This window comes from Neopelma chrysocephalum, unplaced genomic scaffold, assembly GCF_003984885.1.
Source record: "Neopelma chrysocephalum unplaced genomic scaffold, ASM398488v2 Primary Assembly neopelma1_62, whole genome shotgun sequence".
NCBI lineage: Eukaryota > Metazoa > Chordata > Aves > Passeriformes > Pipridae > Neopelma > Neopelma chrysocephalum.
This window is the reverse complement of record NW_020897719.1, coordinates 9,363,617-9,435,170: the sequence shown is the minus strand read 5'-3', so window position 1 is coordinate 9,435,170 and position 71,554 is coordinate 9,363,617. Positions and strand designations below refer to the sequence as shown.

General features: G+C 39.7%; 2 protein-coding genes across 3 annotated transcripts in view; both read left to right on the top strand.

The window, feature by feature from the left end:
* Positions 1-21,669: 21,669 nt before the first annotated feature.
* ASZ1 (ankyrin repeat, SAM and basic leucine zipper domain containing 1) lies at positions 21,670-63,338 on the top strand. 2 transcript variants are annotated; one of them, XM_027682278.1, is made up of 13 exons: positions 21,670-21,814; positions 23,372-23,465; positions 28,366-28,488; positions 31,436-31,547; positions 40,945-41,056; positions 41,301-41,435; positions 43,796-43,908; positions 46,709-46,784; positions 47,116-47,172; positions 53,856-53,968; positions 58,384-58,489; positions 58,915-59,028; positions 60,826-63,338. In XM_027682278.1, the coding sequence occupies exons 1-13, from the start codon at positions 21,704-21,706 to the stop codon at positions 60,970-60,972; spliced, it is 1,413 nt and encodes a 470-aa protein (XP_027538079.1). In that variant the 5' UTR covers positions 21,670-21,703; the 3' UTR covers positions 60,973-63,338. The 2 variants fall into 2 exon arrangements, with proteins under 2 accessions (XP_027538079.1, XP_027538078.1); XM_027682277.1 differs by having other exon boundaries at positions 23,369-23,465.
* A 4,695-nt stretch (positions 63,339-68,033) lies between these two features.
* Positions 68,034-71,554, top strand: part of WNT2 (Wnt family member 2) — a 16,153-nt gene continuing 12,632 nt past the window's right edge. The window contains exons 1-2 of the mRNA XM_027682216.1: positions 68,034-68,144; positions 69,489-69,712. Coding sequence (XP_027538017.1) covers positions 68,065-68,144; positions 69,489-69,712 — 304 coding nt within the window. The 5' untranslated portion in view covers positions 68,034-68,064. The remainder of the gene's footprint in view (positions 68,145-69,488; positions 69,713-71,554) is intronic.

Sequence of the window (71,554 nt, the reverse complement as noted above, 5' to 3'; positions counted from 1 at the left end):
GAAGTGAACATACCTTTTAGACTTATAGCTTGAGCTACACTTTAACCAGCTGTTACTCTTTGCAAACTTCGCAGACATTTTTTTATTTCACCGTTTCTCGGTACACCCCACTGTGTTTTCATCAAGAATTTCTCTCTGCTTTGGCAATTCTCCCTCGCAGGCTGTGGATAACCAAGAAGTGCCTTCTTACCCTTCCACCGCACCGGGCTCCTTTGTGTCTCAGACCTCCCTCGGATTCTTCCCGATTCTGCTTTATTAATGACAAAACCAGTAAGAAACGCGGGGCAGGCAGGACTCCAGGAAACTGTCCGCATTTTATCATGTCCTCAGATAATACGCAGGGGCAGGGCTAAATCCGCTCGGGCTCCAGGACAGCAGCGCGAAGCCCTTCAAGCATCCTGCCACCTAGTGGAGCCGGACCCGGGGCGGCATCCCGCACCGCACCGCGGCCGCCGGGAGAAGGCGGGATCGGACTCTTCGGGCGTTTGGTACCGGGCGCCAGGAAGGCACCTCCCGCAGCTCCCCAGTGCGGCAGTGACAGCCCGTCACTCCTTCAGCCCCTCCAGTGATGAAGGCGCTCAAGTAGGAACATAGATCATGATTCAGATCCCTCCTCTGCGGGAGCCAGGGCAGGGCTGGGATCCCACGCGCTCCATCCGTCTTTGAAAGAAGTTCTTTGAGTAGGCCCTGACATGCAGATCACCTAAGTCCCCAAATTTCTTCCACTTCATTAAAAAATGGTGAAACACTAATTTAAAGACAGACTGGAAACACAGTCTTCTGACCCATACACTCCCCCCTGCTATGGGCTCTTTCCCTTCAGATCTCTGGTACAGGTGAATAAAGTAGAAAACTGAGCAGGAGATTAGACTTTTTTTGTGATTTACATTAGAAAGTGAGGTATGTTAGTCATTTAAAACGATTCATGGATTAGGTCCAAACTGCTTAAAATGTCAATAGGTAATGAAGTATTTTTCATAATAGTATCTCCCTGTTGCTATTGCCACCAAAGCTGATTTATGTGCATTTGGAGCAAATTTGGGACTAACAAAGACATCCCATCAATCATTGTTGATTATGTAATTTTTTACATGAAAAATTCCACCACCTTTCCCTAATTTTGAACATTTCTTCTCTAAACTTTCTTTGCCTACTTTCTTAAGTATCAGCTTTGGCTATGTTAAGCATCACCAGCACCTCCACAGTAATTATTACTGTGCTCTGTGATCTAACAGTTTTGCAAATAATTTAGCTGCTTTCACACACACCCCAGAGTCACAAACTCCTAACTAGTTTTACATATTTCTTGTCATTTTTCTTTCATGTGTCCACAAAGTTTCCACCAGTACATTTCCTTGCTTATTTCAGAGTCATTCTTATTCCTTATCTTCTCAGGGATCTTGAACATACTCATCTGACATGAATGTGAAACTTGTCATTAGTGTTACTGTGAGCAGGAATAAAATATAGTATTTCTATTCTTCTCTAGGGACTGAAATACCTCCAAATTTCATTTACATGATTTTCTTTCACTTCTACAGAAATGCAACTTGATACATCGAGACAATAGCTACTATATTCTTTAGTTGTATCCACATCCACCATCTATCGACTTTACTCTGTTATCTCTGAAGAAAATACAGCGAGGCTGAGTTAGAGAGCCAGGTACGAGAACAAGAGGACGAGTAAAGGCTGGTTCCTCATGCCATCACTGCAATAACTCTGGCTACCACACTTGTGCAGGGTAATTCAGGTGAGAGCCAACATGCTGTGGGCAATCCGAAACAGACCGGCTGGATAGATGCTTTCATTTTCATGGCAACTTAAAGTGATTTCTGCTCTGGAGGCTATAACCTTGGCCTCTCTCCTGCCTTTGCATACACATTCCCATTAAGCTGCAGAGCCACCAGCTGCATGTAAAGCTGCTTAAAGCTTCTGGTCTAGCTGAAAACCCCACCAGAGTGGTGCACTTTCAGTGGGATCTAAACTTAGGAGGTAGAAAACTCACTTAGTGCTGTTGCCAAGATAAGGGTACGAACCTATGGCATGGGGCAAGGCAGGAGAAAGGCAGGGCAAGGGGAAGATTTCCTTTAGATGCCATGAAATAACCAATGGAATTTTGCATTCACTTTCCTAGGTACAGTAACACATTGGGGGTTTGGAGCTTTTTTATTTTTTATCCAGCTGCTGATTTTCAAGAAGGGTAGATGGTTTAGTTGGTGTGGTAGTGTTCAGTCAAAGGTTGGACTCCATGATCTTGGTGGTCTTTTCCTGCCTTAAATGATTCTATGATTCTAAGAAATTAATTATATTTTAATTTTTGATTAACAAATGTCAACGGACCAAGGGGTAGAAATTATTAGTAGAAAAAGCTTACCATCTCCTCAGAAAGCTAAGCTAAGTAGCTGTCAAAGCTAACACTTTAAGTCACCGTTTTTTGTTGCTTAAAATGAAAAGGTGTTTTCTTCATTCTCTTTATTCTGATCTTCTGAAAACTTTAGTCTTTAAAATAGCCCTGACCAAAAATAAAAGTACCTTGCTGTAGTGATAGGCAGAGAGAAAACAGGCATAAGGGTGAATAATTTTCTTTGTTTGGTAATTGAAGTAACCTGCCCTACCAATCATATTTCTAACCAAACCCCCAAATTTTTCTGAATCTTTTAATTAACTGGAAACTACTTGTGTTTTTTTGGTTGGCTGGTTGGTGGGGGTTTTTCAATGCCTCATTCAACCCCAAAGCAGTCTGGTCTATTTTCCATATTTTTTTTTGATAAAAGAAGAGAACTTTATCCACAAACCTGACAATGGTCTTTCTCTCAAGCTTCCCTGTTCAATCGGTTGCACCTGGGTTCACTTCCTCATTCCAAGTGATTTAAATAATGGTGGGAGGCCTTGCTTCAAATCCTCTTAGATGAATGCCCTTAAAATATGGGTCAGGCATAGCTCCTCAATATCTCTTGTGAGATATTAACTTCATCTCACTTTCAGCTTCTTTTGGGAGCAGGGAAAACAGTGTGGACACCTTTCCATAGGGCAGGGCTTCATTCTACCCTACAGCTGTCATTTACAAAAAATTGATTACTCTGTCTCAGAGCTGCTCACACTCCCAAGATAGACAACATTTAAAAAGGACTCAAAATAGTAAAGCAGCATCAATGAAAGAACTTTGTCAACTACAGTTATAAGTATATGTATAACATTCAACAAAAGCATTCTACCTGATGACTTACAAATATCTGCTTTAGATGTTGAAGTCCCCACAGTATTCTCTAGTTGTGGATTAATTAGCTACATCTCACTTTTCATACTGTTTGTTAGTTTTGGCTTATACTACTATGAATTCCAAAGAGCTTCTCTATTCCCAGGAAATATAATGAAAACTGAATCCTAACCAAGATAAAAGCTATAGCAGCATTCATTTAAAAAAGTAAACTATTCACAGATATTTCCTGGACAAATACATTTTGAGTCCACAATCATAATACTTTTAGAATACAGATGGACATGCAGAAGATGCCAGACTGACAGCTGCTGGATCCACTTACACAAGCCAAAACTGTATCCCAATACATTATTTTAATACTGCTAAAATTGCTTCACCAATGGTTCCAGTATTTGCAGATTAACATTCTTAATCTGTGCACACCGGATACTTTTGGCAAACAGACTCGTGTGCTTTTCCACGCTGCATCATCAGTATCTATGTCAATTCAATGCATGGTCTCAATAAATACTCAAAGCATCTTAATACTCCAGGGAAACTTCTCAGATCTTCTACCAGACATGTATTTTTGTGACACAATGTCTGGACCTGTGAGGTGAAGTACTGTAAAAGTACCACAACTTTCATTCTGTACACGCAAAATGGCCGGAAGACCACATTTTGGTAAGGTCTTACATGGAAATCACAAGAGGGAAAACAGTGAAGAATACATCACAGGCTTGATGTAAGAATAGCAGAATAGCTGTGTGTTGGTGTTTAGTGCAACTCATACTGATTTTGCAGAGCTTGATTCTACAGGCACTCCAGACCATCATCTTCAAAGCACTTCAAACTGCACACAATTTTCAACAAAAATTATAACATCACACTAGAAGGAACCATCAGACAAAAGGCAGACATGTTCATATGCTGCCATTTGGTCTAAGAAGTTAATAACCACTACAAGAATATCTTTTTAACCTGGAAGGTATCTTTAAGCCTTTTGAAATAAGGGAAGTGAAAATGTATTATTGCATTCAGAAGTACACAATTTTGTGACAACCCATTTCTATTTATACCGATGCATCAAAACCAGTAAAAACTTCTAGACCTACTGAAGTGTCATTTTGATCTGCCTTGCTACATGATCTATCAAAATATTGACTGAAATCTTGCTGACTAAGCTTATGTCAAATAAAGTACTAAAGGAACTAGAATCTGAACAGAGGAAGTTCAGACTGTGGCCTTGATTACATAAGAAAGTCATACTACCCATTTTTCTAAAAGATTTCTTAAAATGGTGAAAGCCCTGCTTTTAGTAACCCTCATAATATCAAGATCTGTGGTGAGTTTCAACAGTGTGGATACAGCTTAACCAAAACCAATCATTTTCCTGGCAGATAGGGCATCTGCATTTAAAAAAAAAAATAGAAAAAAAGAGACATTTTTGATAAATATTGAAGCTAATGAAAAAACCAACAGAACAGTTATCAGATATCAGATCAGGGCACATTTTTTCCCTTTACACTCAATAAAATATATTTGGTTCTTTGGAAGCTGCAGTAGAAAATAGTTTTCTGAAAACTTTAGGGTTTGTTTTCTTTCAGTCCAGAATAAGCAGGAGGGGAGCCTGAGAATCCCAGTCTGACAAGCTTGTGAGGTTTATCTTTCCAAAGATAGCTTTACCTTGTTCCTTTTCGGACTGTCATGTAATAATCCTAGAACAATGATATTATTGAGGTTAAAAGGGCAAAAATCCAAGACTGATACCTTCTGTGACTCAATAAAAGGCACATGCCAGCAATCCTTAATAGTTGAGCAACAAAGATTATTGAACCACCTAGAGCATAACAAAAAGTGCTTAATTATTTACAACTACTTAAAAGAGTTTGAGTTCCTGACAGGGCGCTGAGACAGAAATCATCTTTACTGGAATCTTACTGCAAAGATCATGCAGTGTAAACTCTGCTGTGTAAATCCATGCAGCACAATGAATCCTTTACCCATTTCTTTTTGAAAGCGTGCTTAGTTTTGTGTATGCTACTCTTGCCTAAAACAATTCCATATGGATCCAAATATTTCCTGATCTTAAGAGAAAAAGTTTGAAACAAACACCACCATTACTCAAATTACAAAAGAACTGTAAGACTCGGTCTTCTAGTCTTGAAATAGCCTAAAACTGCCACTGTAGGAGTAAAGGGGCAGACAGGGCTCCACATGAAGACACGGGACTGGGTGGCATAAAATCCCCATTCTGAGATTCAGGTTAGCCCCACGTTTAGTTAGGCTTCAGAAAACCAATAATGTTTTCACATACAAAAGAACAAGGTTTGGGTCGCTGACTGACATTTTCACAAAGGATTTTCTCCCAGCCAAAAGGAGAAGTGATGTCTTTTTTTTTTTTAATGGCAGCTGTCAACAGAATATCATGAGTTACTGAGTTTAATTAAAAACCTTTCACATTGGACACAATGAAAAATTTATATGAGGTTAAAAGTTTCTCATCATGAGATCTCACAGCTCCTTGTGCTAAGCCAAACAGGTGCAGCTGTATTTTAAATAGTTAAGATTTTTGAGGCTAAAAGCAAGACCTCTGAAGTTGTGCAGACTTATGTCAAGCTATGATTTACATAAGTGACAGCAAGAGAAATCCACCACTATATAGCTATGGAAGATAATTGCCTTATTTATATATTTATTTATTTACAAAATATTCTGTGACTTTTCTGCAAGAAAAAAGGTTGCATTACAGGATAAGAACCGTGTTAGACAATCACAGCACAATGGTATCAATGACTAAGGGCATCAGGAATTCCTGAAACTTAAGAATTCCACTGACAATTTTTAATAAAAATTGCTAAACATAAAGTTTGATCATCAAGCCCAGCCTGCTGCTATTGTAGGTAAACCTGCAGAACAATCCAATTCTGCACATCTCCAGATGAGGTGGATCAAAAAGTACTTCCCAGGGTTCTAGGACATTTAAGGCTTACTGTAAGATACTGGCAACCACAGTTAACAGTGCAAAAATAAGAGAGCAAGGAACATGAGGGTATATAAAGCAACTAAGGCCCCTGACTTTTCACTCAGTTATTTACTAAAAACACAAACTTTACACACTGAGGATATAATAACTGATATGTAGAGGAATAAAAAGCTGGTCAAACAAAGGTTGAAGTGCTTGGCAAAGACTTAAAAAACTGGTGATGAAATTCATGTTACACTAAGTTCTGACCATGAACTTGCACCACTATCTCCCATGCCTGGTAAGAGACCTAACCAGATGATCGTTCTGACAGGAGTTTCTGAGTTTGCTCTGCTAAAGCTGCTTCAGTTAAAGCTGAAGACAGTCAAGCACCCGCAGTTATGAGCTGCTTAGTGGAACCCAAGTTGCAATCCTTTACTTGAACTCTATCTTTTAAATGAGGAACGATGTGCTGTTTTGTTTTGTTTTCTTTGTTTTTGTTTCTTTTCTTTTTTTCTGAAAGGAAAGGTACTCTTTGATAGAAGAAAAACAACAAACAAAAACATAAAAACCAAAACCAACAAATAAAAACAAACAAACAAACAAAAAACACCAAAAAAAACCAACCCCCAAACATGTCAGGTGTGTCAGTTTCTTCCCGCAGGAGAATGGGAGAATGGATAATCTCAGTTTTCTTTGGTATGAGCCTGGAGAGACCTGGTAACAATGGGTTTTGAGAGAAAATAAGAAAAAAAGGACAAATTTAACAGCATTGAGTATTGAAATCACAGACTCAAACAGTCCCCAAGAGTTTATGGGAGAAACCATTTTCAGAATAGGCTTCAGAATCTAAAGAGGCTCTTTTAAAAGTTCAGTTTTATTTTTCTACCTAGGGATTTCTATAATTAGCTAGCTACAATTAGTACTATTATGTTGCACAATGTCAGCACAATTCTTTTAAAGTAAAGTTTAAAAAGCCAGGTACACACAAAAATAGTTATAACTAACAAATAGGGTTTATTACTTAAGAAATTGGAAATATTTGCAGATATAACAGTTTTATTTCTAACTGCATTCATCACAGAAATTAAAAACAGAAATTTAATATTCTACCCTTGGACAGACTTCTCCCTTGCTGGCTAACACAAACTTAATTTACACTTCCCTGTGCCACTATGAAAGGAACAACATGATCTACTCATGCACTCTAGTGGGTTATAAATTAGTATAACCATTGAGGGAAAGAACCAACTGTGGGTTTAATTGTAGACAGCACAAGGAAGCGAGTGGACAACTAAGTCAAGAGATAGAAACTTATAATTATATTATACAGAAATGTAATGATTTCTCATCAAATATTTATTTCAGTCTCATTCATCTTTTCTCAGAATAATGGAAAAATAGTGTAGAATTTAGTGTAGAGAAAACAGTGTAGAGAACAATGAAAAAAATTATGTATTTCCAATACAGGAAGGACAAACAAAATCAAGCACTTCTGTTTACCCTTTTGCATAATATATAAGTAAAAGGAAATGCTTTTGTTATTCAATGCATAGTTATGCTGCAAAAGTCAACAACACACAGCTTTGTTAAGCTTATAAGGACTCAGGACACAAACAAATATATATATATACATATATATATAAAGGGAAATATTTAATGCATTTACAATAATTATTTACCAAAATCCGAAATGCCTTTTTCTTAAGACAATTTCTATTTCTGTGAATTTAGGAGGCAACATCTGGTATATGCATTCTATCACAAAGCATCACTTACTGTAGCTTTATTTTCTTCACTGTAGTATGCTGTACAAGATCCTGGCTAGGGTTGACAACCACAGCAGATTGGTCTGTCATATACATTTGATTTGGCTGCAGGAAACTAAGGAAGTTTTTATTGACACAAATTAAGACTACCTATGGTCAGCTAAATCAGGATTCTACTATCTTTTCTCAAACTACTTTCAGTTTAAAGGTAAGATACAACAAATGAGTGAGAGAAACTTTCAGATTGAGAGAAAATCTGTAAAAAGAAGAGGCAGCATATATATTAGAGACCCCTCTTTCAGCTCACCCTTTTCCCAGCCTCAGCCAGGTTTCTGCCTCTGACTCAAGCAGACCAAACACTTTGGGAAGGGCAGGTCCACCCAGTTACACGTGGGTGGGTAGGAAGATGCCTGGGATGCATAAGAGGAGAGAAGTCAGAAAAAGAAATAGGCACGTATGATTTTTAGAAAGAAGTAGTTAAATAGAGGTGTGGTGTGATTTCTTACCCTCTGCCTTAAGAGATAATTAAGAACACTAGTAAAAAGACCAAAGATAGGGAAAAAGAAGTTGAAGGTTGTGTGCCCTGAATTCTAGATGCTAAGCTGAGAGTAGAAACACTGAAGGCTAAAAGAAAAGGGAGTAATGGAAATAATTAACATTTATTCTTCAAAAATTAAGCCAGGAAAGGAAATAAGAGAAGTTTTAAATGGATACTATGCTGAAAGACGCAGATATAATTCTACAGGTATGGCTGACATACCTCATTTCATGTACATATTGATGAAAAAAATATTATAAATAGTAAAAAAACCCCAAATAATAAAATAGAAAACAAGATATCTATCTTGAGAAATGTCATAGGAATTCTGAATATTGAGCATATGAGGAGGTGGCTTTCCTAAGCCATAAGACATTATTTTACCATTCAAACACCTTCTTGTCTAACTACAAATGTCTCTATTCTACTACCAATGCCTGGGGGAAAGATCACTCTCAAAACAGGCTAGAACACCAAGTGCCTACACCCTAACACATTCTCTATATCCAATGTGCTTGAGTTCGTAGCTTGTCACAAACACTGTGCTTCCACAGACAAGAACAGCAAACAAATTCCATTGCAAAAAGGCAGCCTTTTTAAAAGCAAACACCAAAAGTGTAACTTAACCCATCCAGACAGCTGACCTCCATCAATAACTTCCTTAACATTAGAATAAAAGGTTGATCTATAAAGCAGTGAAGAAGGAATATCCTCCATATAACAGCTCATAAGAAGGGGATGTTAAAATTTCCTGTAGGTATACGAGTAGACACCAATTCATTTGTACTTGGGATATCCCCCAGGAACATATTCATGGGGAAATTAAATTAAAACAGGTGTGGATCAGTGATGCCCCAACAAGAGAGCAACTGCTTGGTGAGATTTCCCTGCCTAATCCATGATTTTCAGGCACTGAGTTTCTATTAAAAAAGAAAAAAAAAAACCTTTGTGTTCTTCTAGGAGGTTGGCATTTTTTCTGAATCATTCAGCCAAACCGGACCCAAGATCCACACCCATCACATGCTTGCAAAACCCAGAACGCTCCAGATATCATTTATCTAAAAAGAGTCCTTAGATTCTACTTCCTGCAATTTTATATATATATATTTTTTTTAGTGCTGAAAGAATGAAGGCAGAGAAAGGTAAAACAGTAGCCTAACCAAACCAAATGGGATGTTTAAGTTTCTGCTGCAACTCAGTAACATATAAAGCACATAATGCAAAACCCAGCCTGATCAATAGAAAAATCTCCTTTTTGCCTTTTAATCATCCCTGCATCAATTACACCTACTACTCCCATGTACCATGCTTTTAATTAAATTTATTTTCAAACAGCAATTTCAATGCTGTTAACCGAACACTACATTACCAAATGGAAAACAGTGCCTTTCTTTATATTTAATCCACTGTTCGCATTATACCCTTGTCACTGCTGTTTTGATCACTAACTGTATCACTAGAAATGGCTTAATAATTACTCATTGCTTCTTAGAAGGCTTAGTATAAAATTATTCCTGATTCCTCAGGTTTTCTGGAAAAAAGTATTATTCTTTTTTATACTTTCACCTGTTTGAAATCTTTTAATACTATTTCAATAGATAGTTGCAGCTTAAATAGTCTCCCAAAAGTATTACAACAAGTACAGCAGCGAGAGTAAGGTCAATAGAGCAATCAGATGTTTGGATTGCTTGATCATAGCAGAACCCATCTGTAATGAAAAGCAGTGCTTCCCATAGGTCTTCTCCAATAACAGTGCAACAAAACATACACTATTACTGTTTCGCAGAAAAACTCCCCAAACCAGGATATGTATTTATCATCTTATGCTCAAATTTAACACAGTTCCTCAGGGCACCTGCTGGTAACATATCAGGCATTAAATAGTTTAGGTGATCACCATTATGCACTCATGTCTGAAAACATGCATTTTCTCTCTGTAAAAACTTTAAAAAATGTCCAACAGTCCTCTCTAAACTTTGTATACTTACAGGAAGTCAGACATTTCAAAGTCTGGTTTAGTATTGTAGCCCAAATGGCTTTTTTGCACTTGTATGGTTATATCTTTGTAAAATTGGTGTAATAAATTGGGAAATTGCCTCTTTCATTAAAGAACAAATTAAGGTGTAACTGATGGTGTTGAGCCACATGCTTCCTCCACATTTACAAAACAATCATTGCTGTAGCAAACCTCGAATGTCTAACAATTACATCCCCCAAACATTACACAGAGTACATTCAGAACCAATAAATATGTAATGCAAGCAAAAATATTGATGAAGAGGAGAAACTGCGGGAAATTATACATAACAGACACAAGGCAAAGGATTTCATATAAGTGATGTGAAATAAAGCAAGACCGCGGCACCAAGTAGGAAGGAAAAAAACTATCAAAGGCACAAATAGGAAGCACAAATACTGCACTAGTTCTGTGGAAAATAATCTAGGAACCCGTATTCAACAATTTAGCAAAGCAAGTTGGGGCAAAAATGAAAATGAAATTGTGAAATCTTTAACACAAGTGGGGAATATAGACCATACATGGCAGTTATGCTGTTACATTTGGCACTGGGGTTATAGTTCAGCCACTGAATCTGTTTATTGGGCAGCACAGTGTAAGAGAAAGACTGTGGCGTAGGAAAAGACCTAAAGAGTGATGTGCTAATTTTTGTAACCTATAAGACCCAAATCTTCAAATACATCTAAAACCGACAGTTTATCCTCCTATCTACCAAAGACGAGAACTACAATAACTTGCAATAGAGGACCAGAAAAGTCTGCAGTCTCCCTCTCAAGACAAGCTACACAAAATATCTGTCTAGAAAGTTTTAGGTATGTTGCATTTTGTTTCATTGCAAGGGCTGGGCTAACTGACTTCTTGAGGTCCGTTATGACAAGTTAACACCACATTTTGAGAATTCTTCCCCTGAATCAGCTGTGACATTGCGTCAAGCGTATGAACCCATGCCAATCCTCAGATGAAATCCTGTTACAAGCTTCAACACATGTAGACAAAAAGATGTGGTCTCATTCTTACTCCTGGCACAAATCCAAAAACTTTAGGCGTGCACCCATTAAAGCACAGACTTAGGCCATCACATCTCAGTTTACTGACTTCATATATTTCATTTACTGAATTAACAACATAATAACAGGACTTTTCTGAAAAATGCCAATATATGATTCCAAATGGAGATGGGATTTTCACACACATACACAATATAGAGACTGCTCAAGTGGTATGAGCTGCATGGAGCTCCAGGCGTAATGTGGATACGGCCATAGCTCAACAACACTTCGTTCACTCCCTGGCCTTGCTGCAGAAGGTAAAAGAAAATCGGTAGATGGGTAACTACTCATCATCTCCTCAGAAATTCTTTAGATTCTCTCCAAGTTCCCAGGTTGTGAACTTTTTTGTCAATGACTCTAAATTTCAGAGACATCTAGACAAAATGAATTTGTGTAGGAGTTTAAGCTATGTGCCTCTGCCTAAAAGAGGCCACCTGCTTGAGCAAGACAAAGCAGAAGACTTTCTGTTGGTAGTATTCAAATAAACTATGTTATTTCAGTAGAAATTACAAACAAGAAGAATTTTCCTTGATCCAAAAAGATTGTTTATTGCTTTTTCTCAAATAAAAATGAAGAGTCTGAAATTATACAATATGGATACTAGAACCAAGCATTCCCACTAGAAACCATCTAGGAACTATCATCTTGGAGGGATCCTGCCCTTCAAGCACTCCATGCCCTCTCAACTGGAAATTTATTTTTCTTACCTTGACACTGTATTCACTGCATCACCTTTTGCCTCACATCTGGAGAAGAGATGAAAGCAAAATGTCTTGGTACCAATTCAGGAAAGACAAAAGTGACTCTGACAAATCAAAACAAGCATTCAAAAGGCAGAATTGTAATGACACAATCTGTGAATATATATACATAATCAAAACCTACTGGTATACATTATGGTCCTTGTGTTATCTGGGGCTCTCAAAGATTGTCAGTTAGTAGCCACAACATGACATGACATGCCTCTTTGTTGTTGACTGCGATACAGTCTTTTCTACACAATGGTTTTCGGCTTTGTAATCTCAAAGCTATAACACTAGAATGTGTTGCAAAATGATCAGCAGATGTCAAGGGCAAGTAAAACAAAAGACTGTTGTGCTAATGCTCATAAATAAAAAGCCTGAATAACAAGCAGATGTTAAACAGAAGTCATATTTACATGCCAAAGTAGAAACAATGCAAGCAGAAGAAAAAAGATCAATTAATTCTAAATTATTTGCAAGCATAAACAACCTTAACACCGCTTCCAGATGTGATGAAGAAATCTAATTACTTTTTTCCAGGCTAAGACTCTCTAAGCTTAAAATATGCTTAAAAGGTCACGTTAATTACTTACAAAATTAGTTTCTATCACCAAACACTGCTGTCTACAAGTTTATTTGTAAATAATCATGCTATGCTGTTTAGGTAATGTAGATGAGGTTTGTCATATTAAACGCTTTTTTGAAAATGTGTTTTTCCAGCATGTATTCTTGGTATAGAACACTAAACATACAGACAAAAAATTGCAAACCCTAACTTAAACTGATTAGGATCAAAATGAGTCCTGAAAAGAGTTAAGGCTTACAGAAAAATGGAACTTTCCCATATTCACCACCTAAACGTATACATAGTGTATAATTTCAAGAGTTAGTTTCAGCACTAGCTAATTTTTGCTAAAAAGAAATTACTAGCCCAAGAGCATAAGAAGTCCAATGATGCATCTTCTTTCCTAGTATGACTTCCTCTATCTCTGAACAGGTACACTGATGATTTTGGACCACTGTACAAAAGTACACACACTTAAGAACATGTAAAAGACTAACAGATATGTAACATTCCTCACTGTTTTTTTAAACAAACAACTAGCAGGGTGAAAAAAAGCAGCAGAAATATAATGAGCTGCTCTGGATGAATGAGTGTAATATAGTGTAATGTTTCCTATGACTGAAGATGAGAAAATGGCACAATCATACTACAAAGACAGAAAACAAATCTCGGAATTGGAGTTCTTAACTATTGGAGTGCCAACTATTGCCATCTCCCAGGCTGACAACCAAATTTCCAGTGACTTCAGACATTGGCACTTTTTGCACTAGGGGCTAAAGAAATAGTGTATTTCTTTAGACTGTTGTATTACAACACAAAACTACATCACACAACCTATACACCTCAGGCACTAAAATTAATAATAATCATGACTTACCTGTAAGCAGGCCTAAGACCAACTTATCTCATGAAGAAACGAGCGACAAACTTCAAATTACATCACCTTTATCAAAACCAATTTGTAAAGCAGTACACGTGAGTTTTGTCATATCACAGTAACGGGAGTGGGTCCAATATGAACAAGACTCTTAAAATAAAATTTTCCAGTATTGGTAAATGTTTTAGAAAATAACAACAAAACTGTTAAAACTTTTTTTTTAATGTTACCAGAATTGAATGTGTTGTCATTTATTAGCCTGGTACAATACACTTCCAGAGAAATCTATGTTACTTCTTAACAGATTCTTAGCTACTACTTGTTTAAAAAAGTGCATTTAATTTAGTGTCTCAGAATTACACAATTGCTTTAATTTGAAGATCTCAAGATGTGTGGCAAAAGTTGACAGATTAGGTAAGGTATGCACAGGTACCATGCTGACCACTGGAAAAAAAGTAATCTCTTGCCTATATAGTATTAAATTCTTTTTCTAATGTGCAAGCATCTGTGGCTTATATGGAAATCAACAGAAACCTAAATATCTCCATATATCAAACTCAAGACTAAATCCTATTTCTAGGTGAGTCCCAGAGATTTGACATCATTGGTATAAGTGGAACCTGGTGGGATGAGACCTGTGACTGGAGTGCCCTGCTGGATGGTTACAGGCTCTTCAGGAGGGATAGGCAGGGCAGAAGAGGCAGAGGGGTGGCACTGCATGTAACAGAAGGGTTAGAATATATGGAGCTCACAGTTGGCAATGGCACAGTTGAGAACCTCTGCATAAGAATCAAGGGGCAAACAAATAATGCAGGTGTCATCGTTGGTGCTATAGACCTCCCAGCCAGGACGATGACACCAGCAACTTATTCTTTGAGGAACTAAAGGACACTTCCAAATCAACTTCCCTTGTCCTTATGGGAGACTTCAACTTGCCAGAAATTAACTCGGAGCATCACACAGCTGGTAGAACCAGGGCCAGAAGATTCCTAAAAAAACCTGGATGACAACTTTATGGAGCAGGTCCTAAGGGAGCCAACTCAGAAAGGCGCTACATTTGATCTGCTCCTTGTCAACAGAGTGGATCTTGTGAGCCAAGTGAAGATTGGTGGTCATCTTGGAAATCCGGAGAGGTCCCAGCTGACTAGACTGTCATGATTTTCAATAAGGGTAAGAAGGAAGACCCTAGAAACTACAGGCCTGTCAGTCTCACTTCAATGCCTGTTAAACTTATAGAGAAGATTATTCTGGCAGGTATTGAAACACACCTGAAAGACACTGCAGTCATTGGTCACAACCAGCACGGCTTCATGAAAAGAAAGTTCTGCTTAACAAATCTGATTTCCTTTTATGACAAAGTAACCCATCTAGTTGATCAAGGGAAGCCAGCTGATGTAATCTTTTGGGATTTCAATAAAGTTTTCAATACTGTCTCTCACGCGATCCTTCTGGACAAACTGTCCAGCACACAGCTGGAGAAACACATCATGTGGTGGGTGAGCAATTGGCTCATAGGTGGAGCACAGAGGGTAATAGTGAACGGGGTAACATCAGACTGGTGACCTGTCACTAGTGGAGTTCCACAGGGCTCTATCTTAGGCCCTGTGCTCTTCAACATCTTCATAAATGACTTGGATGCAGGACTGGAAGGGATATTAAGCACATTTGAAGATGACACAAAACTGGGAGGAGCTGTTGACTCCCTTGAAGGCAGGGAGGCCCTGCAGAGAGACCTTGACAAATCAGTGTTTACCACTACCATATTCCCCAGTGGTATATCCACATGCCTTTTGAACACTACAGGGATGGTGTTTCCACCACTTCCCTGGGCAGCTTGTTCCAGTGCTTGTCTACCCTCTCAGTGAAGGAATTTTTCCTAATATCTAACCTAAACCTTCCCTGGTGCAACTTGAGGCCATTTCATCTCATCCTGTCACTTGTTACCTGGGAGAAGAGACCAACCCCCACCTGGCTACAACCTTCTTTCAGATAGTAGTAGAGAGCGATAAGGTCCCCTCTGAACATCCTTTTCTCCAGGCTAAACAACTCCAGCTTCCTCAGCTGCTCCTCATCAGACTTGTGCTCCAGACCCTTCGTCAGCTTTGTTGCCCTTCTGTGGACATGCTCCAGCACCTCAGCCCCCATTCCTGTAGTGAAGGGTCAGAAAGGAACATAGGATTTGAGGTAAAGCCTTACCAGTGCCAAGTACAAAGGGACAATCACTGCCTTAGTCCTGTTGGCCACACTATTTGTACCACAAGCCAGGATGCCATTGGACTTCTTGGCCACCTGGGCACACTGCTGGCTCATGTTCAACCGGCTGTCAAGCTAAGACAGCCAGGGCATCCCCAGTACATAACTGCTCTCACCTGGCCAATAAGGAAGACTTACGGCTTCCTGTTATTTTTGCCAGCTGTGACAGAGTACCTCAAATGATCATAAAAGTCTCTTCCACAGTTAAACACTTCTGCACGTAAGTTTGGTGCTAGCATAAGAATGCAAGTATAAGACAGCTGGAAAATAACATCTTTGGATATTTTGCCCACATAGTATGTTCCAGCTTTTGGCATTTGTAACAATTTCAGCTCACACCACTGGGGATGTGGATGGTACCACAATTACCCTTGAAAAGAAGATCTTAAAGCAGATGTAAAGGAGATACTGACTTTGCTGGAAGAGATGAATGAGATAAAAGGAATCAGTAGCAAAGTCCAGTTAGCACATCCTAGGAATTCAGTGAGGAGCAGAACAGCAGAGAGAAACTCTGAAGTTTTAGGAGCTCTGAATTACTAGTATCACTTTGGAGAGTCACAATTACAGACCACAATATAAAATACCATCCCAATTTAATAAACTCAAACAAAACAAGTCCAGGATGATGATATATATGTGGGAGTTGTCACAATGCTCAGAGATTACTGATGAGCAGCCCCAGCAGCTGTAAGAGATAACCAGAGACTTAACATCTTATGGTTATCCTATGATAGCAAAGCCATTCAGTATGCAGAAATGACAATTAGATTGCATGCTTTGCTAACAAAAGAAAAAAACCAACATGAACCACAAAACATGATAAAGCAAAATCAGCTTTTGATTCAGTCTCTTTTCCAAGAAATCATATTGCTTTTGAATTGGTCAGAGCAAAATAAGAATGTGGCAGGTAATAAAAATATTATATATGTGAAAATACTGAAATATGTGGATAATCTTCCATCTTGACAAAAGTGGTAAGATAAAGTGATATATCAGAATAAAAAGTAAACAGTGTAGAAAGCTCAAAACACCACTTGATCCTATAAACAGCCATTAGTAAACTCAAACATTTGAATTTCTAAGAGACAGGCAATACTGTTAGAAGTGGCTGCTAGAGTATCACCAAAGAGTGATTAGGCTGAAACAAGAAGGTACTCATCATTTAGCAACATGATAACGAAGTGGGAGTACTGCCAGTCAAGATTAAGGGGGTGAAATAGTGTATAACAGAGTAGAGATAGGAGAGGAATGAGGAATTTTTAACTGAGAGGTTACATCTAGTAACATAAGGAATTATTCTGACATGGACTTGCTACACAGACTAAAGCTTCCAGGCTATATGGAAAGAAGCTACAAATTTGCCTTACTGACACTAAAAAAAAAAAAGGAAATATCTTCAACACCATACTTCCTGTTCTAGATTTTTCTAACATTACTATGATAATAAGAAATATTTTCATGACACCAGCACCTAGCAATTCCTGAAAAGGATTCAGATTTACATCATGACCACAAATTGCCCACTAAGTAGTTCAAGGAGTCTCATTTTGACAATGGTTTAATTCCTCCAGCAGAAAACAAATTTTATGAACAGAAAAGCAGTTCATATGCAATTTATACTCAAGTGTTTGGCAGCAGATTGAAAGTTTTACATCATGTACTATCCAGAGAGATTTGGCAAAGTGGACAGGAGGAACACAGCTGTAAAAAATGAATTATAGGCAAAACAGCTGAAATTAAATGCTTTCCATCTATTCTAAGTCCATTAGAATGATGATTGAAATAACTATGAACAACTCCATTTGCTGTAGTACAGCAGCTCATAACAAAATTTCAGGATGGTAAAACTAAAATTGATTTAACACAAGTGCTGATTTCACAGATCACAGAAAGAACATAGACCACTTCAGAGCTTTTGGAGAATAAATGTCCATATTTTTATACTTGAAATACCTTACAAATAAGAGATGCTGCAGGTATATACAAGTCACCTGAAAATTCATCCAGGACAGCATAAACTACATTGTTTCCCATTTGTTTCATGAATCTGACCTGTGAAATTGCAATCACCTGTGCTACTTTACGGGACTTTTTGTAAGTTATGCAAATTCCTGGATGTCCCATCCTTAACTATGGAACCGGTACAGCTGTTACTTCAACGTTTTCCAGCTGAAAATTTACTGGTCATTTGTCAATTCAATAGATCCAGAGCTATTAAACCTCTCTGGGAATGAGGATCTCTTAAAATTACTAAGTCCTTTATTTCTGGAGCACTCATTATTTGCATAAGGTCTTCTTTCCTCCTCTGCACAAATAGATAGGAGAACATGAAAGGAATGGGTTCAAGACCTTTTATCATTGTTCCATAATGGAGTTAAGTTTTGTCAAACTAGTATGTAGCTAACATTAAGATAAAGAATCATTGAGCTTTTACTCTAAACAATGTTACCACAGATGAAAATTACATAAGAATAGTGAAAAGGCATAGACTCAAACTGTAATAGAGAACTATGTAGAATTCCACTAAAATATTATGGCCATTAAACCTCTAAAATATTGGCTGCTGTGTTTTTAGTACAACGATACTGAGCAGTTAAGGTTTACAGAGTCACTCTCTTTAAACATTTACCAATTCTCATTCTCCTCCCAAGAACTTTACCAACATCAACATCCTTACATATTTGCTGATTCGGCCTTTTAGTCTGAAACACATGAAACTGAACCAGTTAAAATATTCTGCAATATTCTGGCAACCATGTTTGAATAAAAATTTTTAGCTACGCATATATCTGTCCCAGATGAGACAACACATGAGGTATAGATAAAAATACATAAGAAATTCAACTAATGAAATCTATTTAATACCAGAAGTAATGAGAAAAGATTAAAAGCCAGTTGATGGACAAAAAAAAATGCAAATATGGACAGCAAGGAGGGTGGCTAAAGAGAGATGGGAAGCATATTAAGTAAGTTCTATTATTCAGAGCAAAAACAGGTTCTTAAAATACTGTTATTTACTGCATCCAGTGACTGCTGTCCTTACTAGACACTGTATTTTTAACAGGTATGTTTAGTACAGGCTGACGTGCAAGTACACAGAGAGAGGCTACACACCAATTAGGTACTTATTTTAGAGTAGGCTTTTAATGCTTCTTCTGATGCCCCTTGTGATACAGAAAATTATTCTAAGATATTTTCCCAGCTTGAGTTGTTCTATAATTGCCTCCTGCATGTCAAATGAGTACTGCACAGCAACAAGGAAAAGAAGGTGGGAACTGTTCCTATCAAAGTAAAAACATCACCATCATATTTGGCAAATATAGATGACAGCCAGTACTTACCATACTGTCAATGAAAGTAAGTCTGCCTAGCTGAAAAATGAAGATAGACTTCAAGGTCACAAATGAGCTGGAGCAAGAAGAATGTGAAAAAGAAGTGGGAGAGTCTACATCAACAATAATGTTTGATTTACAGTTCCAGGCAAACACACAAGGAGAGATCACCTGCTACCAGCTTCTGCACAGTTGGCTTGTTCACGTTTGAAACAGGTACCGGCTGCAAGGTTATTCTGCACTGTGAGCTTTTGAAAAGGTTTTTGTTTTTTTTAATACTAGGGACTATTAGGTCTGTTACTGAAGATGACCTTCGTAAAGAGTGGTGGCCTTTGAGCAAAGCAGCAGCAGTGCATTGCATCTGAAGTGTCTGTTGTGACATTTTAAATTGTACAGGATATAATGCAGAAAAAAGGAAAAAAACCCACAACAAATGAACCAACTAACCAGCCATCTCCAACTTTGAAACCTGAACCAGGACAAATAAATCACAATTGTCAAATACTAAACAATTAGTAGTGTATTAAAAGTAGTGAATCTATAAATAGTACCAGCACCAGTTAGAAACAACCCTCTTGGGCCATACAGGGTCAACTGTAAAAAGCCACACTCAGTCGTGTTTAGAGTTCAGCAGATGGGGATACAAAATCTACTAGCAAGTCTGTGTTCTGTAACACAGCTCAGCTTGATCTTGGTTATGGAAACTATAATGTTGAAGACTGGTAGACTCAATATAGATATAAAGAAGCCACAGAAAAATGCCGTAAATTCTACTTTTCCTCTGCTGGTAGAAAGTGACATAAGAAGCATTCAGGCCAGTAATCAAAACCATTGAAAACTGAGAAAGAAAGTTACAATTTTATAACAACTTACATGGCTACATAAGTGTTCAATTATTACACACAGTAAATATTATATCTTCATTACCAAACTAATTTAACCAGAGATTTAGCATATGCAGGTAAAGACAAAATAAGCATATAAAGCTAAGCCTTTCCATAGAGGTATGTATTATAGTTGACTCAATTTTAGCACCCTTTGCTCTAGGGAGGCAGTGTGAAAAGAAGGGGTTTGCATTTCTATCAAGTTTCCAGAACTGGAAGTTTCTTTCATGGTAGTTAATTTAAAATGTTCAGCTAGCTCTTATACCACAAATCCTCATTGTTAATAATCTGACTTTCATAATACTTTTATGCAAACAGGTTGTCATATTTAACAGACAAGCAAACAAAATCCAGAAAAAACAGCTATTAAAAATGTCAGGTGTGTGCAATTGAAATATGTAGACTGTGTGGGTTTCTTTTTTAATAAGTTGAATTTTTATAGTTCTTAGTATGTTCTAAGCATAGCTCTAGCTAACCTGTAAATCCTAACATGGTAGAAGTTGCCTTACACATTGCATCAAGAAATAAAAAAAAAAAAAAAAGAAGAAGAAGAAGAAGAGGAAGAAAAGCTTCCCAGTCACCTTCTGATCAAGATGAGGGAAATTTTGAAAATGAACCTCCCAAAATTACACTTTTACAGTGTCATTGGCACAAGGACTACACTCATCATTCGGTACTCTTCTGTTCTCTTGTGTCAGTGGATGAGTAAACTCATTTCAGCCCGGGGCAAGGTCTGAGATGAGCTCAAAGAGCAATGTTGAAACACAGAATATTGTTCCTCATTTGTTCTTCAAAGAGTTTTACGTGAACTTTGTGATGGATGAGAGACATTACTATCTGTCATTAGAAAGAAATTTAACCACAGTTTTGAAATTGAAAGTAATGCCCCGCGTATCCAGGCGGGAGGGTGAAAGTTTGGGTCATTATGCATGGCTGCTGTTCAACCTTCCCACACACGTGTCCTCACCACAGGCTCGGGCTATGTGGCACCGCGTGCACATACACACAAGTGACGTCACTGGTGCTGCCGGGTGACGTGGCGTTGGAAGAGCCTACTAATGACGCTAGCAATTAAAGAGAGGAAACCGTATCTTTTACCCTGGATTCACACACATACACCAACCATAGATCTAGCGATGTAACCTCACACATTGCTCTGCTGTCTCACCCGACACTCACAAAGCAGCCGCACACCAGTGCGCCGTGTCACAGCCATCACTGGTATTGGTTTCTTTTACCTGGCGCCGTGACGGAATCCCCAGCACGGACCAGCTACCCCTTTCCCTTGTCCCGGCACAGCCGCCCGGCCCGGGCACGGCAATCCCAGCACGGCCCAAGCCCCCCTCCCCTGTCCCGGCGCGGCCGCCCCGGCACAGCCGCGTTGGAGGGTGGGCCCCGCGCGCCGCTCGGAGGGGCGGGGCCCGGCGGGGCGGGGCGCGGGTGCGCGGGAAAGCGGCCGGCGCGAACACGTTACCCGGCGGCGCCGAGGCGAGGTCGGGCAGGGCCGCCATGGCCGCGCTGCTCTGCGGGTCCCGTGTCGTGGCGGGCGGCGATGAGGGCACCGATAGCGACAGCGACGATGGCGGCTGGGACATTGGCATCGTGCGGCAGGAGCCGCAGGTGGGGCTGAGTCTCCCTGCGCCTGGCGCCCGCCAGCTGCGGCCGGGCGGCCTCGGGTTAGGGGGCGGCCTCGGCTTGGCGGTGAGGGGAGCCGAGCGCGGTGGGTCCCAGACGAGCGGGCGGCTGGTTCTTCCCACCAGGGAAGCCATTTCCCACCAGGGTGGTGTACCCTCACTCCAGTAAATGAAACCTGAATTTCAGGGGCTTGTCTTATTACATAAAACCTTAATGTTTACTTAAAAGACTTGTCTCCCGTTTAGTAGCACACCCGAGTCCCTGTTTCAGCATGAGTAAATTTAAAAGTGACCTGAGTCCTGTAAAGCTGTTTTATATGTAGAATCTGTGAGACTATTTCTTGCTAACTTGGAGATTTCGGTAGTTTTATTGCATCTGACAGGTGTGAGGCGTCTGTTAGTGTGAGGAGGAGGGAGATTCCGTGAGTGGTTTTAGGTGTTGACTTGGCTCATGGCAGGAATTGGAAAATAGAAGTAACTGAATTCTTGCAGTACTCAGGCTGAAGGTTGTAGCAGTGGTTTAGGGGTCTTGATCTTTAAATAGAGCTTCCTATCCAGAGATGTCCATTATTTGAAAATTGTTGGCTGAGCAGAGTGAAAATAGGGCTAAATTATTATTTTATTGGCTGTTTCTCACCTTTGGTTTTCTAGACACTTGGTAACATCTTTACAAAAGTTTTTGGAAAGATGCACTACAATGTGCTGTGAGAATTGTATAACTCTGAGTTATAATGTTATGAGTTAAAAATTTATGATAAAACAACTTTGTTCATACTCATTTATGTCCATAAAGACACTAGTGAATAATCCAATCACTAGTGTATATAAGTGTTTTGTACAAATCTAGATAGTGCCAGCATCAATCTCCAGCTGCATCTGCAGCTTTGATAGAGAAAAATCTGTGATCCTTTTGAAAAGAACTTGAATTGGGCAACCGTCTGATGTATAAACTAGTCTTTTGGTGAGGGCATTTTTCAGCCAAATCATTAATGATGCAGAAACACAAATGCCACCACAGGATTAGGAGGAAGGGTAGCTCTTCACAGCAGTGGACTTGTGCTGTGTTAGACCAGACAGATAGTCATTGAGCTCCCTTGACCCAATCTCAAACTTTCATGTCTGATAGTTATATTTTTTTAATGGTACACTTCACAACGTGTGAAATGTGCAAAAAAAAAAGGTTACAGAAAGACATTGCTAAGTTTTTTCCAGTGCCATAAGATGAAAAAAATCTTAATTGAAATCTAATACTGGTAAGAAAAACTGAGGGTGGCATAGGAGGATAGCCGGTCTGTTGAGACCATTGTTCCATTTTCAGAGAATGGAACCTTTCAGAAAAATTAATTTTAAAACTTAGGCTTTGCAGTAGACCCCAAACAGATCTACAGAGATGGAAAAAGGAAAGTTATCTTCTTGCTCCTTCTCCACTCCTGCACTCTGCACTTTCAGAGATCATTAGTGCTTTTATACTGAAATGAAGCTATATTGTTTTTGCCTTGAAACAGTCAGGTTTTGACTTAACTTTTCCTTGTTTATCTAGCAGTTGGATCAAATGTTGCAGGCGGATAAGAATGAGGCATTAAAGAAGGCTCTGTTTCGTGGTGATGTGTCTTTAATTGAAGAACTCTTAAACTCAGGTGAGGAAAGGCAGTTACAAAGTTAAATATTTTTAATCGATCGTAGCAAGAATTTTAAAGTTTCTCCTTTCAAAATGACATGTTGAGTGCACATAGGAATATGTGAATGTTTCCAAGAGTATAAACTCTTATTTTAAAGATTCAATTACTTTTTCAGTGACTCAGCATTCTGTATTCCAGCACATTCCTCCTAATTTATGTTTCTTTCATCAGTCAGGAGCCCTGAAAATTGAGAAAACTATAATGTGTGAACTATGAAATAAGATTTTTCTTTGTTTGATGTGGTTTAAATTGAGGGGGTCTTACTCTGGTGTTGAAAGTTGTATGGGGCAGGGTAAGAAGGGAAGGCTGGCTTTTTTTTTTTGTCTTAATGCTTCCCCAGTTTGGAAATTCCTTTTGTTTTTTGTTTGTTGGTTGTTGGGTTTTTTTGCCTCCTTCACAGCACGGTTAAGTTTCTGGTATGTGCCCTCTGTGATACTGCTGTCTTGGCAACATCAACTGGACAAAGATTTTGCGATTCTGAGAGGTCTAACAGGCTTTATGTGGCATTTGTCACCAAAAAGTAGTTTGTTTTAATACCAAAAGCCTTTCTTCCTGTTCAGTTACTCTGTATTTGTCTGTAATGTGTTTGTTAATCAGTGTTAGGTGGAGTGGATCATTTATTGAAGCATCCAGGGCAGGAACTGCATAGCTGAGTTGACCTGCCTAGTGATAATTGTCAGCAAGTTCTGCTTCAGCAAGCAAGGAGAATATAGTACCCAAGAGCTTGTTCTTTGAGGAAAATCTGTCTTATGACTGAAAGAAAGTAGTTTCTTAGTTAGCAATGGTTTTTTTTCTGAGTTTTAAAACTATGACATTACTTGTCCTTTTAGAAGACTACTGTTTCTCACCACGATGGGAAAATGGTTTGTAAAACTATCGCACAGACTGAAACAGAATAGGTGCAGTGAGAGCGTGAAATACATGTCTTGTTTTGAGAAAATATGTTCTTATTTATAGGTAGAGTTTTTGATGATGTCTATGCGTCAGACTTCTTAGTTGTTTTGTTACAACCCTCCATTTTCAATTGCTTGTATTGCAGTCAAACATCAATAGTTCACTTTCTGTTTTGATACCTGATATACAGTGAACAGTTGTGTGCTGCTAGAAGATAGGTATCTGTAAGAGCATAAGGTCAGGCCAAAGATTCATGTAGTCTAGTTTCCTGACTCCTGAAATGAACAGGGCAGTATCACAAAAGAATATATAAAATGAGATGAACAGTAAATTTTGAGCCATCCAGTACTGTCCTGGAAAGCAGTAGAACACAATACTTCTCTATCAGGGAGGTCTTTCCAAAGAAAGGTGACATTGTCCTTCAGAGGATTGGTGCTCAGTCTGATTAAATCTTTGCCTCCAGAGTTGCCTTTAGTGTATGTTCAGTAGAGCTTGTAGGAGACTCACTACCAGCACTCCACCAAACTGAGGGTTTGTGTTGGAAGTGGATTTCCTAGCAACCACTGGGGCCATTCTTTCAGGTAAAGGGAGAACATATCGTCTTCTGGCTTGCTTAAATGTTGCTTTAAGGTCTTTGGTGCTGAGGCAGGTTTACAGAGCTCCTTTAGGAGATGGACAAGCACAATGTTTTCTTTCCTCAGTCCTGTAAAACAGCAGCTTGTTAAGAACAAGTTTCTGAAGTACGGTGTCGCAAAAAGTAGTGCAAACGAATAGCGAGTTCAAAGATGACTTGAGCATTTTGGTCTGCTTTGGGATTAAAATACTTAATGGCATATAATTCATGTGTTCGATATCCTAAAATGGAATTCAAAGTTATGACCTCATGATAGTTTAGGCCAATTAAAAATGTACGTACAGTCAAATCTCTTTCCTGTTTTAATTCAGCAGTTTGTTCCGCTTATATCTTAGCATGAGTACTGGAGCACATTTCATCTTTTGTGGGCCAGTTCAGAGAATTAAAAATACTAGTAATGGGAGTGGGAGGGGACAGGGTGTGTGAGAATAATTCTTCAGCCAGTTTAGGACTTTGAGCCCTGAGTCAGGTAGGAAAGTCAGATCGTAGTTCTTTGGGCTTGCTAATCTTTTTGAATTTGAGGTTGCATTTTTCTGTATATAAACAGCCTTTCTACCATAGTTATTAGCCACAGCCAACAGAGTATCTGAAAGGGATACCAGAGAAACTGTAGTATCGCAAAAAGAATGCAGTTCTCCCTTTACTGTTCTTTTGCTTCTCCATTATTCATACGCCTCACATAGTTTCTGCTGTTGTAGAGCTTGTCTGAGGCCAGAACGTGTTTCTCCCCATTGCTGGTTAAAAAGGAAGATATTTATCTGCAACTCAGATTGTAAGAAAGCATGTCGTGTCTGGTTTCTCTCCTACTTATAATTTGTGATGTCATGTGACTGAAAATCTCCTCTGCTTATACCTACAAAGGAGCACAGAGAGGTAATGGCAGGTGGGGGAGCCCAAATAATAGCCTGGCCCAGCCCCTCCCAGGCCCATCATGGAAGCCAATAGCCCATCACAAGTCCATCTTTACAGTTTCAGACAAACCTACTGGCAGGCAGGAACACAAATTACATACTCTGAGGAAGGGACTCCCAGGACTCTCATAGGGCCCTTGTGCCTGTGGGCCAAGTGCCTGTAGAGACAGGAGTGAGTGAAAGATGTGCCAGTCACAGGAGTTGGACCGGAGGTCAGAGGCCTATGTGTCTATGATGCCAGCAGCTGGAGGAGGTAGATGGCAAAATAAGACTATTGGCACTCTGTTCACAAGAGTGCTCTGGCTGTCTGTGTTGATCACTGTGGCCAGTGGTGTATGTGTGTGCTGGCTGGGAATACTTGCTCAGCATCGGTATGGATTGAACATTGGGTTGTGGAGCTGTAGCAGACTTGTTTCTCTCTGGCTGTTGAATCTGGCCTGATTTTTTGCTAAAAAGTGTTTTTTCTGGGCTTCACTGTTGCCTTATAGGTTTTCTTAAGGGCCATTTTAAATGCTGAACTAATGCTGCTTACTTCAACAGCAGCTCATGTAATGAGAGTAATAGCATGTCTCAGTAGTCACCAAGGTGAGACATTTCTGGTTCAGTCATCAACTCCTATAACTATGCATCCAAGAAGCAACATGACTTACTGTTTCTGTTGTCCATTCTTTGTCTTCCTCTGGGAATTCCAGCTGGTTTGCATTATGACTTTCACACTGAGTGATACTTCAAGTCAGTCACTACAAAGATGGCAGGAGATCGTGCAGGACAAACAACATACCATTGCCAAATAGACCATTCTAATTCTAGAACTTAAAAGGAGCGCCACCATCATGGCAGATACTGTCTGCTATATGAGTAAAGAAAGCATTGAGGAAAATACCTTCTCAAGAATTTTGATAGGTCTCTCTATGCCTGCCAAATAGATCCTTTCTTGCTATTGTTCAGATACGTATTAAAATAAAAAAGATACATATTAATATTAAAATAAAAAGCTCTAGATGTTACATAAACTGCTGACTGCTTTTCTTACGAGGAAAAGAGACTTCTTAAGGCTTACCGGGTGACACTTTTTTGGTATTTCTTACTGGTGTTATTTCAGTGGACAGTTGTATAAGAGTTGCTAAATTCTTGAAGTGACTTGTCTACAAGGAGGTTCAGATATGATTGCCAAGGGACACTTGCTGGCTCCCCTTATAGAACTTGTGTGTGGGTTTCAACGGAATGTTTTGTATCTTGCAGAGAAACTAGTGTGCTGTGGCACTAAGGACTGCAGCTGCTATGTATACATTACCAAGTAGATTTGATTGTAAATTCTGTGGCTTGCAGGTGTTAGAATGCTTCAACACGTGGCTTTCATTGATTGCTGCCTCTTTACTGATTGCTTCTACAATTCCAGTGATCTTAAACAATTAAAGAATCAATCCAAAAGCAGTGACCTGTTAGTCTCTCAGCTTTAATGACTTTATATTGCTACACTGAGCACATCTTTGGCATTGTACCAAGGCAGGGAAAGTAAATACACATTTTGCATGAAAAAGAAGGCATGTAGCTAAACTGTCATAAATTTCTTAGGGCAGTTTTGGGTTTTTTTTTTCAGAATTCTCTCTTCTAAAGAAGTATTTCTTATTACCTATAGTCACCATTGAACCAGTATGGAACCAGATGATGGAAACTGTTCTAGAGGAAGTAATATTTGTTGAAGGATTGAAGGGAAGATGATTTCTATTATTGCAAAAATGCATAGAGTATTTTATGTGAAAGTTATCAGTCTGATACTTGGTTCTTTGTGAATTTGGAAGGGCTGGGCTGACTGGCAGGAACATTCTGGCTATTACAAAGAGTAACAAACAAGTCTGGTGATTGTCATTGAATCTTGCATAGTCTCCTCTTTCTTCTTTTTATTGAGATAATATTTTGTTAATGCTGAACACAAATCTGCCAACTAACTGCCTTGCAGGACAGAGAATAAAAGGAGCTGTGAAGCAGGAAACCCTGGATGATATGATCTTAATTGCCTGACAAGCAATTTGCTTCCACAGCAGTCCTCTTGGCTTCACAAGAGTCAAAATTTTTCATTTTGATTGAAGAAAGCTATTGCACAGAAGTAGAGAAAACAGTGATTCTGTGCACTTATGTGAAATTATTTTTGCAGCTAGATGTTTGGGATTTTTTAATGTAATCTTTCTGTGATAGTTAACTCCTTGGATTGAGAACTGAACTTCACTGATGTCAGTTTTAAAAGTTGTTTTCTAGTTCTAAATAAAGATGTATTAAAGAAAATGCTATAAGAGATTTCTCTAGGATGAAATGCAAACAGGGTGTAACCTTTGTAATGATACATATTAAGAGTAAAGTTTATAAAAAGCGTGTTTATTGTGATGCAGTTTTATGATTTTAGTATCTCAACTTTTGACAGGCATCAGCATAGAAACTAGCTTTCAGTTTGGATGGACTCCCCTGATGTGTGCTGCCAGTGTGGCCAACTTTGCAGTAGTGCATCTTCTTCTGGACAGAGGTGCCAACGCATGTTTTGAAATAGGTAAGATGTGAATGAAAAATACTGACCAGTAATGCTCAGCACCAGACATTGTCCCTATCCTTATTCTCTTGTTCACATATATAGGGAAAAAAAATCAAAGTTCACAGTGGATTTGGGACCTAGCCTACCTTTCACAGTTCTGAAGTAAAAGTAGTAGTTTTAAAATAAAAATTGTGCTCTTGTAACTGGATCTGGAATCAGTTGATGAGTTTTCTTGTTCTTTCTCTCTCCATCCTGTTTTGTCCCCCACCTCCCAGACCTCAAGTGCTTTTTTAAAAAGTATTTGGAAATACTTGTTCAAAAATTCTAGTATGAAGTTGTACAGGTAAAACTTCCTTTGTTTGATCCGGTTACAAAGTATATATAAGCAGAAACCAGATAGCATCCCAAACAACAGGAATAGCTTTCCAGTTCATGGGAAACTAATGTGGACTTCTCTAAAATTAGAGCGCAGTTTTATTATTAAGTAAAAACTGTTCTTTATTGTTTTACTAGATCACATTTTTCTACAAGGATTCAGTGTGGCTTCTAAATAATATCAGTTCCTCTGTCAGTTTTTATGGCTTAATAATAACTTTTTCCTACTTAAACTATGGTTATTTTCCTTCTCTTCCATTGTGTTGGAATATTTATCCCACAATACTGCCACGTATGTAAAAGCAGTGATCGTATTTTCCAGTAACTTGCCAATATTTGTAGTAATAGTAGACTGAAATGCAGATGGTACAAATCTGGCTCTGAAAATTTTCTGTAAGTTCTTAGCAGTTGATTAGAGTAGACTGCCTGCACCAAAAGCAATCATGCCTTCTTCTAATGTCCTTGTAGCCAGCTTCAGGGAACTTCCATGTGGCTGCCTACAGCTGTGGATACCTACAGCTCACCTGTTCCTTGTTTATGGCTGTAGAGAGCTATAAATGGGGCAAAAACTGCTATGGGCAATAGTTTAGAGTGTCCAGATAACCGAATGCTTGGCATTTTTTCAGTGTGTGACTGTATTTGCTTAAAGTGGCACCTTGCTAGGATCAGGTTTCTTAGCTTGTTTCCCTGTTAGACTGTGTAGGGAAACAGTAACTAGGGCATATGGGCACCAGAGTACTGTCCAGCCAGGAGCAGTCTTGTTAGTCATTGATCTGGGTCAGAACATGTGTTCAGTAAAGCTATGCCATCCTAAAATGGTACTAAATCTCACCAATCTTGCTGCTATTTTTTACATCAGCAGGCAATCACATAAGTGATCCTATAATAATTATCCTTTAATGCTTATAATCCTAATAACTGCTATACTGTTAATCACCTTTAGTTGCTCTTCAGTCATTCTTTGTAAGTGGTTACTTAATTTTACCCTTTTTGGTAGTTGTGAAGAACAAGGAACTAATATATCATTTACTATTTGATGGTTCAAGATGTTGCATCCTTGAGGAATAATTTCACTGGATTTTCTGGTTTTTTTTAGCTAGGATGAACATAAACTTAAATTTTTTGCGGTCTTTTAGCAGTTTTTGTCTGCAAAAGAGAAACCTAAGAATTATAAGGTGTTATTTCCCTTTCTTGCTCACATATGTGAACTTTAAGTATGCAAACAGAAATTAGTTTCCCACTCTTTCTCACTACCTGAAATACTGAAAACAAGTATAACTACAGGTTCCTTCCATACATCATTCCCAGATTAATGGTGTTTATCACTACTTTTGTTTGAAGTCCTGACACCTTACCGTTCAGGTTCTGGTTGATAACCAGGTTAAACATTTTGAGTAAAAATTTGTCACTGTATCAAGTAATAATTTCTATGTGAGGTAATTGAGAATTAAAAGATGGTATATTAAAAAACCAAATGAATTTAAATGCAGAACTAAGTTGGGAAGGTGAGGGGCAAGAAGTGGTGAGAAATAGAGCAGAGGGGGTAAAGTACATAAACTTTTCATGTTTAAATACAATGAAGTCTGACCTCAGTTGAAGAATAAAAATGTTAATTATACACAGCCTTAAAATTTCTACAAGAAAATTAGAAAATATGTTGTAACACTTGATGATGTGGTCTGAAGTAGGTACAGCTAATATACTTGTTAAAACAAATTGTTGAAGGCATGTTTGAACTTGTGAACAAGTTTGTGCAGTAAGCAAAATGGGCAGTTATTCAGATGGCAGTCTTCTAAATAATACTGGGGCCAACTAACTTGCTAGGGTCCTCAAGGTGTTACACTACCCACACCTCTCTAGGTGAACCATGGGAAAGAAGATCTCCTGTGTTCTGTGGGCAGACAGCAATGGTGTATAATTTTGATCTGTGAGCAAAGGTGAATGTAACACCTAGCTGCCTTCAAAGCTGGAGTAGCAAATAGCTGGGATAGTTATGGACTGTGTAGATGTTTTTTAAAATCTACCTCTAAAACAATACTTTTAATACTCCTTCTGCCACTACTGCACCATAGTAACCTAATAAATTTAATTCCTTGTCCTTAAGACCTGTCATAAAGCTTTGTTTCTTCAACTGTACGGCCCTCAGTTCTCCCCAAAATTGATGTTGCTATGTGTTTATAATACATTTTATGCACCTTTTTTTATCCATTGCAGTTAACTTCCTGTAAGCTGTTTCTTCCTTAGACTGGAGGGGAGGAACAGGGAGTGAATTGACTGGTGTGGAATGTGTTTTGAAAAACAAGCATCCACAGTTAAGCTCCTACTATAGTTGTGGGGTATTTGGAATAGATGCTTTACTATTGTGATTGACTCTCATCTTTCTGAGTATCTCAGGTGCCTTTGTTTTATCTGATAATTCTAGTGACTTTCACAAACAGGAACCCAAGTTTCTTAGCCTTTTCTAAATATCTTAGAGTATCAGAACCTGATTAACAACGCTAGCAAATATAAAAACTTTTAAAGGAACTTCTGGATTAGCATGGTATTTATATTTACACATGTAATTTTCTAATTGTAAATTTCCAAACAGATAAATACACTGTGCTGATGGCAGCATGTACTGCACAAGCTTCAGAGGAGAACATCTTGAAGACTGTAGAACTGCTTCTATCAAGGAATGCTGACCCTAACTTTTCTTGCAGGTACCAAAAACCCCATGTCTGTGAATACAGCATAAAATATAATATTACTATACAGAGACGTGTTTATAGACATAGCTGTTGGTGGTGGTTAAGATGAGGTGTATGTACTTTTTGTAATTTCACTGCTGTCTGTGTAAGAAAAGATTAGTGCCCTGATACTTATATCTCCTAGTACAGTCATTAATCTGAGTAAAGACTATGATCAATTTTATCAAATTGTAAGTTCTTTAGCTGAACAAGATTTAAATTTAATCTTCAGTTGACTGAAGGCAAGAAATATGTCTCTGTCTTTCCCAAATCATATTGTCTCTTCTTCAAAGGGATGTAAGTTAAATCAGTTAATTCTTTATTTAAATTCATGTCCTCTTTTGAGCTTTTTGTGGATATCTAGCTATATTCCTTTAACAGACTACCTTCTGTGGAAAAGAAAACTCTGTAAATAAAATACATTTATTCCACTGCAATCTGGAATAATCCATATTAAAAGGAGATTTAAACTCCTTGTAAAAACAAGTAATAGCTTCTTTCTTCAGTTACAACTTTGTGTCTCAGCAGTTTGAAGCAGTGCATTGTGAGATGTCTGTAGTTGCACAGTCTGATGCAATGGCTCATTTTACATCAAAAATAAATAAATTCTGGGCTGGCCCAGGATAAACTTTCCTGCCTCTGTTAAAAAAAAAAGAAAATACTGTTTGGGTCTACTGTTTTTTCGACTGAAATTTTTTATACCACAACTCTTTCATCACATTACCTGGGATATACAGACTGAGTTAGCTCTCTAAAAAGAATAGAATTGAAGGCCCATTTGTTTTCAATAGTAACATTCAATTACACAAGGCCCTGGACCTCACTGTGAGCATAGCACTGATAGACAAGGAGGAAACATAGTTGTGCTGATGTGCCACTGATGTCTGGTACCAAGTTTAAATGCCATTCTTTTATTCTTATCAGAGAGGCTGAAAGTAATTACATATTGTTGTTGTCATATAGCTGGGTGTTGGATTAAACATCCTGCTTTAAAAAATGGGAGAAGTCTTTGCTTTATTAACTTTGCCTTGGGTGTTGAAAATGTAAGCCAAAGTGCAAAGCTGTAAGTTTACATTTGCAAAGGCCTTTGGCTAAACTTTGCTGGGAAAGAAAGTTTGGATGCTCACACAAGACATAGGAATTTTAAGGGCAAAACTTTATTTATAAACTTAGAGTATATTTTGCATTGTTAATCTTTATATACAAATATTTATTTACTCTCTCTTTGTTTCCCAAGACCTTGCGCTAATGTGAGTTATTCATGCATCCATCAGATAGTATTTAGTTGTGGTTTTTTCACTTTTGCAATAGTAGCCTTTCTCAAATGAAAAGATAAATTAAGTGACAGTTAGAAATGTCATATTTGTGCCAGACAAAAGTAGAAGCTTGAAAAGTCCAGACCTTGACATCTGAAATCCTTGTGCTGCCTTTATGCCTTTCCAGTGTTTGACATCTGTGCATACCACTCCATCATTAGGTCTGCTCAGGCAGCAGCTGCTGCTTCTTGGGGGTTTCTTCCTCCATTTCTGAAAGGGGTATGAAACACAATAAACTGGGTTATGTGCAGATAAGGGATCAAACAGCCCCTCTCTGTGGCACTGCAGTCCCATTTCACCAATCTCGTTAGAGCAAGCAGAGTGTTCTGTAGGAGCCAACTGTCAGTGAATTGAGATTATTAAGAGAGCACTCCCTGTGCGATCAGCCTGCCACAGGTGTTAAGAAGTAAGGTTCACATTATTTGGGTTTCTCAGTACTTAAGAACCAGAAGGATTTAGGAAACTTTTCTTTTATCCACCATCAACTGGAATGTGTGTGAATGCAAAGCAGAATACTTAAATTTCATGTAAGGCAGAGTTTAATGTTCTTTCTTTCATTGTTGCACTGTCAGGGCAACCAGTAGGCTCTTCTATTTCATGTTGTCTAGAGGTGATACACAGAAACTTCCTTTTTTTTTTTTGGTCTAATTTATTAAGTCTGTGTGGAGCAGGGAAGGACTAATGTGAAACAAACTGGAAATCTTCAAGCAGTCTTTTTTTTTTAAAACCTTTTTTAAACCTGTGTGTTTTCTTAAAGTTACACTGGTTTTATTAATGTTAAGTTAGAAATTCGATTTAGGCAAAATGAAAATACATGACCAACTGATAACTAAATTACTGCTGCTAGGATAACATGTCATAGATTGTTTAGTAAATACGGATTTTAGTGACAGCATCCTCCAAGTTTTTGTTTACATAAAACAGAGTTAAAGAATTGTAATGGCTTTGCCTGTAAGGAGGGTGTTTTGAGTTGATGTTTCATGCTAATAGCTGTTTGTTAGTAGAAGGTACAAGTAGTTAAATGACTGAAACCTCCTTTGTTTTGACATAAAGTCTTTGTCTCTTGTTCTGTATGGGATATGTGAAGGCTTGATTTTGTTTGTGAACCATTTTTTCCCCTCACCTTTAATGCTTCTGGCAAAATTGAGTCCTAGACAATGAACAAGCCTGTCTTCAGTGCTTCTGCTCTAAAATGGTTACAAATTTTGTGTACATTTAGAGGAAAGTCTTCAGAAAGTCTTGTGATTTTTTTTCCCTTTTTTTTAGGGTGAGTATTAGAAGAACTAAACCTTTTGTCTAATCACTTCTTAGGTCTAGTATTAAGTTGCCTATATATGTTCACTTGTACTTCCACTCAGAGCAGTTCTGGGGAGTATCAAAAATGATTTGATTCTAAAAATTTTGGTCTATTTTTCCCTCTTGAGATTATGGTAATGGAGGGGGAAGTTTTCATCGCAGTATTACTCAGTTCACAAGATAGGTCTTCAGGTTGCATAGTCAGAAAAAGCAATTGTGTAACACCTTAATTTTAGCAAAATATATATTGCTACTGATAAGACAGTAAATTTGCACTGCCGCATAATTTGAAAGATGTTGACACTATCATTGTGTGATAGACAAACAGTACATTTCAATAAAAGTGAATAGCCTGGGAAAAGTTAATGCACTATGGTGCATTCTATGTCTGGGGCAAGAAAATGAGAGAATTTCATACTATCGAGTCAAAATCTTTGGTCCAACTCGGAGCAGAAAGTACCTTGTAATGGTATACTCTATTATAGTTCATGCCTTTTGAGAGAGTTTTTTATTCTAACATTGTGAACTCAGGATAGAAAGACTTTTACTTTGTTGGTCAAACATCAGGACAGAGGGTCTAAATATAAGAAATCAGATGCAAAATTACATTTACCAAAGTACTGTGTTCATCTGGGCTATGTCCATGCATCTCTTCCTTCCTTCCGAGTTAGGAAGAAGTCAAAAGTGTGCTAAATGTGCGAGTTCTGAGTTTAGCAGAGTACGTAACTTTTGAAGTATTGTGTCTTGTTCATCAGAGGAGTCTAGACACCAAAATAGGTGATTGTATTTTTCCCAGCTATTAATGACTGTATGGCCAGGCTTACAACTCTGGATTACAGTTTCTGAGCAGAGGTATAAAGCACTCGGGGACAGTAGGGAAATGAAAAGCTATATTTTGCAGAGGCATTCTGACAGTGTACTGTGGCGTCTTGAAATGTCACCTGGGCAGCTTTAGAGTAAATAGAAACAAAACCTGTACTGAAATCCATTAGCATTCTATCCCAAGTAATGTTAAACTTCCTATCATTGCTGCTACCTTACCCTGATGATGTGCTATTTGCATAGGATTGGTTTGGGGTTTTTACATGATAGAGAATTGTGCTTTCCTTAGAAAGGTGTAGTAGATTTTACATGTATGTGCTGAATTTCTTGACTACAGAATTTATCTGCATTTTGAAAGTAGAGTTGAAAACAGCCTGAGAAGTTTTTATTATGTGGTTAACTCATGTTTTTCTGTTTTATGTTTAAGTGTATGTGTTTTTAGCTAAACCAGCTTGCCTGTAAAAATGTGACTGGAGTAAGGATGTAGGAGGACAGGAAGGATAACTGGGAATGTCACAGCATAGAGTTCTGCCATCCCCACTGTTAATTTTTATACTAATCCCTTTTATAATCACATCCTTTATATTTTTCTAGTCGTATAAAGAAAACTTTGTAGCTCTCTACCTTCCCACCTCTGTGTGCTGTAGAACTTACACAAATACCTTTTTTAATTTTGAAACAATCATGTAAACAGAGTTCAGAAGCAGAAAAGTACGAGAGCTGGCAAATTGAAATGAAGCCTAAAACTAGGGAATCTGAAACTAAGCTGTCACTTTTTCCAGCCCAATTTTTTTTCTAGAGCTGTATGTTCCTTTCTCCTAAAAAGGTCTGCTTCAGGAAGGTAGAGGACTCTCCTACCTTGCTCCCACAGACAGTGCCTGGAAAAAGTATCTTGTAGCCCACAATACACTGAAATATTTTCTTCCAATACTACTTGTTGTATGCAGTTCCCCACTTCCTCACTTAAATCCTAGTTAGCCAGAAAATGGGCAAGTAGATTTTCTTCTGTTGCTGTGGACACACTGTTGCCACTGTTTCTCAGTTTGAGGCTTAATATGCAGCTCTGGAGTAGTGAAACTCCAAAAGCTTCTGAGGACACTTTCTGGTTATCTGAAGCACTGTTCAGTTTGCAGCTCAGTAGTCCTGTGGCATCATTTCCTTGCTTTGGGATCTCCATAAGAAAAGACTGAGACTGAAGTCAGGGTTAAATTGTTTTCTGCCTGCTGTATTTTTTCTAGTGTTATTGATACACTGGTCTAGTTAATAAACATATATCCAGTTATGAGACTTGCAACTTTTCAGGATCACCAACTGGAAATACTGAATTTTCTGTAGATGTCTCCCCAATAAACGGAAACCTGTGTATAAATGGGAGATATCTCTTCTCCTCCCTCTTATGAAATTTTCCAGGAAGATGAACTTTGTATTGGTTTAGAGCAAGATCCCAAACATAAGCATGTTTATTTGTCAAGTGCAGTGAATTCTGCACCACAGATTCAGTTTAGTAGCAGGTACTCAGGACATTTTTCAGTGAGATATCTTGCTGTCACCTTTATCACCAGTTTTATTATGGCTTCTAGTTATCTAGGGTAGGAAGCTCCAGGGTGGTAGGCCAGTTCACACAGCTTGCTCTCTTGTGATAAAGTTTTGCCTCATTTTTTTGACAGGGTGAAGTGAGCCTGTAAGAACTTCTGGTTGTATCTTTGTGTACATGTCACTTGCAAAGTTTTGGATGGCCCTAAAAACTGCAAAAACTTCTGATTTTGTCTTTCTCCAGCCTTAACATAAAAGCAGGGAGAGTTAGAGAACGCCATGAAGCTGTGTCAGAGGACGTTTAAGTTGTATATCAGGAAAAGATTCTTCACCCAGAGAGTGATTGGGCACTGGAACAGGATCCCCAGGGAAGTGGTCACAGCCCCAAGCCTGAGAGTTTAAGAAGCACTTGGACAATGCTCTCAGCCACATGGTGTGACTCTTGGGGTTGTGATGTCAGGGACAGGAGTTGGATTCTATGATCCTCGTGGATCTCTTCCAACTCAGAATATTCTGTTATTCTAAAGATAAAAATAAACAAACAAAAATCTCTCTTCATTTGCATGAGACCTTTTTTTTTATTTAGGTGCTGAAAAGCTGGAAGCGAAGTTGGAACAGGCATCATCCTTAATTAATAAATTGTTCATATGCTTTTTAAGATTTTATGTATTTATTTTTTTACTGACTATGACTTCATTGTCATGTTCAATATGGGCAAACGTCCTGTGGCAAATTGTGCCGTACTTAACAGGTGTTTGGACAAGAAGGTTATCTGCAAGCCAGACTGGTGAAACATGGTGGTTCCTCAAAATGATGAAAGGATTCTTCAGATCTTCTGTGTGGATGGTTATCACTACACTCTATGACTTTTTTAGATTGCACTAACTGAGATGTACCGATACATTTAATTTCTTTTCAATTTAAGCAGGAAACAGTGGATTTGCCGTGTTAAAGCTTGCTGTTGTGCTTGTGGGGGGTTCTTTGCAGGATTAGGAAAACAGGGTTTGTTTTCTCTAATGCTCTCATCTCCCTCCTGTGGCCATACGTGTAAATGGACTCTGATTTCAGGGGGCGGCTCACGGCACCCCCTCTGCATGTAGAGTTGTGAATTTGTGCAGCACTGTGAGTGTTGCTATTATGAAACAGCTTGTAGCCTTTCAAGTTAAAACTTGAGCATTAAAATGGAATACTTGCAGTACTAATTGTGTATTCGTATTGGTGGACCTTTTAAATGTTATATTTATTGGGTTTTACTTGGAAATGGAGAAATTTTTTTAGTGGCTTTAATGTCATTGAGTTGTTGTCTTGATTTTGGATATCACGTCTGCAGTACTGTGCAGCTGTAACCATATCATATTCTTTGGAGAAAAGACTATTCTGTAGCCTCAGGGCTTTTGTTCAGTATTTTCCCTTTGAAATAATCAGAAGGTAATTATGAAGTAGTTGCAGTGTGAAAGTTCTAAAAAAAAAAAAAAAGTTGAGAACAGGAGAAATTAAAATGAAATCAGGCATGGTTGGACTTTTTGCAGTCAGATGTAAATACTTAAAAGGTGATGGCATGGAAAGTCTGTCAAAGGCTACCTACTACTGAAATGTGTGGGAGTGTCTGCATTAGGGAAACAAGTTTTTTGCTACAAATTGTTAGGTTGTAATCAACTTCTCATTCTTTACAATATAGGTATCCACAGCGTGCTTGTAGCAAATGTGGGTAGAGCCCTTCCCAAATCTTTGTTCATGAAGCCTAGCCATAATCCACAGATATCTGAAGATGTCTAGATATAGATATCTCAAGAGACATATAGAGATGGTGAGGTATAGCTATCTCATCAGTTAGTTATTAAGTTGCAGAGGCAGATTACAGAGTCTTTCTCTATTTTTATAGTAATCTTCATAGGATCACAGGGTGATTCAGGCCGGAAGGGACTTAAAGAGGTTTCCAGTCCAACTGCTCCGTTAAAGCTACCTCTGCTAAGACAGTGGGCTAGGTTGCCATCTGGTCTTGAAACTCACTAAAGATGGAGACTAAAAAACTTCTCTGAGCAACCAGTTCTACTGATTGACTGTGCCCCATGGTAAAAATGTGTCCTCATATTCAGTTAAAACTTCTGCTTTTGGAGGGTTGATGAACTAAATTGAATTAGTTCTAGACTGATGCAAATCTTTTTGCTTCATTCCAAAGTTCTACTGTTTTGTTAACTGTATGTTTTGAAGGTCTGGTTACCTTTCATTTTGCTTATCTCTGAGTAATCGACTTTTTCCTTACTGTAAGGCTGTCTCAAATGCGCACAAACTGTGTTTACATAAGACAAAATATTATCATAGTATGAATGATCAAACCCAAAGAAATATGTGCAAAGCCTTAGTTCTAGCAATATTCTCTGGAAGTAGGCAGCAGTTTTAAGACAACTGCTTTAGGACATGCTTTTTGGGATCCCTCTAATGGTAGATGAACTTAGTATTAAGAAATGCAAAACTGGGAGGAGCAATCCTACACTCAAGTATATTCTAGCAAAATGGAATAATCTTTTGAAAGCAGGTTTTTGACACGCAGCTGTACGTTACAAGCAATAAATAGTGTTTTTCATGAAAAACTATCACTTTTTAAGATACAATAAATTTTAATTGAACAACAGTAGTAAAATATATTTTAGTTTAAATCACATTACTTTGTAGCAACCAAAACCCACACATCTTTCTCCTCCAAATACTGCTTTATTTTTTTTTTCCTTTAATTCTGCAGTCTTATTCCACCAAAGAATAAATATCAGGCATCTGGAAAGATACTTGTGAACAGAAGCTTTTGAGCAATATTTTTTTCTTTCAAAATATGCAGATGACTCACAATGGCTTCATCTTGTAAGCATCTTTAGAAGCGCAAGATCAGTAGGCTGTTGTCATCATAGTTTTGGGATATAAAAAGCCAGAATAATGGGAAGGGTGGTGTTTAAGTACTCCTTCAACAATTGTAAGAAACAGTAATCTATGTAGGGGAGAAAGAGTGAACAGACACACTTCACAGAATCACAGAATCATCAAGGCTGGAAGAGACCTTCAAGATCATCTAGTCCAACCATCGACCTGGCACCACCATAATCACCCCTAAACTCTATCCCCGAGTGCCATATCTAGATGCCTGTGTATTGGGTCTTCACCGTCACTTCCAGAGACGGTGGCTCCACCACATCCCTGGGCAAGTATTCCAATGCCTAACCAATCTTCCAGTGAAAAAAAAATTTCCTAATATCTAAACCAAACCTTCTCTGGTGCAACTTCTGGAAACAGAAAACAAAAATGAGATAAAGGACAAAAATATTTTGGTTGCATTTAGTTTTAGTACTTGAAAAGTTAAGTATGGTCTTTGTATGTAATTCTCTGAAGACTCCTCTTGGGTGTACTCAGGGTGGGGGGGTCCTGAATGTTGACAATATGTGCGTAGCCTGTGCTATTGCACTGCACCTCTGCACAGTGGTGGTAAGACCTGTATGACCTGTGATTCTGTCACTTACACTGATTTTACCAGAGAGAGTTTTGGATTTATAAACATAGTTTGGTTTTTTTTAATATTCTTCCTCTTAAATATTCAGTTGTGATTTACCACTTGCCCTCCTTGAAACTGCATATTTTTTCCAAATTTAGGATCGAAATTAATCTGTATGTAGAACCCGTCACTTAGGCTGTGTGTTTTAAAAATGAGAAATGGAAGTATTCCACTGTTTTGTTAATTGAAGGGAAAAAAGATGATTTACTGATTTTTCTCTGCTTTTAGTAGGGTGAAACCTGTGGTCTGCAATTATGCTCATTCTCTTCTCATTGAGCTGACCTATATGCTAAATGAGAGGCCTGCTGCTTCTGGGTCTGTGGTAGCAGCAGGAAGGATGGTTTTTAAAAACTAGTTTTGCGTGGTTCAGAACCAGAACAGAAATGGTTTAGTCACCAAGCTGCAGTGTTTCATTGCTGGGACATGTTAAGGTTATTTGTGTGTTAATGTGCTAATGGAATTTGCAGGTGGTAAACATTGATACAGATTTTTTTACTTGTTTCTCCCAGAAGTACGATATATCTATATTCTAAACTCCTAGGAGAGACATGTTGAGTTTCCTCTAAGTTTCCTTTTTGACAAGTTGAGAGGCAATTGATCTCTTAACTTTGTTTTAATCAGAAAATAAATGCAACCTCTTAAAATATTTAAAACTTGTTAATTGTTCATAAATGAGTTGCTGACTCTGTATGTTCTGTTGACTCCTGTGCTGAAGCATGAATGTAGTGTCTTGGTCTTTCATCCTCTGTGTAGTTCCTCTGCAGAACAGAAAATCTTTATAGAACTGAGGTGCTCTACTTGATAATACAGTGGCATTTTGATATCTTGAAAAACTTTTTTTTTCAGCTGGCCTCTTTTCTTTCAGGAAAAAAATGACTGCACTGATGTATGCAGCTAGAAAAGGCTATGCTCGCGTTGTTGCTCTGCTTGTTGCTCATGGATCACACATAAACACCCAAGATGAAAATGGATATTCAGTAAGTGATTTACTTTTGTGTGTTGTAATTAATGATAAAAATTTTAAAAAGCAAGAACCTGCTAGCTTGTTTCTAGGTACAACTTTCTCAGAAATACTCATTGGAATTTTCTGCTTTAACACCACTTTGAGATTCTTTTGTATTAATTGTCTTTGTCTCCAGACTGGGCCATGCTTTATTGATTGAACCTTTGTCATTTTTTGCTCCATATGTACATTTGGTGAAACAAAGTTGCTCTTTGCAGGCATTAATATGGGCAGCACAGCATGGACATAGAAGTGTAATTTTGAAGTTGCTTGAGCTAGGAGCTGACAAAAATCTACAGACTAAGGATGAAAAAACAGCAGCAGAGATAGCAAAAATCAATAAACATACAGAGGTATTTAATTTCATTTTTTTAGAAATGTAAATGTTGTGTTTTGACTCAAGAATCTGTTAATAATTATATAATTTTCTATAGAAGTGTTACTTTAATAATTACATTATAGCAGCTAGTTGAATACTCGTGCTGTTACATCTATATAGACAACTTTCTGTTATATCAAAACTTTTCACAGTACTGTAAAGGCTATAGAGTAGTGTTTTGGAAACGCTTTTTCTTTTTTCTTTATTCTTTCAGAATCCTTGACTTTAGATTTAGAATACAAAACAAGGGATTATTCGTGTTAGTAATGTTGATAAGAGAAGTATAAAAATGTGTTGTTTTTTATCTGTCTGCCAAAATATGTGAGAGAATGCAGATATCAAACTAATTTGCAGAGTATAGTTTCTGATTGAATTTGGAAGTGAAAAGGCTAAAGCTAAAAAGAGGGAGAGTTGGTACTGGCTATTTTCAAAATCTGTTCTTGGGAGGGAGGAAGGTGTAAAATAATGTAATTTGGTCATTGGATCGTGGGGAGAGCAGTGTAGAGAGCTACTGACTTTTCTCCTAAAATAAATCTGTTTACTGCTGTTACCAGATGATGCATGGTGGATCAGTGAGACCATATTTCTGTGTGTTTTGCCTTGAGTTGCTCTTACGAATGATGTGACTTTTCACAGTGGCTCTTCAAAAATGTATAATTTACTCTTACAAATTGTAATTCACTTTACAGCTTCTTTTTCTTACCTTTTTTTTCTGCCAGACTCCGAGGCTAGGCAGGAGCAAAAATGATAGCTATGCACAAAGCTGTCAGTGGAAGCTAGCAAGATCTGTGTCTGAGGCTCAGTGATCTGTTAGCTCAGGTTACTGAAAGAGGTTACAAAAGCTTTCTGCCTTTGATAAATGACTTGTTCAGCAGGTTACGGCCATATAATCTTATAACATGACTTTCTCTGACATGGGGGGAATACAGGCTTCTCACACTTGAGAGGTGGGTCCTGCCTCTTGACCTGAACAGTTGGTGCAAAGTCTTGCAGATGGTATTGAGATATTTAATGGTCATGAGCTTCTTCCAGCTTCAGGATCTGCTTTTCAGGCCGTTGACAACTGAAAGGCCTGTCATACAGACTGTCTGCAGAAACTGTTTCTGGGAGGGGAAATATTTTTCATTTCTGTTACTCTGAATTTGACTGGGATGGAGTTATTTTTCTTCCCAACAGCCTATATGGTGCTGTGCTTTAGGATTGACCAAACCACCGTTGGTAACACACCAGTGTCTTAGCTATTGCTGAGCGGTGCTTGTGCAGCATCAAGGCCTTCTGTTTCTCAGACTGCTCCCCATCTTCAGCAAGTAGACTGGGATTGAGCAAGAGGTTGAGAGTGGGCATAGCCTTGAACTGCTAACTCCAGCTGACACAAGGGATACTCCGTGCCCTATAACATGCTCAGTGATAAAATTGAACACTGGCTGGGCATTTCTCTGCTGGTGGGAGGTGGTCGCTGCCTTTGCATCACTTAGGTTTTGGGTTTTTTCCCCCTTTACTTTTCAGACTGTATTTATCTCAGCCCAAGAAAAGTTTTCTTACTCTTACCCTTGTGATTCTCTCCCATACTGCTGAACTGAGTAGGGACTTATCAGCCAAGATCAACCCACTGCACTATGTGTATATGTATATGTATATGAAACTGGCTAGTCACCTGAAGTTCAGGCAAGTGGTTTCACCATTTCTTTAGGTTTATTGAGGTTCTACTTGTTTTGCCATTTTTCTGCTTGTTTTTGCTTGTTTTTCTAGTGACTATCTTAAAACTCACACAGGGGCAGTTCAGTTTCTGGAATCCATCACTGATGCATAGCGATGTCTAGCAGAAGGCTGCTTCTTTAATCAGTTGAAAGAATCCCTGTCTGTCAGATATAGTTAACTTAGATTGTCAGGTGTAAATTGATCAATGTTAGGTCTATATGTGCACTGGAAATGGAAACATGAAAATAGTTGTGTGTTCTGTGCCCTTTAGACAACTTATTGCCTTGAGTATATAGAACTCTTGTGTCTACAAACCACAAAAATTAGTATGTTGGTGTTTGGCTGCTTCTGTAGTGATGGATGCTGACTTTTTTAGACCACGTTACATCCACTGTTTTGCTCTATGACAATTCATTGATGTGTTGGAATTTGATTAATTTGGAAATGCTCTTGATAAACTCTGTGGGTGTAGTCTTAACTTCTCATTATAGATGTATGCTTTAGAGAATAAGTGGCAGATGTTTCATGTTCCCTGTAGGTAGTAATTGGTTATAGAACTCTTCGTAGTCTTATTCCCATATATTTTTTTATGCATTTTGAGTTTGAATAACAATTAATTCATTTTGGCTCTTCCAGATTTTTAGTTTGCTCTCTTTGGCTGCAAATCACTTGCAAGGGAGATACCATAAAACGGTTGAGCAAGAGGCTATCTGCAAATTTCTGACAGCTGTCCCTGACCACGGAGTTGGGTAAATACAGTTATAGTGTAATTTTAGCATGTAAACATTCCTAAGAGATTGTATTTGTTCGTATCAATGATCAAGTTGTTCCTATATATATATATGTTATGTATTTTTTGGAGCACTGCCAAGAGCCTATAGTAAGTATATTAATGTACTATTAATTTTTCAAGAATTATAAACAAAGAGCATGGTCTTGTTCTGTGCTTGTCTTCATTTGATGTTAAAATTTTGATGCTTTCACTGAATGCCGCTTTTCAGCTTCACGTCACCAGGCAGAGCTATGCCGTTTTCTTTTTTTCCTGCACATGAGTCAAAATTACGTATGAACACCAGTTAAGCTCTGGAAGTTTTGGCAGAGCATGCTGGTGACTGAAGCTTGAAGGTGTCCTATGCCTGAAATCAGCCCCTGCTTCAGCAACTTCAAAGACCTCTGATACAATTTTTTTCCAGTACATGTTGGCTAAGAAGTCCTCAACAAACCGTCTACTTCCTGCCTTCATCTTGAGTTGCATGGTCTTAGAAAGACAGCTTCTGGAGCCCATAGTCTCTTCTGATGTGTCAGATTGCCCCTGCTCAGCCAGGTCGTGCTGAGTTCGGAATGACGTAGTTTTGTATCGTTAGGCTGATAGGTTGATGGCAGTTTGCAGGGCAGCAGTTCACATCAGACAGGGCCTCAGTTCAGACAAAGCCTCACTGGGTTCTGTTGTTAGAATCATAGAATCATTAATGTTGGAAAAGACCTCCATCAAGTCCCAACTCTTGATCAAACACCACTATGTCAACTAAACCGTAGCACTAAGTGCCATAGCCAGTCATTTCTTGGAACACTTCCAGGGATGGTGACTCTGCCACATCCCTGGGCAGCCTCTTCCAATGCCTGACCACCCCTGCAGCAAAGAAGTTCTTCCTAATGTCCAATCTGAACCTCCCTTGTGTCAGCTTGAGGCCATTTCCTCTTGTCCTGTCTCTAGTTGCCTGGTAGAAGAGGCCAACCCCCACCTGGTCACAACCTCCTGTCAGGTAGTTGTAAAGAGCAATAAGGTCTCCCCTGGGCCTCCTTTTCTCCAGACAAAACAACTCCAGCTCCCTCAGCTGCTCCTTGCATGACTTGCTCTCTAGACCCTTCACAAGCTTTGTTACCCTTCTCTGGACATGCTCCAGCACCTCAATGTCTTTCTAGCAGTGAGGGACCCAGAACTGGACACAACACTCAAGGTGTGGCCTCACTGGTGCCAAGATCAGAGGAACAATCACTTCCCTAGTCCTGCTGGCCACACTGGTATATGCCAGGATGCCATTGGCCTTCTTAACCACCCAGTCACACTGCTGCCTCATGTTTAGCCCTCTCTTGACCAGCACCCTGAAGTTCTTTTCCGCTGGGACTCTTTGCAAACACTCTTCTCTCAACCTGTAGCGCTGCATGGGGGTGTTGTGACCAAAGGGCAGGACCCAGCACTTCTACAATTGGCCTCAGCCCATTGATCCAGCTTGTCCAGATGCCTCTGGCAGAGCCTTCCGGCTCTCCAGCAGATCAACACTCAACTTAGTGTCGTCTGTGAACTTACTGAGGGTGCCCTTCATCCCATTGTCCAAATCATCAATAAAGAAGTTAAAGAGGACTGGCCTCAATACTGAGGCTTAGGGAACAGCACCAGTGACCAGCCACCGGCTGGATGTAACTCCATTCACCACCACTCTGGGCCCAACCATTCAGCCAGTTTTTAATGCAGCAAAGAGGGCACCTGGCCAAGCCATGAGCAGGCAGTTTCTCCAGGAGAACTATGTGGGAGATGGTATTGGAGGCTTTACTGAAGTCCAGGTAGACAATATCCACAGCCTTTCCCTCATCCTGAAATGGATGGTCATAAAAGGAGATCAGGTTGGTCTAGCAGGACCCACCTTTCCTAAACCCATGCTCTCTGAGCCTGATCTCCTGGTTGTCATGTACATGCTGTGTGATGACACTCAAGATGCTCTTTCAATTTTTGAGGTGAAGAGGAGGCAGACCTTCATTTCAGGGCCTACAATAAGACAGAGCAACTCATAACTCAGGATTTTGGCAAAGGATTCACTGTAGCAATAGCAGTAGTCCTTTCTGGATTTTGTATTTATTTTTTGGTTTGATTCTCTTCACTACAGTTCATCTGAATGTTGAAAGCTGTTTACTTATTTCCCCCCATATGCTTTTAAATCTCTTAGTAGAGCAAGGAATCAAAATTGATATTGTGTCTTTGTTTAGAAATGTTAAACTCTGAACCTACATTTCGAAGTTTACTACCTCCTCAGTCTGAACAGTAGTCTTCTGACAGCAAGTTTGTTGAGGGACTAATTTCCACTGTCTTTAGTTACAGACATTCGTGTTTTCTTCATAACCTTTTTTGGCTTAACTGGAAACAAAAGGGTAAGAGTTTTGGACTGAATCCAATTTATGTGGATGTTATCTGATAAGAATACATAGTTACCTTCCTTAACCCTACTTCCACATTTTTCAGGCTTTTGTGACCCAACTTCAAGGTTCAGTTGGAGTGTTTTGTGACTTAAAATGACCTTTATTTATGAAAATCATCCCCTTCAGGCTCAATTCAACTTATTAGACAGAAAAGACATTTATAGAATTTTGATAAAATAAATTGCATCCCATGATGTTTATGAGATGCTTCTGTCATCAACAGGTGTGTGCAACTTCAGGTTGCTCCCCAGTGCTTTATCTGAAGAGCTTTTCTATAGCATTTTGTTCTGGATGTCTTTTTTTTTTTTTTTTAATTTCCACTGTTTTTAACTCCAGTCTCATTTATTATCTTTACAGTTCCTATTCACTCTTTGATGACATGGAAGTGTTTTTACATGGTCTTGGTCTAGAACACATTAGAGGACTATTGAAGGTAATCTTGTGTGTCTGCTATGTGTCAAGTAATCCATGAAAGCCAAATGCAACTACTGCATAATAAAAAGTTATATCACTATTAGTATATTAATTCAAGTAAATTTATTAAACAGAAGTTTATATATAAAATGGTAAGTTAAACTACAATGGACTAGATTGAATTTCTTGATAATGTGCATTCGTCACAACATGTGATGCTTCTAAACTGAACAACTCTTTCATTCCTTTTGTTCCTGAAAACTGAAGTAAAACAAGGAAAAACAAATCAAGTGAAAACTGATTTCTTCTGAAATTCTTTTTGATGGTAGAAACCCCTTTGTTTTATACAGGAACAAGATATAGCTTTAAGAGAACTTCTGATCATGCAAAAAGATGACTTAATACAGGTCAGTTTACTACTTTAAAACTTAATTTAGTTTTTTCTTCTTTTTATAATGTTTTTAATATCTTCTCTTTATAAATGTCTAACCTTGTAAAAATTCTTTCAGCATCTTCTGCAGCTTCTTGAATTTTAATGTGAATAGAGACAAACTTTTTATGAAGTGTGTAATCTAACGGATCAGTGAATGATCAGGGTTAAGCAGGAAATAGTTCTGGTTTAAAGTTTAGTTGTTACCATTTTTAGTATTTGAGTATGATTTCCCTGAAGGGAAATCAGTGCTTGGATTAGCAGTACATAATCCTAAACTACTACTTTAAATGTGGTCCTCCTTTGTGAGGTGGTAATTTTTGTTGGAGAAATGAGAGCTCTCTGACATTAGAGTCTCTTGATTTGTAGAATCTCATATCCCGATCGGGTTTGTAAAACCTTACCAAAAAAAAAAAGAGATTTTGTTTCTTTCAGTTTACTGCAGCTGGGAAGGTCTTTTGCTGTTATCCAGGACTAAGTGATGTATATTACAAAACTTCAGTTTTCAGTGGAGATAGGGTGGTTGCTTTTCCTTAGTCTTTACTGGATTTTTTCATGTGGGAAACAAAAGACTTCCTGTGCTTACAGGAGGATGCTATAATAAAATCTGATTGTAGGAGTATCCTTGGAACACTGTAAGTACTTCAGGCTTCAGAATTCTTTTGAGCACTCTGTGCCTGGTCTGGGATACCAGAGATGCCTCATGAAAACAGCTGCTTCAAGACTGCTCCCTGCTGCTGATGTACTGCCATGTCCTTAATGTCAGCTTTTTTTCTCCCTATCCTGGTACCAAGGAGGCACGTGTTCTAGCAGGTGGAACCAGAGTTTTATTCCTTCAGAGTGGATATCAACAAGGATGTTTTGTTTGAAGTTTTGTCTTGTAACTGAGTACAGTTTAATTGTTCTGACAGAACTCACAAGTAGTTCTGTATTGTCAGGGGGTGCATGTATAGGGAGCTTTGTCAATTAAGAGATTTTTAAGAGTTCATCTATGCCTTAACTCAATCTAACCACTTCTGTTAGGGATAATAAGAAGTACTTCTACGAATACATCAATAGCAAAAGGAGGGGCAAGGAAAACATACATTCTTTGTTGGACATGGGGGGAACATAGTCACCAAAGATGAGGAAAAGGCTGAGGTACTTAATACCTTCTTTGCCTCAGTTTTCAACAGTAAGACAGGTTGTCCTGAGGACAACCGGCTTCTGGAGCTTGTAGACAGAGCTAAGAAGCTGAATAGCCCCCCTGTAATCCAGGAGGAAACAGTTAGCAACCTGCTGAGCCACTTAGATCCCTACAAGTCTATGGGACCAGAAGGGATCCGCCCAAGGGTGATGAGGGAGCTGGCGGAAGAGCTTGCCAAGCTGCTTTCCATCATTTACCAACAGTCCTGGCTCACTGGGGGAGGTCCCAGATGACTGGACGTTGGCAAATGTCACACCAATCCACAAAAAGGGCTGCAAGAAGGACCCAGGAAACTACAGGCCTGTCAGCCTGACCTCAGTGCCTGGCAAGGTTATGGAGCAGATCATCCTAAGTGCAATCACACAACACCTACAGGATGGACAAGGGATCAGACACAGACAGTATGGGTTTAGGAGGGGCAGGTCCTGTCTGACCAACCTGATCTCCTTTTATGATCAGGTGACCCACCTGGTGGATGAGGGGAAGGCTGTGGATGTGGTCTATCTGGACTTCAGCAAAGCCTTTGACACCATCTCCCATAGCATTCTCCTGGAATAGCTGGCAGCCCACGGCTTGAACAGGGACACTGCTGGGTTAGGAACTGACTGGAGGGCCAGACCCAGAGAGTGGTGGTGAACGGTGCTGCATCCAGTTGGCAGCTGGTCACTAGCGGTGTCCCCCAGGGATCAGTGTTGGGCCCAGTTCTGTTTAATATCTTTATTGATGATCTGGATGAGGGGATTGAGTCCACCATTAGCAAATTTGCAGATGACATCAAGTTGGGGTGGAGTGTTGATCTGCTGGAAGGCAGGAGGGCTCTTCAGAGGGACCTGAACAAGCTGGAGAGATGGTCTGATTCCAACAGGATGAGGTTCAACAGGGCCAAGTGCCGGGTCCTGCACTTTGGCTGCAACAACCCCATGCAGCGCTACAGGCTGGGGACAGGGTGTCTGGAGAGCAGCCAGGCAGAAAGGGACCTGGGAGTTTGGATTGACAGGAAACTGAACATGAGCCATCAGTGTGCCCAGGTGGCCAAGAAGGCCAATGGCATCCTGGCCTCTATCAGGAACAGTGTGGCCAACAGGTCCAGGGAAGTGATTCTTCCCCTGTACTCACCCCTGCTGGTGAGGCCACTGTGTCCAGTTCTGGGCCCCTCAGCTCAGGAAGGATATTGAGGTGCTGGAGCAGATACAGAGAAGAGCAACAAGGCTGGTGAAGGGACTCGAGCACAAGTAGTATGAGGAGAGGCTGAGGGAGCTGGGATTGTTTAGTCTGGAGAAGAGGAGGCTCAGGGGAGACCTCATCACTCTGTACAACTCCCTGAAAGGAGGTTGTAGCCACGTGGGGGTTGGTCTCTTCTCGCAACGAGCAGTAGGACAAGAGGACACGGTCTTAAGCTGCCCCAGGGGAGGTTTAGGTTGGGTATTAGGAAGAAATTCTTTACAAAGAGAGTAATCAGGCATTGGAGCGGGCTGCCCAGGGATGTGGTGGATTCACCGTCCCTGGAGGTTTTTAAGATGAGACTGGATGTGGCACTTAGTGCCATGGTCTAGTAACCACGGCAGTGTTGGATCAGGGGTTGGACTTCATGATCTCAGGTCTTTTCCAACCTGGTTGATTCTATGATTCTAAACATTATAAGGCATGTCAGTGTGTTCTGATGTTACTGCTTTTCTGAAGCCTCAGGATCATTGGACAGCATCCTGGTGTGGGATTTATATGAATCCTAAAGCCCCTATTGACAGGGGTTTTGTTCTTAAAGGAGATACTTGTGGCTTCTTCTCATCTCTGTGTGAGCTGCTGTGTTACTTATGACTGCATTAAACTGCAAATCTGACTGAGCATATGTTCATATTCATCACCTCCTTGGGTGTTGTAGTCATTGCTTTTTTTTTGTCCAGGGGACACTGGGGGAAGGGGATAGAGTTGTGGAGTTTAGTGAATGGCTAAGCCTTACAGTTCCTTCTCCAAAGATGTGTAATTTCACTCAAAATGATAGCTTCTCTTTCAGTGTTTTAACATGTTTGAGGCTCCCTATTTTAAACACAAACTGAAAGTTTTGAACAAACTGAAATAGCCACCTGGATCAGCTGCTTCTGCACAGGAAGATAAAACAATTCCTGTAAATATTGCCTCTTAACTCTGCAACAGCAGAAAACAGTTCCTGGAAAATAAGTCGTGGTTTGTGCATGGACATAAATTAATTAGTGAGTCTTCAACTGAGAAGTTAAAAAATTATGTAATGCTCCTGGCTTAGTAGCACTTCATAAGTTATCCTAAATTCTTGATGCAGTCTAGTTTTAGAGCTCTGCTAACAGTTTCTCCCCACGCTGCTGATAGAACAAATCTAATCTGTTCCCTCGTAATTGCAGAGTTGAAAGTTTTTACTGTGATGGCAGACCTTCAGCTCACAGCTAGCTATTTTAAATAGCCTGGATCTTATTACTACAAAGATTAATGATGACCTCTGATGGATACCTCTGAACCAAGCTGCTTTGTATCCAGAGAACTGGGGAGAAATCCTGTCACTATCATGATACACTTTCCTCCATCAAACAATATCAGAAGGCTATTTTCTCTGTAAATGTCTTTATCTGTATTCTACAACAGAGCCTAAACAATGAGTCTTTCAAGCTGAAATTCTTGCATTCCTTAAGCTTATAAACTGTTCCATATTGAGACAAATCTGTTCAATATATTGGGACGTGTCTCTTCAACATTTGATGGGTTTTGTCTGATTCTGCACTACTCATGACACTTAAATTTATTTATTTTTTTAAGCATCTCTTGTAAGATAGCAACAGAAGTGATTTTACGCCTAGGTGCATTTAGGACTAAAAAGGTTTCTTTCTCACATTTTATTTAATTTATAATAAGAGAAGTCCGCACCCAGTTGTGGATTTGAGAATAAATGAAATGTATAATGAAAAGTTGACACATCAAAATTCAAAATATAATCCAGAAATTTAACTATATATATTAGATAATTACCTGGTCTATGTGCTTCCATATCACAGTTCCAGGACTGTAACTCCTCTGCTCCCCGTCCCTACAATAAAGCATTTAATATTTGACAGAAATGCATCAGGTTATTAAAATTAGTGGCCACTCGGGCAAGGGGGCAAGGATGTAAGAGTTCATGTGTAGCTTCACTGGTTTTATCTGAGTGGTATATCATCTTTCAGGTGTTGAGGCAATCTGTTATTCACCTCTTGTATTGTTCATACTGGAATGTGAGTTTGGGGCTTGGATTTTCAGGGGTTGCTTTTTATCTATTTAAATAAAGAATAAAATAGATGTTCTTTGAGTTGATGTGGCTAAAATTAAAATCAAGAGTGCACATAGTCTGTGCATCTAAGCAAGTTCTTGTACAACACTTGTACATTCTTAAATATATGGCCACTTCGCAATAATATTCGTGTAATTTGGACTGCAGAGCATCATTGAACCAACACTGACTTAAAAACTTTCTTATCCATGAAGAAGGACTTGTCATACTGTGATTGTCCCATGCATTCATCATTACATGAACAGTCAGGTTCTGTGTCACCCTCATGTTCTGCAGAGATGGTCTAGAAAGGTAAAATATGTCTGCTTTGTGAAATAGTTTGGACTGGTCTATCAACTTCCTGTCTCTTAAGTTCCACACTTTTTACCGTGATATGCAGAACCGCTGTGGTGGCGGAAGGCTTTATCTGTGGTGACATTTATCACATTCTTTACTTCCTGAACTGTATTTTCAAGACATGGTGGCCCTCAGTCAGTGATCCATTTGCAGAAGAACAAAGTACAATATCTTCCTGATATGCTGATCAGAAAGCTGCATCCTGATTTGCTGGTTTCAGGAATGAGAAGGTGGAGTCAAAAGCACACCCAATCTTCATAAGAGTTCCTGCTTTAAGTTTACTACTTAAGAGTAACTACCATTCTATAAATCAGCTTACATATACATGATAAGATAACTGCTGTAATGCTTTGTAAGCATTAAGAAAATACTGGTTCATATCAGATAGGGCTCCACAAGGCAAACGTGAGAGCTAATGGATTGAGCAAACTTACAGCTTGACATAAGTAAAGCAAATAATTTTTAGGAAACCCAGACCTTTCTCTTTTAAGGCTACTAGCGATATTTGCTAAAAAGACTTCAGTGCATTTTGTTCAGGTACCCATGGTAACCTATTGCAAACTCAAAAGTTCTTGACACCTGTTCTTAAATTCCCAATAAATCTTGTTGGGATTTTACCTTACTGAAGAGCTTACCTGTCTATACACTTACGGTTCTAAAATGTTTAAAGACACACTTGTGAGCCCATGGTTACCTGTGATTGGTGGAGAACCCGGAGGACAGTTTTATGCAGTCACGATGAACAGTGGATGTCACAAACAATAGTCTCAGAATAAAGCAAGCATTTCTCCAGGCACTATCTTTTTTCTTAGAGTTTTGATCTGATGTGTGTTGTCAGCTGTTCATTCAAAATTCTTTCTGCAGTAATTGCAGAAATCTGGGATACTCTGAATACTAACATCTTATAGATTTCTGAGGCTGCAGAAGGGAGCTTCAGGACCTCAGACCATCAGTGAGAGTCCTGTATGTCCTAGCATTGGAGACTCTGGGATTCTTGCAGTCTCACATTCCTGAGTGGTCTACTCCCGCTGAATCCAGGCACTCAGCTGGAAAGTTAGGAACAAAGTCATACCTGGAGCTGGCATTATGAGGTTTTTCACTTTTGTGGAGGAGAATCTTAGGGCTGCTAACACCAGAAGTCCTTCAGATGAGCAAGGAAAAGTATTGAATGTGCCACAGAAGCATTTCCCTTTAAACAAAAGGACTATTTTTTAAATTTACTTAAGTGTTCTGCAAGAAAACTCTCAACCTAGGATTTAAATATGACTTAAAATTTAATTTGAGATACTTGATGAATAGCACAGCTGACAGTGTTTTCTGTCTCAGGCATTACTTGGAGAATTTTAGTTACTAGTGTATTTTTTTTTTAAAGAAAATCATGATTTTCTTCAGTTAAAAAAGACCACTTTCGGTAAAACTGATGCTGATTGGATAGTTTCTTCTCTTTCTGAGTTAATGCTGTATCACCATTATGATGATTTGTTATTTTGCTGTCTGAGATGACTCTGATGATTCTGAAATAGATAAGCCTAGCATCCTAACAACACAGGGGTGCTTATACAAGCTGCTATTAATTTTTCTTAGTAAACCCTAAGCAGATTTTCTGAGTATCCTGTGCAATTTCAGTTTGGCAGTTTCTCAGCTCTTGTAATTCTGTTCTGCATCAGGTATTTTTTGTGGTTCTATTTTTTCCTTTGGCACTTACATACATTGTAATTGGTTGTAATAACTTAAAAACAACTTCTTTTGGCTCTTAATAATTAGAAACTCATGTAATAAATGATAATGTACTGTTATGTCTAATAAGTATTAAAAGTAAATTGTATTTGGAACTACTCTTTAAATTTAGATTGGCATTACAAATCCTGGAGATCAAGAGAAACTCCTAGGTGCTATTAATGAGCTGCAAGTGGATGAAAAAAGAATTGAAGACTTCTCTGAAATTTTGAAGCTGGAATTGAGGTATTAACTGTATATCTGAGGAAATGGAAGTGAAATATTAACTATTTAAGGTGACTGCATTATTTTCTGTGGCTCAAAGGTAAAATTCTCTCACACCTTATCCCATGCATAGCATTCATAAGAATATACTAATTAGTGGATTAAGAGAGCTGGTGGTAGGTGTGTTTTTTATAAAGAACGTTGGAAGCATAGACAAGGCAGGCTCTGTTAGTCTTGCAATCAAATTTTTCTGATTGTAAGGTACAATAAAAAGATGTGTGGGAAGGAGAGATGTATATAATTTCTGCATAGGGCTTTAATTTTGAACTGATAAATTAAATGTTGTACATGTGTATCTTAAATCATACGTGTTATTTCCGTATAGATTCAAGACTTTCTTGTTGTTTTTCTCTTCCATTGGAAGCAGTTTTAACTGGCTTCTAAAATATCTCATTTTTTTATCTTACAAATTAAGCACTTCAGAAGTTGGGGTTTTTTTTCCTTACCATAGATTATATGTATGAGTACATTTATAAGGAAACTTTTTTTAAGGAAGTGTTACTCCTTCAAATTTCCATTTCAACTTGATATTTTTTGCCATTATAGTCTTTAAGCATCACCTCTGCAATACCCATCATACTTTTAGCATAGTCTTGTGCAGTACCATGGAAGCCAGGCCTGAGCTGAGAGGTACATTGCTCAGCAACATTATTAAGCTTAATCAGTTCTCTAAGCACTGCTAGAGCACTCCACATCCAGCACAAAAAGAAAAATGAAGAATATAGTAAGTACAAAAGGAGTATTAGGATTTCTTAAACCTCTTACCCTTTACGTGTAAATATTTTTTTTTCCAGAAGACACACCTTGACTTTATTTTAGATTCTGTGCTCATATCTTTCCTCTTCTTACTTCCCAGAACTATGGAACAATAGCTACTGAAAATAGGATTAGACAGTAAAGGTTGAGTTCCTCTTTAAGGTGTGTTTATCTCCCTCTTGACTAGTGACCTGACAGTTGTGCTGCTACTCTCTTTCCCTCTCCGAAACACTGGGGAGCACTGTTGTATTATTTAGGTGCTATGAGGCTAGACTCTGTTAGTTATGTTGTTCATTGAACCAAAGAATGTGCTTGGGTTCAAATTCAGTCTGTACATGTCGCCATGTTTTGGAGGCAGCTGAATCGCACTGCAACTGTGCATTACCTGAGAGAGTTGGGATTGTTCAGCCTGGAGAAGAGAAGGGTCCAGGGAGACCTTAGAGAGGTCTAAAAAGGGAGCCTTCAAGACCAGTGGAGAAGGACTTTTTATAAGGGCATGTAGCGATAGGACAAGGGGGAATGGCTTTGAACTGATGGAGGGCAGGTTTAGGTTAGATATAAGGCTGGTGAGACACTGGAACAAGTTGCCCAGAGAAGCTGTGGATGCCCCATTCCTGGTAGGGTGTTGCAGGGACACGTTAGCTGGGGCTTCAAGCAACCTGGTCTAGTAGAAGGTGTCCCTGTGCATGGCAGAGGGATTGGAATGAGATGATCTCCAAGATGCCTTCCAACTCAAACCGTTCTATGATTCTGTGGTTGTCCATCAAAACAAGTGGGTATTTTCAGAAGAGAATCCAGGTGCAAGCTTGTGCTGTAAGACTGAAGAACTGAAGTTCCAGCATGCAAGAACTAACTAACAAACTAACTAAATAAATCAATGTGATATTGATACACCATAAATAACTTTACAGCATCTGAGCCATTTCTATTAAAATAGAGACTTTTAAGGGGACTTTGCTCAGTTTAAGCTTTATCCATTTTTAAGTTAAAATGTGTGGATTTTTTAGATTGTTCCGTAATAGTGTTCAATATACGCATTCAAACAGAGCAGCTTAAAAATTTGAACATAGGGAACAAGTGGAGAAATACAGAAAATTATCCATTCACTGCATGTGTAGCCAAATACAATAAAATACCCAAATGGTATCTGGTGCAGTCTCACACACCAGTGACATATGTAATTCCTAGTACAGTGTGGGTTAAGATCATAGGAAGTTCTCTAAACCAGAAAATAATTGATTGATTGAAGATGGAAGTACACAAAATATGACAGCATTTCAATTATGGCAAGGACTGCATAGTTTTTTTAGAAAATAGCTTGACAAGTATCTTAGGAATCTGACCTTGAGACTAAAATCATAGGCTATGTTTACATGCTATTATATAAAGATTTTACTTCCCATTTGTTCAAAGTCATTCTGTGAGAAGGAAAATCAGTCATTAAGTCATAGAAAAACTAACATAGTAGAAAATGTTGAACTGATTGATTATAAACTCACAGAGTGTCTAGTACTGTTTAGCCACTGATGTTTTGACAGCCATTAATTCTTTTTAAAAGTGATAATTTTTTGAAAACTTTTCTAAATATAAGAACAAATCACTGCAATGGGTATAAAATTATATGAAAATGGGCCGGGGGGGTTAAAGTGTTAAGACCTATGGTATAGTGAAGTGGTATGAAAAGAATAAATGTATTTCTTTCTTTCCCCCTCCCTAATTCAAGCCCATGACACTCTTTATATTTGCTGAGAATCCTTCCAGAATTCCAAAAAATAATTTCCTTTATGATGAAACACAGAAGGTGCCATAACTGATCTCAGACAGCTAAAAAGTTATCTTTCTAAGTAGAAGGAAATGTTTGCAATTATGGCTTGACTGTAGTAATGTGAGAGAAACTTTGAGACTATCTCCAGATGTTTAGCATTTGGGTTTTTACTCAAAATACTCAGTTCAGTTACATTGTTCTGAAACAAATAATAGTTTATTTTGTAAAGATGTACTAATGGGCTTTCTTACTTCCCCATCTTCGTGAAAACCATGAACATCCTTGGTTTTAAACCTCCAGCATACCTACTAATGCATCTAGATATTTCTGTTTTAAATGTTAAAGTCTTAACAGTTCAGCACTGTTGCAAATCATAGACGTCCTGAGCAGTGTTTGAAACTTTACTCACTAATGATCCTGTGCCAAAGTTGAAGGAAAGCCTTCTATGACACTCTATGGGCTAAATTCCATCTCCGTTTAGATACTTGCACTGCACTGACACGTAGCTTAGTTTACTGGTTTGGCAAATTTCATGGATACCTTTTTGCCCTCAGAAGCAAGATGGTGTGTAAGCATGTTGCATTTAGGTTTAATAGCAGATTGCCCTAGGGAATAGAGGAGTGTTGGGGTCTGAACTAGTTCATTGAGATCCTATGGATCTGCAGAAGAGGAAGTTCTGCAGTAGGAATATATAAATAATTATCTCTTGTTTTGGCTCTACCTGTTATTCACCCAAATGGCAGAGCGAATGGAAACTTTTCTACTGGAGATACAGGCACTTCTCAAGAGTTTTTCAGGGTTTGAGGGCTCACTCTGTAAAAACAATTGGATGATCTTCCTTGCCCTCTTTACCTCTTCCTGGTCAATAGCAAAAAATTTCTGGCCAGCACCATGACTTACAACTAAAAATCTCTGACGGTTCCAGTAGTGTTGAGTCAGTGTCACATGGAACCTCTAGAATCCTAATGTTGAAATTAATCCCTTTTCTCCACTCTTTGAAAATTAATTTGATCAGAGTTGTCTTCCTGTTTGTATTTGAGCACCAACTATAAGTGTTGGTATATAGGTATATAAATATAGGTATAAAAAAAGATATATAAATATACCTATTCTTCCAAATAGGTAACATTGGATATTTTAGGCCTTTGAGGTATATGTTTCCAGATCCAAGGGCCAAGCCAGTATTATTGAATTCTTATCTTATTACACTGTGCTGAAGACTAAATGACTAAATGACTCTAAACCTATTCATTTCAGTCCTAGCTCTAAAAGTAGAAAGCAGGTTTTTTTCCTCCTCTATCTGCCTCAAAAATGTAAGCTGCAGGTCAGAAATATTGATATGTAGAATAAAATTGAGTACAAATTCTCTCTTTTTGGTGTTGCAAGACTTTGATTTGTGCACACACACACACAGGAAAATAAAGTGTTGCAGTTATTATGCATAATGAGTTACAAAATTACACAGCAGGTAATGAAATGTTGCAATTGATAATACAGGCTTGATGAGAGTTAGAAATGGAGGTTAATAGAATGTTTCTGAAAAGCTTTTGGGTGACACTTTTTCAGCTTTTAGTGTGTCTTACTAGCTAAATATTCCAAGTAACTTAATAATTTGTTGTCCTTGCCAAAAAAAAGGGGGAAGAGGGGAGAAACAGAACAAACAAGGAAAAAAAAAACTTGCTAAGATATTAAATGTAGTCTTTAACTACTCTGTTTAAACGACATTGGGGGTTTTTGTATGTGATGAAACTGCCTTTCTGACTCACTAGCCAGTGTTGGAAATGCATAGGTAATATTTGGCTTGCAAAAGGTGCAGCATTTTGACGAATAACAAAATATTGCTTTATTTTTGTAGTGAAGATGAATTCTACAAGTTTCTTCAGAAGCTGAATAAAGAGTGTAGTAAGTTGATCATTCCTGTGCAGACCATGAATAAGCATTTTCTCAAAAATTCGCACAAGGTATTAAACCAAAGAAGAGAAGATTGATTTAGAATCTGTTATTCTGTCTTTTAAATTGAAACCTATAAACACTTATCAACTGTCTTGGTTATTATATAGCTATATAGAGCTCTCCAGTGCTCTTTCTGTAAAGGACACTTTAAAAAAATAATTTATTTCAAAGAGTTAAGCCACCCAGTTAAAGGAGATACATTTGTTTCTTTGTGTTTCTGCTGATAGGAGAGTTAAAGTGACAAAAGTTTCCAAGAAACGCTGCTAGAGAGTAGTAGGTTATGTTGTGCATAAATTGTACAATTAAAACCCAGCATAGATACAGTTATAAACTTTTTCTGGCGCTATCTTTTATGATACATTAACTGAAGAATATTAAACTATAATCTAAAATTATATAATTATGGCAAATTACCATCTGTAACTGTTAACAGATGGTACTGCAGTGGGCACCGACTGAAACTTACATTGAACTCTGCAAAGATTTGGTTTGCAGTGTTAGGAAGCTGGGAGAAGAAGTTGCCAAACTGGAGGACCTGGTAGTGAAGGTGAGTGTGTGTAAGGCTGTTAAATACTGTGTACAGGTTTCTGATGCAACCTCAAATGTGACACCATCAGGGAAATGTTTCATATGTTGGTCTGCCACAGGCTCTTTATCCTTAACTTGGGCTGCATCCACCTTTCCCCAGATAGAATGAGAAATAATCTGGAATATTCCACAGCAATGTGGAAAGCCTCCAAAGGAAGGCACGATCTACCTTTTTCTTTCTCCCTCAGGAAAGAATAGTGGAATGTATCCCTGCACTCTTGGGCAACCATTGTGGCATAAACGCTACGCTGAATAGTGACACTCTTTTTAATTAAGGAATCTTTTGTTTGGAATTATTGACTCACAAGGAAGATACTAAGGTTTTACGGATTGAATGGGAGGCATCCCAGATAAGTCTGCAGAGTGACAAAAGAAGAGGGTGGGAGAGGTCAAGGCTAGATGTTAGCACCATATCAGTCATTCTCAAACCAACACAGTGACACCCTCTTGTCAGATGGGGTCATTTTAAGTAATAGGCTAGTAAAAGGAACAGCCGCTGTGGTAGAGTAAATGGAGCATCAGTGTCAGAAAGGAATCTGTTGCTGAACGAAGCCATGTGGAACTCAGACCTTGAGTATAATGCTATTAATGCAATTTCCTGTAGTTTAAGTAAATTTAATATAATATAACAGCCTTCTCCTAATAAATCACTTAACACCAAATATATTAAGAGGGAGAGATTGTGGCAAAACACTTATTATCCATTTGTTCCATTTTTTGCATATGCAATAATCAATTGTGTATATATTTGCCTCCTGTGTGTGTGCAGGCTAGTTATAAGGGCTGGAAGGGATCTGAGTTAGGTGCCACTTGACTTTGCTTTTATCTGTGCCTAAGGTTTTATAGCTGTCAAGGTGAAGCATAGTGTCTTTGTATCCAGTGAAACAGCCTTCTAATTGCTCAAAAAATGCAATTTTTGTTTTTTAAAATCCTATTATGTTTTATGAATTTCAGTTATGAAGGCTTTAATACAAAACATTTTTGTGCTACTTAATTTATGATGGGGCACTTTGGAATGTAGAGCACCCAAATGTTTATTATGAAAAGTGCAAATTTAAGTGAAACAGTTAAACCACTTATATAAAATGTTTATATAAATTCCCTTAAAGTCTTCAGTACTGTTTGCTAAGCTTAGTCATTACAAGACTTTGTCAGCAGTACATGTCTGTAGCATATAATTTTTGAAAGTGCAGTAAATAAGATGACCTTCTAAGCATTATGAAGTAAAGTAGGAAATCAGAACCTAACCCTGCTGCCCATCATGACAAGGCTCTACTCAGCTTCAACATGTATTTGAGCAGGCACTTGTAAGGTACTTTCCACGATCCCTTTAATTTCGACAAAGGCTAACGTGTTACATATTTAACTTGCTCTTTTAATAAACAATTGTTTTAGTAATTAAATGGCAAAAGTTCTGGTTAAAACATTTGACTATTGGAGTTCAGTTGTTTTGTTACTAGGTTTTTGTAGCATCTATTAGCCGTGTTTTACTCCTGAGTAATTAAGTTTGTAAATGAACAGTTTGTTTTTCTAATATATATTACAGAATGATTGAGTATTAGGTAAGATAAAGGTTTACACACTCATCTATTTCAGTTGAAATAGGACAGAGACAGAAAGAAATAATATCAATCCTAGATGGGTGTGAATTCTTAGGACTGGGTACTTTATAACCCACTTAATAAAATACTTCATAAACTTTCACACTAACTCTTTTTTTGTTGTGCTTTTTATGTGAACTTAACATCTGCCTCAGCATGAACAGAAGAATGAACCCAACCAAGTGAAACTTCCAAAAAAAGCAGCCACCTTGGAAAAAAGATTAGTAAAGATGGGAGGGGTAACATTGCTTGGATTTGGTTTTTTCTTCTTTATAATTAAATTAGTGGTAAAGAAAACCTGAATTTAAGTTTAGTGCTGTTTCTCATCATATCTGTAGTAGTATCAAGTATGTACTTTGATCTAGAAATAAAGTTATTAAAAATTAAAACTGTTACTTAAGAGTATCTTATGGGTTTATTTTGAAATTTTTTTGTATACAATGTAGGTCTAAAATCCTGTCGAAGCTCCTTTTCTTTTTTGGCTTAAAGTTGTAATTATTGCTTACTAATGACTAGTTTCATTTTTTTTACTTTTAGCTGTTTGGAGATGAACATAATTCCGATTATATCACATGTTTGTATTTAAAATTATAATGCAGATGTGTTTTGGGGGTTGGAAGGGTTTAAAATATTTTAAGTATCATATTCAATGTTATGTTGATAAAGATCTTTTCTCTTGCAGAGAGATATACTTTTTTTTTCTTTTCACAATCAAGAGGACTGTGGAGATCTTTTTACACATTGCCTAAAAAGTAATTTCCCGCTGAACTATGATATTCATATTATACCCGACATCTGTTTCTTTAGGGATACTCACTTCTATTAAGAGTTTCATCACATCTATTAAAAGGATAATAACAGTGCTTTGCTGTAAGAATGCAGGCAACTTAGAAGGCATAGCAGCATGTTTTTTCTTGATCTGGTCTTTCACTAAAAATTTTTTCTTAATATTTTGTCCACTTAAAAAGGTGTTTGTAATCCCAGAGTGAAGCATTAATAAGTGGTTTTGATCCGCTCTACCAAAACAGCTATGTTGGAAAAAGGGGAATTGGTGTAAGTGAATTCAAATCAGTTATGTTTTTGCAGGCTTCAATAAACATCTTTAAAAATGCAAAATATTTTGGAAGGGACTTTCTTCTGTCAAAATGAAACAAAAGGAGTCTAAAAAACATAAACCTGGATGGGTGTGTTACACTTTAGGTCTTTCAGTTTTCAGAAATGTTTTGTGGAATCTTAATCTTTGGTATTCCCTCCAGAGACCAGTAAGGAGAAGATAAAAACTTGAGTGCTATTCCAATTGCTGTAACTGCAGTTTTCTGCTTTTTATTTTACTGCATTGGGTGTTAGTATGTTTCCTTATTACTGCAGTTGTTATACCTCCTTTCCTCACAGGTTTCTCCTTCAATGCAAGGAAAATCCTACACAGTGATGAGGCTAGAGGAAAAAATAGCATAAGTTAGGATTTTTTTTCTGTTCTGCTTCCCATTTTGGGTTAGAAGGGATAAGCTGTATTCACCACCACCATCTGCCAGCAGAAGTGGAAGTGAGCATACTATCAGCCTGAACAAATGAAGTATAAAAAAGGAAATGTTTGAAAAATAGTTCTCTATTTCTTCATAATACCTTAGAATTAATCCTAAACTAATAAGACACGTATTGCGAAAGGAAGAACCTTTTATATATGCACACTCTTTCTCTGATTAGCTCAAAATACAGTTCAAATGCAGTTGCCCAGCGATGGGATGGCTCACAGGTGTTACTAGAACTTTGACAGCTAATGTTTTTTGGGTGTTTGTTGCATGAAGTTGTTGGGGTTTTAGGGGGGGTGGATAGTGGAGGGAGAGTAGGTAGCCATGTTGCTCAGACTATGTTTCCAACATGTACTTTTTTATTAGTTAAGTGGAATTATTTCGACCACTAGTAAGATTTCTGTGATACTGCACTTGAAGAGATTCTTCTACTTAGCCCTTACTTCTCCACTTCAGTGACAATTTGCATTAACAAAGCCGGTGCAAAGGACACTGAACAAAGCTTCCATTTGAAGAGATGTGTTTCCTGTCACTGGTAGATCTTGATATTTGAAACAGTAAAAATTTAAACTATTTTTTTCCATGAATTTTAAGTTAAGATCTGGTCATATGGAGGCTTTTTAAGCTAAACTTGGAGGTCTTACCATTGAACAGAAAATCTACTCTGGGAAAGTTTTATCAGTGTTTAACTAAATTATTATGCCTTTGGTGTAAAACACTTATGAGGGAAAAAATAATGCATGATAGTTGCCTATAATTTTTTTCTAATTTGAGAGTTACAATAAAATATTATTTGCAGAAATGAGTCAAAGGTCTGACTGAACTCTAGGAGAAGACCTCCAAAACACATTTGGAAGAAGATGGTCCTTTTAAATTACCTTACGGATCACCTGTTTCAGATGCTTATAGCCATGACCGCAAACACATGTGAACATGATTTGGGTTAAACATAGGCTTTGTGCCAGCAGCATTCTTGGCATCGTGCACTGTTCAAGAATAGTGTTCAAAACTACATAAACCACTCACAAGAAGTAGGGTCTTGGAGTAACCACTTTAAGTTGTATTTGTTAATTGATCTGTCAAGAACTGTGTTGCATGAAGAGGACATGCTAAGAGCTAAATGAGCAAAGATTATTTTGACCTAGCATATAATAAAAAAAGATTAAAATTGTATTTACTTCCTTGGATTCCAAACTCGGGCTTAAAACAATGAGTTTCAAGATCCTTTATTCACTTTCATGTTGTTGCACTGCCTCTTTCAAATTCTCTAACAAGGTATCACAATATGGTGGAGATAGGGCAGGGAGCAAAGAAAAAGATTCCTTCAACATCTGGCCCCTGAGCTACACTGTCAAAATTCTCACCCCCACCAGCACTAAGGGAGCCTTCAGATGAAAATGCCCCTGCTGAGAGGCCTCCTTCTGTAAGTCATCAAATTGAAGTCATTATCCCAGAACAGTAAGAATACAATGATTTGCACATCTATGAGCAGATTGGAGGAGAATGCTAAAGAGCTTTGCATGTATTAAGCAGGTAAGATGTGCAGCCCTGCTGGTATTGTTCTCCTCTTACAGTAGTGCAAATTGAGACGTGGAGGATTGAGTGAATTGGACTTGGGGCCATATCCTGTGGATACCTAGTTGATAAAGATGCAGCGAGGTTCCTACTTGCAATACCATTGGATACCTACCTTGTCTTGATATGGATGACTATTCATACAATGGCCTTTTCTGAATCTTTAAACTGTTATGTAAAATGAGGGCCTTGGGTCATCCTGTGAAGATCTGAAAGAACCTAAAGAATTATTTTTCCTAATTTTCCTGTCCAAGATACTCTGCGATTTGTGCGTGTTGTGTCTCTCTTCCTATGCTTTGGGATTTGCCCCGTTCTTTAAATTTGACTTGTGGAGTACATAGCCTGTCAAAAGGCATTGCCCAGTTATTCCTGTTGACTACCAATTGGAAGTAATAAAGAGTAGTTTGGGGTATGTGTAATTCTTAAATTGAGAGAGTGATTTTTTTTTTAATCACATTCTCCATTTACTTAAGCACGTGTTTGGTTTTTCTTCTTTTATTTTATCCGAGTGCTTTGTTGAGGACAAGACTAAAAATGTGCAGTTTATTATTTTTCATCTTCTCATCTTTGGACCACTTCAGGTGTTCCCCAAAGCTGTCACTTGCTCATAAGTGTGAATAGGTGTTTGCTTACATTTGCCTTCTCTGTTCCAGCAGTTCTGCGAAAGCTACAGGTTGTCTTTCCCAAATAAAGTTGCTGTGTTAATAGTAAAGTACTACGAATGTTGCTTTGGATCTTTATGTACCAATAAGAAGCCATAAAGGTCTAACAGGTATCATAACTGCAGGCTTCTGCCTCTAAAGGCATGTACTGTTGTTTCCTTGTTCTGGAGGCATGATGGAAGTGTATATTTGAAAACTTACATTTCCCTATTCTAGAAATAGGAATTTCCAGGTAATGGGGCTCTGAATTGATAAGCAGTGAGATGTGAAAAGGGGTATTACTGACATAAATTAGTAATGTGATGTGTATCCTTAACAGATTTAATAGCAGTTAAATTACTTCAAGTTTTTATCCTGATTCAAATGGTGGTTTCATATAATATAGAGCCGTAGTCCCTGGAAGTGGGATTTACAGGGATCCCTCTGGGTAGGGACTTTCAGTTCTTTTAAGCTGTGCTACTGGCAGTGATATATATGGGAAGATGTATTCTACATAAGAGTTTAGTAGGGGTTTTGCTTACTAATTTTTCTCAGATGAACCTTCCATGCCTTCAGCTTTCCTGAAAACAGTCTTTATTCGAATGTAGAAATACAGGTTTAGCTACATTATTTTCACTATTGTATTGAAAAATCTCAGCTTGATTTCATAAGGGATGCAGAGAATTGGGCTTTCAGTGTTCTGGCTACTCTGCTGTCACCTGTATTGCACCAGTATGGCATGATTTCTTAACTGGATGAGAAACTGTGTGCACATAGTACTTGTTGAAGGCACAGCTTTCTAGATCCAGTCTGTGCTTGCAGCAAGGGAGGCCGGCAGCCTCTCCAGGCCTGCGTCAGGAACCAGCACACCCTCTCACGAGACGATCCTCCACGAACTTCTTCAACATGAGTCCTTCTCACAGGCTGCAGTTCTTCACAAACTGCTCCAGCCTGGCTCCCTCACATGGGGTGCAATCCTTCAGGAACAGACTGTTTCAGTGTGGATCTCCCACAGGGTCACAAGTCCTGCCACGAGCCTGCTCCAGCGTGGGCTTCCCATTGGGTCACAACATTCTTCAAGTATCCACCTGCCCTGGTGTGGTGTCCTTCATGGGCTGCAGGTGTATCTCTGCTCCACCACGGACCTTCGTGGGCTACAGGGGCACAGCTGCCTCACCATCGTCTGCACCATGGTCTGCATAGGAATCTCTGCTCCGACAGCTGGAGCACCTCCTCCCCCTTGGTTTTCACTGACCTGGGTATCTGCACAGCTATTCCTTTCACATAGTCTAACTCTCTCTTTGGCTGCAATTGCTGTTACATAGAGGTTTTTTTCCCCTTACTAAATAATTATCCCAGAGGTGTTGCCACCATCACTGATAGGCTTGGCCTTGGCCAGTGGCAGGCCTGTCTTGGAGCCGGCTGGCATTGGCTCTGTCAGACCTATTGGAAACTTCTGGCATTTTCTCACAGAAACCACCCCTGTAATGTCCCTACTACCTAAATCTGGCCATGCAAACCAAATATGGTACCCCAGTCCTCCTTCCAACCTTGCCTGTTCTGCCCTGTATAATGAAAGAGTGGTTGATAGAAATAATGGATCCAAGGTGAATTTGTGTAGGTCCAGCACAAAATAGAGCTTGGAGAAGGAATCTGAACAACAATAAAGCTGGAATGCAGATGTGGTAGATGGGTTATGGAGAAGAAAATGACATTGTCATAACTGGTGCGGTTGTTACAGGTAAAGGAGATCCAGTTAGTACAGAAGGGTATTTCAGAAATTCTAATAGGTCATGTTTTTACTGCAAGCCTGAGAAGGCTGGTAGCAGCGAGGACTGTAGCCTCTGCTTGCAGGGGTCTAAAATACTGCTGGAATTTGCTGTCCTCTCACTGGCGTTTCTGTGCCCGGTAATTGATCCAAGGTGTATCGTAAACTTAAGAAATAAGTTGGCCAGCAGCTAAAAATTGAAGTGTGTTTATACACTGGTAATACTTTATCAAATAGATACTGAGTGTTCCTCTGTTGCTTTTAGGAGTTAGTAGGAGCTGTGGTTGCCTCTGGGCAAGTACTACTGCTGGAGAAGTGTGCTCCAAGCTTCAATTGCTCTTACTTCTAAGTCTTTGCAGCTTTTGACATTGGAGTGTGTAGGTGGGTGTTGGGTATTGATTTCTGGGGGTTGTTTGATTTTTGGGGTATTTCTTTAAATTGATAAGTGGGTGAATGTTACCACCTCAAAAGTTGATATAATTCTACCTTTTTCTTTCTGAAAGGGAATGTGCTTACATCTAGTTCTGTGTCTGATCTCGAGAAGTTGTACCAAGGAACAGAGGAGACTGATGTCTCCTCTGCATGCAGCCATGGCTGTAATATGCTGCCTGAAGAACAGCTCGCAAAGGATGCTTCCTAGCTTGCTTTTCTGGGATTTTCACTTGGAGTTGACAACTGAACTCATCTTTTAGGAACTAGAGCTGTGTAGTCCCCAACTCTTAGCAACCTTCGGCGTTTGTCTTTGTTTCAGCCAACGAGGACTGTCTCAGAACTGGAGCATCTCCAGCTTGGTAATGATAGTTCCATGTTTGGAATATTTGTTACCCGTATTTGCCTTACAGAGATGACACGAGGTGAAAAAGTTCTTAAATCCCTTGTTGTTGAGTTTCCTTTCAGCCCCGGCCGCCTCGTCCCGCTCCCGGGCAGGGGCGGCGGGTGGCCGCTCGGAGCGGGGAAGCGCTGCGGCGACAGCAGGTGCCCTCGTCCCGGGCTTCAAGCGCCGCGATGGGGCGCGCAGCCCGTTCCCCCGTCGGAGCCCACGGGCCGGGGGTCCCCGCGGTGCGGGAGTAGGCAGGGAGGCCCGAGGCGGAGCCGGTGCCCGTGGAGGAGCCGGCCCGGCTGTGCGGGGCCCGGGGTGAGGGGAGGCGGCCGGGCAGTGTCACACCCCGCACCGGGGCTGCTCTGGTTTTCCGCTTCTCCCCTCGCACCGCGTCGCGGTTCCGTTCCTTGCTCGATGTTCGCAAGCACTCGTACCGAGCCTGAAGTGCCGTCGTGCCGAACCCTGAGAGGTGCCGAGCGCTGCCGGTCTTTAACAGCCGCCCGGGGCCGCCGCCGGCTCCGCAGCAGGTCGTGTAGCATCTGCTGACGGGTTTGAACTCACTGTCTGCTCTTAATGTTATTGGAAAGCAACTGGCTCCTCGGGATTCCTTGCCTAATCAGAGGTGTTACCTCCTCCTCTTCCCCCAGTGTCTCTTGACATCATTTCATCCATCAGACTTTCAGAGGAAAAAAAAACACCAACCAAAGCAGAACCCACCCAGTCCGAGAGCAGCCCACACCAGCCCCTCAGTTTTGCCGTGACTGCAGGGAAGAGCTGGATCGGGGCAAAGATGAAGGATGAGAGCGGGGCTGAACTCCATGTCCTGAAGGATTTGGTGCAGGGCGAACCGAGAGGAATCCAGAGCGATGCACGGACCGGCATCTCCCGTACCCCGGGCGGGGATCAGTAAGGCCAGGGGCCGCGGGTGGGGATGCGAAGGCTCTTGACCCACGGGAAAGAACTAGCCTTCGAGGTGCGTTTGCCCCTGCTCGGAATTGTTGCTCCATGGGATTTCTTCTGCCCCCCGCGACTGACCTGATGTGGACCGAAGCGTTTCTAACATGAACTTTCTGCCTGGGATCTGGTGGTCTCTTCCTTTGGTCTTGATCTGGGCGACCCCACCAGTCACCTCTTCATGGTGGTAAGCTGTGCAATTCCAGGAATTTTTATTTGCTCTTGGGGAAGGTGGGGTCGGATTAATTGTGAATTGGGGGGGGGGGAAGCCTCTCCCTCTCAGGCTCTCAAAAGCGGAGCTCGCTGCTGCCAGCTGCTCCGGTCCAGAAAGTCCAGCCTTAAAGAGAGCGGGATTAGACGGTCCCGGCATCTCCTTCCACACCCCGTCCCCGCACCCCGGCCTCCTCCTCCGCATAAGCACAGCGCAGCAGCGGAGGCTGCGCGGGGCTTTCGACAGGGCTGCGGGTGCGGGGGAACGCGGCGGGGGCAGCGGGCACCGCCCGGGCTGCGGGGCCGCCGAGGGAGCGGGAGGAAGGCAGGGAGGCGGGCGGGGAACACGCCCGAGGGGCGCGGGTGAAGCACTGCTCCTGGCAGCTGGCCCTCCGCGCCCCGGCGGCGCTGGGAATTGGCTACAGCAGTGCTATTTTTTTATTATTAATTTATTTTTTCCTTCTTCCTCGCCCTCCCCAGCCCCTCCCTCCTGCACAGTTTCCCCTCACTAAACTGCAAGGGCACAGGGCTGAGAGCCCTGCGGGCAGCCCCGGGCCCAGCTTGAAGTGATAGTTGATGTCGGTAGCTTGCTGCAAAACGGGTTTGAATGAAAACACACACTGCTCCTCAAACTGGGGACCCCAACCAAGGCCAGCCTGAAAAGTCTTGGTATAGGAGAGGAGTTAACCCCTTCTTGTAAACCTAGGGAACACATTTAACCTTGACACCAGCTGACACGGAATCAAAGCCTGATTTATCAGACTGAGTATGTTTCAATAAAATGACTATCTGTGTCCTTAGCCGTATAAATGTTATTTATTGCGATGGCTTTTTGTCATGGTGTCTTCTAACTGCCACTTAAATATATATATTTTTGGAAGTCACGGCTTTAACGATTTTATGGTCGTATAAAATAATGAAAATACAAGAAAAGGACATTTTCTTCTGTTTGATCCCTTCAAAAGACACCTACAGAAGTTTGGGGTTTATGAAAGGTACCTTTCGAAACGTTTCAGGACTAATAGAGACCATCTGGATACAGATGATGTAATTTAATTTTTGTCAAGGTTTTTTTTTTTTTTCTAAGTACTGCACGGAGCTGCAATAGCGGCGCTTGGGGTTCTCCTGAATGCTTCACGTTATTAAAAAGCACAGCATCGGTGACTAATGGTAAAGGATTTCCACCAAAAAGGCAGAGGTAGCTGTAGCTCTGGACCCACCGGAGGAAGGCTCCGGGGCGCTGAGGACCCTCCTTCCCCTGGAGTCGGTGCCCGGGGGTCGCCGCGGGCCCCGCCGCTGCCCTGCCCCTTCCCTCCCGCAGGTACATGGGCGCCGTGGGCTCGTCGCGAGTGATGTGCGACAACGTGCCGGGGCTGGTGAGCCGGCAGCGGCAGCTGTGCCGGCGGCACCCCGAGGCCATGCTCTCCATCGGCCGCGGCGTGGCCGCCTGGACGGCCGAGTGCCAGCACCAGTTCCGCCGGCACCGCTGGGACTGCAACGCCCTGGAGCGGGGGCAGCGCCTCCTCGGCCGAGTCCTACTGCGCAGTGAGTCCCGGGGCCGGAGGCCGGGAGGGGCTTCCCACGGGCCCAGGCGGGGCGCGGAGCTCCCGGGCCTACGGACTGAGAGTAAATGGGGGTTTAGAGGGTCGGCGTGAGGGTACAAGGGTTCCACACAGGGGTACCAGGGGTCTTGTGGGCTGGCACCGCCCGAGCAGTGGTGGGGAACAACGGGAAGCGGTGGCCATCCCCCTGTTATCCTTGTTCTTAGCAAGAATGAAGCTTCGTTTTACACTTCAGGAGGAAGGGAAGGGGAAATGCAAAGTTATTCTAGGGTCTGACACTCGAAAGAAAGGCATATATGATGATGCGAAGTGCTGCATTGCTTAAAAACGTGTATCAAATAAGAAAGACAAGGGGGTGGAGGGCTTTGACGCATTAAAGGGTGGCTGTGCAATTCCCAACTTTTTTTGGTGCATAATGGACGCACAAATTAAGGGCTACAGGGAAACCGAGGCGGCAGAATAGTGAAACAGGACAGAGAACTTTCCATCACAGCCCAATCTCGGGATACCAGTATTCGGGGTGGGGCGGGCTGAAAGGGGCAGCTCATGTGCGAACAGGAGCCCGGTGCGTTGGGATGGCAGACGACAACTCCTGCACGCCGGTTCCCGCTGGAGCATTTTGCCTGGAAAGCACAGCAGCAGGGTATAATCCCCCCAGGGCTGTGCTGCTTGCGAGGCTGGGATCTGCGCCCATGCCGGGGCAGCACAGCCCTCCAGGCTCCCCGACCTCTGCAGGGGCTGCGACAGCCAGTCCTCCAGGTCAAGCTCGAGGGAGAGAGAAGCAGGGGACACACATCTGATAGGGGTGAGCCAGGCTTGTGCAGACCCCAACCCCTTAGGACTACAGTGTGCTTCCCACCCTGAGGGAGGATGGTTAAGCAGGGTGGTGTTGTCATCTAAATGTTGGGCTGAGGCAACAGCACTAGTTTGAAGACTAATGAGTCTTCAAACCTCTTCTGTGGTCCTTTTGACTCGAAGAAATGACTGAGATCTCTTACTGTGACAGAATGTCCTTATCTGAGTGATAAATTTGCTGAGATTCTCAGAAACTGTGGCTTTCTTCACCAAATGCCACACCTGGGCACCCAGCTGTGGTGCACAGCCAGTGGGGCTGACCCTGAACTGTCACTTGAGTCCCTGGAATGTCCCCAGCACCATTCAAGACAGCCTCTCCAGGCTGTGAGCAGCATGGTGTCTGCAAGAAAGGGAAGAGGAAAGTCCCAATGCCCCACTGGTGGGGACAGAGAGGAGGATGGGAGGGTGGGAGATGTGCCACGGCCCCATCCTCCCCTTTCGGACCGCAGCAGGGCATGCTGGTCCAAGCAGTGGGATTTCATCCACAGAGCACCATTCGGTGCCAGATTCCGCTGCTGGTGAGCAGTTGGTTCCTGTAACCAGCTTCATGTTCCCTTAGCAATTATTTGTGAGTAACCAGTAACCTCACCCATAGGCTGAAGTTTTCTGTGAGGTTTGTCTGTTATTCAGGAAAATATATTTGGCAGAACATGGCCTAATTCTGATGAGGCTACTAAATAAAAAATGTAAAAATGCAGTTTTTCCTAAAGGGAAATTTTCATTATTGGCTCATGTGAGAGAATGACAGCACATCAGGCTTCTGAGCTCTACATTGAGCCTGATCAGGCTGTGATTGCCATGGAAATGTAGCTTGATAGTGCTCTAATATAATTCAATGGTTTGGATTATTTCAATAAACTCAAATGAAACATTTCTCTTCCAATGACATCAAGTGTTTAATTAACACTTGAATTAATTAAATTTATTTTTTAACTAACACTTTACAAAGTTTTGATATCTCTGAACAACC

Coding starts and splice junctions, on each gene's coding strand:
- ASZ1 (XM_027682277.1), top strand. CDS start 21,704: ATGGCCGCGCTGCTCTGCGGGTCCCGTGTCGTGGCGGGCGGCGATGAG. Junction 31,548..40,944: donor GACCCTAACTTTTCTTGCAG/GTACCAAAAACC, acceptor CTTTTCTTTCAG/GAAAAAAATGACTGCACTGA. Junction 58,490..58,914: donor TTCTCAAAAATTCGCACAAG/GTATTAAACCAA, acceptor AACTGTTAACAG/ATGGTACTGCAGTGGGCACC.